The sequence below is a fragment of the Primulina eburnea genome, chromosome 3 (assembly GCF_022965805.1).
Source record: "Primulina eburnea isolate SZY01 chromosome 3, ASM2296580v1, whole genome shotgun sequence".
Taxonomy (NCBI): Eukaryota; Viridiplantae; Streptophyta; class Magnoliopsida; order Lamiales; family Gesneriaceae; genus Primulina; species Primulina eburnea.
In genome coordinates, this window is record NC_133103.1 from 24,414,074 (window position 1) to 24,486,162 (window position 72,089).

The 72,089-nt window shown below is 37.3% G+C and overlaps 2 protein-coding genes, 1 long non-coding RNA gene and 1 other non-coding gene across 5 annotated transcripts; 2 read left to right on the forward strand and 2 right to left on the reverse strand.

The window, feature by feature from the left end:
- The first annotated feature begins 10,833 nt into the window (after positions 1-10,833).
- On the forward strand, positions 10,834-21,747 carry LOC140828428 (uncharacterized). 2 transcript variants are annotated; one of them, XM_073191398.1, is made up of 9 exons: positions 10,834-10,926; positions 11,019-11,135; positions 11,220-12,325; positions 20,133-20,336; positions 20,423-20,530; positions 20,612-20,681; positions 20,760-20,867; positions 20,975-21,061; positions 21,559-21,747. In XM_073191398.1, the coding sequence occupies exons 4-8, from the start codon at positions 20,149-20,151 to the stop codon at positions 21,059-21,061; spliced, it is 561 nt and encodes a 186-aa protein (XP_073047499.1). In that variant the 5' UTR covers positions 10,834-10,926; positions 11,019-11,135; positions 11,220-12,325; positions 20,133-20,148; the 3' UTR covers positions 21,559-21,747. The 2 variants fall into 2 exon arrangements, with proteins under 2 accessions (XP_073047499.1, XP_073047498.1); XM_073191397.1 differs by lacking the exons at positions 10,834-10,926; positions 11,019-11,135 and having other exon boundaries at positions 11,728-12,325; positions 21,545-21,744.
- A 4,730-nt stretch (positions 21,748-26,477) lies between these two features.
- Positions 26,478-26,583, forward strand: LOC140828735 (small nucleolar RNA R71). Its single transcript, XR_012117302.1, has one exon. It is a non-coding gene; the product is annotated as a small nucleolar RNA R71 (small nucleolar RNA).
- A 28,542-nt stretch (positions 26,584-55,125) lies between these two features.
- LOC140828429 (uncharacterized) lies at positions 55,126-55,492 on the reverse strand. The gene is made up of 2 exons (XR_012117197.1): positions 55,455-55,492; positions 55,126-55,403 (listed from the first exon to the last, which is right to left on the reverse strand). It is a non-coding gene; the product is annotated as an uncharacterized lncRNA (long non-coding RNA).
- Positions 55,493-55,792: 300 nt separating this feature from the next.
- LOC140827432 (haloacid dehalogenase-like hydrolase domain-containing protein At2g33255) lies at positions 55,793-58,354 on the reverse strand. The gene is made up of 5 exons (XM_073190100.1): positions 57,918-58,354; positions 56,944-56,986; positions 56,542-56,602; positions 56,255-56,389; positions 55,793-56,144 (listed from the first exon to the last, which is right to left on the reverse strand). Exons 1-5 carry the CDS (start codon positions 58,267-58,269, stop codon positions 55,980-55,982), a joined length of 756 nt encoding a protein of 251 aa, XP_073046201.1. The 5' UTR covers positions 58,270-58,354; the 3' UTR covers positions 55,793-55,979.
- Between the last annotated feature and the right edge of the window lie 13,735 nt (positions 58,355-72,089).

A 72,089-nucleotide genomic window follows, 5' to 3' on the forward strand; every position in this document is an offset into this window, starting at 1 on the left:
GTTGAGGATGTGCTAGTGAAGGTGGACAAATTCATTTTTCCGGCCGATTTCGTGGTGCTCGACATGGAGGAGGATACCGAGATGCCTCTCATTTTGGGGAGACCATTCCTTGTGACTGGCAAGGCACTTATTGATGTGCAAGAGGGAAAGTTGAGATTGAGAGTGGGCGAAGAAGAGATTACATTTGATGTTTTTAATGCACTTAAGCACACACTGCATTCTGATAGTTGTTTTAGAATTGATGCTTTTGACTCTCTTGTATCCAACTATGTGCAGGATGCTCTTAGGGACCCTTTGGAGGCCACTATCAATACTGAATTGGGAGAAGAGGAGTTAGACGAAGAAAGAGCTGAAATTGTGGCACACTTTAATGCCAACCAACCATGGAGAAGGCCAATGAGGATGCGATTGGAGGATCTAGGGGAACGAAGAGATTTGACCCCTCAAAGGTCAAGCATCGAGGATCCACCAACGCTTGAGCTAAAGCCGTTGCCTCCACACCTCAAGTACGTATACTTAGGTGAGAATAACACTTTACCTGTCATTATTTCTGCTGCTTTGACAGATGTGATGGAGGACAAGCTGTTGGAAGTTTTGAAAGCGCACAAGGGTGCATTTGCGTGGAAGGTGGCAGATATCAAAGGAATAAATTCATCCGTCTGCATGCACAAGATCTTGATGGAAGAGAAGTACTCACCTCTTGTGCAACCTCAAAGACGATTAAATCCAAAGATGCAAGAGGTAGTAAAGGCTGAAACAATTAAGCTTCTCGACGCAGGTATTATCTATCCTATATCTGATAGTGCATGGGTAAGTCCTGTTCATTGTGTGCCAAAGAAAGGTGGGATTACTGTTATCACAAATGAAAATAATGAATTAATACCCACTAGGACTGTTACGGGATGGCGTGTGTGCATTGATTATAGGAAATTGAATGATGCTACCCGTAAAGACCACTTTTCCCTTCCCTTTATTGATCAAATGCTTGAGAGGTTAGCGGGTCATGAGTTCTATTGTTTTTTAGATGGGTATTCTGGGTATAACCAAATCATGATTGCGCCCGAGGACCAAGAGAAAACCACTTTCACTTGTCCTTATGGCACTTTTGCTTTTAGACGGATGCCATTTGGTTTGTGTAATGCCCCTGCCACTTTTCAGCGATGCATGACTGCTATATTCCATGATATGATTGAAACTTTTCTTGAGATATTTAAGGATGACTTCTCGATTTTTGGCTCGTCTTTTAATAATTGTTTGCAGAACTTGCAGGTAGTGTTGAGGAGATGTGAGGAGACAAACTTGGTGCTTAATTGGGAAAAATGCCACTTTATGGTACAAGAGGGAATTGTCCTAAGGCACAAGGTTTAGGGGCACGGAATATAGGTGGATAAGGCGAAAGTTGAAGTTATCAAGAACTTACCACCTCCGGCGTCCATAAAGGGAGTTAGAAGTTTTCTAGGCCACGCCGGTTTTTACCGACGTTTCATCAAAGATTTTTCTAAATTTGCAAAACCTTTATCTTCTTTACTCATGAAAGATGTGCCTTTTGATTTCAATTCTGATTTTTTGCAGGCATACGAGAAGTTGAAAGAGCGCTTAGTGACGGCTCCTGTCTTGGTGGCACCGGATTGGGATCTACCCTTCGAGATCATGTGCGATGCTAGCGATACTGCGGTAGGTGCTGTCCTCGGACAAAGACAAAACAAGGTATTTCACACCATATACTATGCAAGTAGGACTCTAGATGAAGCACAATTGAATTATGCCACCACCGAAAAAGAGTTACTTGCAGTAGTGTTTGCACTTGACAAGTTTCATGCTTATCTTGTTTTGTCAAAAGTAATTGTGTTTACTGATCACTCTGCCCTTAAATATTTACTTGCAAAGAAAGATGCAAAGCCACGCTTACTTCGGTGGATTTTATTATTGCAAGAATTTGATGTGGAAATAAAAGATAAGAAGGGTGTTGTGAATGTGGTTGCAGATCATTTGTTTAGATTAGAATTTATCAGTAATGATTGTGTGACTGATGCGATTAATGATTGGTTTCCGGATGAGCAGTTGTTTGAGGTAAAAAATTGTCCATGGTATGCAATTCTTGCGAATTTTCTTGTTACAGGCTCACCTCCCCCAAATCTAACATTTCACCAAAGAAAGAAATTCTTTTCGGACGTGAAATATTATTTTTGGGAGGAACCTTTCTTGTTTAAGATTTGTGCAGATTCTATGATTCGGAGATGTGTGGCGGAGGAAGAGATGAGATCGATTCTTACTCATTGCCATGACCGTGAGGTAGGTGGTCACTTTGGACCAACGAGGACGGCATCTAAGGTACTCGAATGTGGCTTTTATTGGCCAACCCTCTTTAAAGATGCTCGTTCTTATGTGCTAGCATGTGATAAATGCCAACGGACAGGTAACATCTCTAACCGTCACGAAATGCCTTTAAATAATATCATTGAGTGTGAGGTTTTTGATGTGTGGGGAATAGATTTCATAGGACCGTTTCCTAGTTCTTTCACGAAAAAATACATTTTGGTGGCGGTGGATTATGTGTCTAAGTGGGTAGAGGCGGAAGCATACGCCGCTAATGATGCTCAAGTGGTTCTAAAATTTTTGAAGAAAAACATTTTTAACCGCTTTGGAACACCACGAGCAATCATTAGTGATGGTGGCACTCATTTTTGCAACAAACTCTTTGAAAAACTTTTAAGCAAATATGGTGTCACACATAAGATCTCTACCCCTTATCACCCCCAGACGAGTGGTCAAGTGGAAGTGTCAAACCGAGAGATAAAGATAATTCTGGAGAAAGTGGTAGGCGTCAGTAGGAAAGACTGGTCGGTGAGGTTAGATGATGCTATATGGGCATATAGGACTGCTTTTAAAACACCTATAGGCACTACACCGTATAGGTTGTTATTTGGTAAAGCATGTCATTTACCTGTCGAGTTGGAGCATCGGGCATATTGGGCAACAAAAATGCTAAACTTTAATTTTACTGATGCAGGTGAACAGCGTTTGCTTCAATTGGACCAGTTGGAGAAGTTCCGCAATTTGGCTTACGATCTTGCACTGTCTTACAAGGAGAAAACCAAAAAGGCTCATGACAAAAGAATCATCGAGAGAGAATTTAAGGAGGGTGAAAGTGTTCTGCTCTACAACTCCCGGTTGCGCTTGTTTCCCGGTAAATTGAAGTCGCGATGGTCCGGTCCATTCGTGATCTCGAAAGTTTATCCATCGGGAGCTGTAGAATTGAAAGATGGGAAGGATGGGGCATTTACGGTCAATGCCCAGCGACTGAAGCACTACATGGGTGGCACAATTGAGCCGCAACTTGGAATCACCCGGTTCCAAGACACGCCGAACTGAGACAGACCGACAGTCTAGCTCTCGACGATAAATCGAGAACTTACTTCTTTTCCCTTCTCTTGCATTTAATTTAATTTTCTTTTTATTTCGTGTCAGCTTTTTTTATTTTCCAGTTGTGTTAATTTCTTAAAAAAAAAATTTTAAAAAAAAAGAAAATTTTAAACAATAAAAAAAAAAGAGGTGAAATGTGAATTTTTCCCGAGAACTCGGCGCTCGGACGGTAATTTATTACCGCTCGAGCGCGAAGCTAATGCAGAAGTCCAGAGAGCTTGGCGCTCGGGCGGTAATATTTTACCGCTCGAGGGCGAGCATTTGCCGCTAATAATTTTTTTCCCAAGGACTCGGCGCTCGAGCGGTAAAATTTTACCGCTCGAGCGCGAAGACTTTTAAAGCGCAGATCCCCTTCCCCTTTCTTCATTCTGCACGAATCTTCCCCTCTCAAAATCCCTAATCCCCAAATTCCCCTCTCACAAAATCCCTCACTACTCTCATTTTGTTCTTTCAATTTTGTGGTGCAGGCTTTCAATATCCACTCTAGTCTCCGGCAACAAGGCACAATCTCCCTTGGGAAGCAAGAACACCATTCTCCAACTCAAAGATCCAACTTGTCCAGCACAATGGCTCCTAAAAAGCAAAAAGGTAACCCCGGCTCCTCTAGCTCTTCATCCTCATTTGATAGACACCGTTTTGTTAGTATGGAGGCTAGGGCTCGATACGAGCATGCGAAAATTCATCGCAACCCAATAGCCGAGAGGGGAGTCCGGCGACAGTTAGAGGACCGATACTTGGATATTATTGTTGATTTGCAAAGGCGTGGTTGGGAACAATACGGTGAGCAACCTAAGGCGGCGGTAGTCTCTGTGGTTCGCGAATTTTATGCCAATGCAGCCGAGGGGCGAAATGGGTTGGTGTTTGTTAGGGGTAAACATGTGCCATATGACTCGGTAACGATCAATGCACTGTTAGGGACAGCGGAGGTTGACGACTCCCACTTCCAGACATTAGTTGCTAACCCGAATTATGATACGATTCTCGCCACATTGTGCCATCCGGGCGCACTATGGAAACCATTGGGCGGCTCGCCGAGTTGTTTTGACGAGAAGTATTTGAAAACCGAAGTTGCCCTTTGGTATTTATTTGTGGCTCGTAGAATGATGCCGGTCTCGCATAAGAGCGAGGTCCAGAAAGAGCGGGCGATGCTGCTTTATGCTTTGACCGAGGGATACGCCATCAACGTGGGCATACTCATCAATTCACAAATCACACTGAGTGCCCACAACAGTCATGTGGGCCTGTTCTTCCCCACCATTATCTCCGAGTTGTGCGCTAGAGCGGGAGTCGTATTTCGCGATGATGAGGAGTGGTTGCAGCCCATGAAGCCTATTTGTGTCGAAGACCTCCAGCGGAAACGAGCTAAGCGAATCAGTGCATTTCCCCCTCGGGAGGAGGACGGCGGTGGATGTAGCACTGCCATTCCACGCCGCCTCCCACCACAACCCCACAGGCGAACGCAGAATGACAAAATGGATGAAAATCTCGTCTTTCAAGCACATCAGAGTCAGTTTAACTCGTATGTCACGGACCACCTATCTCACATTGACTCTATGATGCGATCTTTGCTTGTGCACGGGGGTGTTGACCCGTCGACCATTCCACCGACTCCGCTACCTCCTCCCCCATTCCAGTTCCAGTATGATTACTCTCAGCAGGGGGCAGCCGCAGGAGCGCCACCGCCGGAGTATGATGAGGATGACGCTTGATCAGGGGAGTTTACTGTTTCCCCTACTTCGCACTTTTATTTCTTTGCCGCTTTTCTGTTTTTCTTTCTTATCATTGTTTCAGTCTACCATGTTTATTAGCTTTCATATTTTTAGTCTGCATTTGTGTTTGCATTCTTAGTGTCTGTTTCGTTTTGTGCAATGAGGGCATTGCACAACTCGAGTATGAGGGGGGGTAGATTGTTATGTTTGATTAGTTATTCGTTGCATTTATTTTGTCTAGTGTCGTTTATGGTGAGAAGACATAATTTATGCGCCAATGATGAGGTCAGATTTTTAGTATACAAAAGTATTGATCGGGTCATTTCATGAACGGTACTCTTGATTGTTAAAGCATGAATGTTGGCTCAAGTTTGAACTTTTTAAGCACATATGTGTGGGGACTAGAAGTTTGTAGGAATAATGGTGAAATTTGAAAGTTTTGTGTGGTTAACTTGAAAGGCACCATTTATGAGTTGATTTAGCATGTAAACCCGTGAAAATAAGTCGCTAATTGGGACCTCGAATGAGAAAATTTATTTTGCCTTGAACTTTACATTTACCTCCTTTCCAATGCACTGAATTAAAATGTCATACTCCTAACCAGCTGTAATCCAAAAGATTATATTCTTAGCCTAGGGAGTACATGTGTGAAAATTGTGCATTTAAAAAAAAAAGAGAGAAAAAGAGAAGGAAGAAGGAGATGTAAGGTGAGGGGGAGCCGAAATAAAAAGAATGAAATTCTATTCCTAGGCTAAAAGTTGGAGATGTAAGGAGACGCGGAAAGTCAGACGAAACGTCTTGACGATTGCACAATGAAAATGATCGGTGTACTCCCAACTTTTAGCCACTTGAGCTTATTTTCCTTCTTTTCGACACCCTTATCTACACTTAAAAAGTTGAATAAAGTTCAATTAATGGCTAGTGATAAATGGACACGGGGATGCATGCTAGTGAGACTTGTATTGAAGTGTTAAATTGAGTGACTCGCATGATTGGATAATTGATCTATTTGAAATACGGATGACTAGACCCATCATGACACACACACACGTTCAAATTAGTGTCAAGATTTATGTGTAGATGAGAATGAGTATTCGTTTGAGATTTGACTTGATTATGATTTGTACGGGAGAAAGTTCACTGAGGCATGAGCATAAAATTTGTTAACTCACCATTGATATTTAATTGTGTTAGTTATTTCGTGTTTGAGTAATTTTGTGGTTGTTGAGTTTGTTTAGTATCTCGTGCTTTAACATATTTTACTTGAGGGCAAGCAAAAGGTTAGTATGAGGGGGTTGATATGTGTCATTTTTACGTATTTTATTGCATTAGTTTTAGTTGTGTTTGCATTGTGCATGCATGCATTTTAGTTACATGTTGTTTATTTTTTAGCAAACATCTGCATTCTATCATATCTCACTGGTTTGTGACGAATTTGCAGGTAAAAGTGACCGGAAAACCAAAGATGGAGCAAAGTGTACAAATGAGAAGGCAACAGACAGAATGAGTGGCGCCCGAACGGTAATTTTCTACCGCCCGGGCGCGAAAGGTGACCAAGGCAACAGAAAGGTTGGCGCTCGAGCGGTAGTTTTCTACCGCCCGAGCGCGAGACACACTCACCCCAAGAACTTCGACAGAATGGTCGGCGCTCGAGCGGTAGTTTTCTACCGCCCGAGCGCGAATGCTGCACTTCCCAAGGAGATTCACAGAAGGTGTGGCGCTCGAGCGGTAATTTTCTACCGCCCGAGCGCCATCTATTTTTGGCAAGATTTCATGCTCGATTTCTTACCTTAGTGGGGAGAATGGTTGGAATGGAAAGGGGAGTTAGACGTTTTTTGGGGAGATTCAGACATTATTGGAGGAGGACAAGGAGTTTTGGAGAGCATTGGCACTTGGATTGAAGATTCGACGGTTTCCGGGCATCGTTCTTCGCAGATTTCGCTACATCTAGTATCTCAAGTTTATTTTCTCTTATTTAAACATTGTTTTGCTGATTTTAATTATGAATTCTAGTAGCTAACTTTTCATATTTGTTGGGATTAAAGGGGATCCTACCCCAAAACTTTGATCTAGTTAATTCATATTTCGATTTGTGATTTGTTCTTGGTTATACTATTGTTTTATTGTGTTGTTAGAGCGTAGCTAAATTTAACAACGTTTCTATATCGCGAGTGAGTTCGAGAGAATAACTTGTGATAAGAACTAGTAGTATAATTCGCGGATCTACAATTTGCATAGATATATGAAATTGGATACGTGACGATAGTCATAGTCCTTAGGGTCGAAAACTAGAGGATTTCATCAATCGAAATGCGATTCATTCTTGATAAATAATTAAAGACATTTAATTACTTCATTGAGTGAATTAGTTTGGCATAGCTCGAGAGAGTGTGTTCAATTGAATAGGAAATCATGTCGGAAGCGTAGAACACAATCGAACGAATTAATTAATTAATAAGGGGTAGGTGAACCAGAATTCCCAACAAATTCTTTTATCATTTGAAATTTAATCAATCGATTTAGCAATCATATTTTATCATTTAATCTTTGAACTTGTTTATTTAATTTTCTTGCATTTTATTAGTCATAACACAACCAATCACCTTTCGTCGCTAAAGTTTTAATAACTAAAATAATAATTGTTAAATACAGTCTTCAGCGGAACGATACTCGTATTCACATACACTATATTATTACATGACATCGTGCACTTGCGATTACTTTTTGAGCATACAAAATCATATTTTATTTGGGAATTCACAGTGCATGTTTTGCTCGATCAGGTTTCTTCCTACAAGTCATCCATATCGAAGGCAAAAGAAAGTATTTAATGGGAACCAATAGTTTAAACTCGCACCAAAACCATTAACTGGGCATGAAGTTTTAGAAAGAGTTGAAAGAATTAGTTATCGTCTGGGAAAAATGAGTGGGAAGCTTCAGTTGAAGGAAGGTGATGAGAAATCATGTTGTAAAAAGAAATCTATATTCTTAGAACTTGAGTATTGGAAACATCTACATGTTCGAAATGTTCTTGATGTGATGCATATTGGAAAAAATGTTTGTGAAAGTCTCATCGGTACGTTACTTGACATTCCAGGAAAAACGAAGGATGGAGTTGCAGCAAGACTAGATCTCATGGAGATGAATTTGAGGACTGATTTGATACCAAAGATGGGGGAGAAAAGAACGTATTTACCAGCAGCCTGTTATACACTAAGCAAGTCTGAGAAAAGAAAAATTTTCAATTCTCTGTTTGGAATAAAGGTCCCTACTGGTTACTCATCTAATATTAAAAACCTCGTGTCGATGAAGGACTTGAAACTTGTTGGCCTTAAGTCACACGACTATCACACTTTGATGCAACAATTGCTTCCAGTGGCCATACGTGGTGTCCTACCTAAACATGTTAGAGATACTATCACTCGGTTGTGTGGGTTCTTCAATTTGTTATACAATAAATTGATAGATGTCTCAAAGTTGGATGAGATACAAAGAGAGATTGTGATGATATTGTGTTTACTGGAGAAATATTCCCCCCCATCTTTTTTTGATATAATGATTCATTTGACCGTTCATCTTGTACGCGAGATAAAATTGTGTGGACCGGTTTTGTTTAGGCATATGTATCCATTTGAAAGATTCATGAAGATATTGAAAGGCTATGTGCAAAATCGCAATCGGCCTAAAGGGTGTATAGCCGAACGTTATATTGCTGAAGAGGCTATGGAATTTTTCTCGGACGACATGTCTAGTGTAGATACAATTGGTATCCCATCAATGCATCGGAGAGTACAACTCACTAAGCCTCTGTCTGGTTCAGTAATGCACTACACTAGTGATGATGAGTTGAATCAAGCACATCGTTATCTACTGGAAAATGATGTTGACGTTGAGCCTCATATCGAGTAATTTCTTTGACTTGGTAATACTTTTTTGCTATTCTTTTACATTCAATTGGTTAACTTTTCCTTAATCATTTCATCAGGGAACACATGACATTTTTGGATGCAAAATTTCCCCATAAAGCAAAGTCCAAAAGGTGGTTACAAGATGAGCATAACCGAACCTTTATTAACTGGTTACGTGATACTGTAAGTTGTCTAAATATCAGTATCATGGAGTTTTTTTAAAACTTAGGGTTAAAGTTTAGCACTTTGTGAAATATAGGTTGCAAGTGCAGTTGGCAATTCCACTCGTGAAATTTCAGAAAGATTGAAGTGGGTAGCGCGCGGACCTAGCAAACAAGTGTTGAAGTACTCTAGTTATTTGATTGATTGGGTCACTTATCATACAAAAGAGCGAGATAATGTACGAGTTGTGCAAAATTCCGGAGTAAGCTTAGTGGCAACGACAATGCAAGTTGCTAGTGCAAAGGATAAAAATCCAGTTGTGTCAGACATGATTTTTTACGGAGTTATTCAAGAAATATGGGAACTTGATTACCAAATGTTTCAAATTCCAATGTTTAAATGTAATTGGGTTGAGAATATTAACGGTATTAAAGTTGATGATCTTGGTTTCACGTTGGTAAACCTGAAGAGAATTGGATTCAAGTCTGACTCTCTTATCTTGGGCAGTCAAGCAAAGCAGGTGTTTTACATTGAAGATCCTCAAGATCCTTCATGGCATGTTGTACTTGCAAGTCCCACAAGAGAGTATATTCACTACATGAATGGTGATGAATTAGAGAATGATGTATCCCACTATCAATGTTTTACACGAGGGTTTATATCAATGGATGTTGATGGAATAGATGAAAATGAACCGCCATCCATTCGTGAAGATTGTGATGGGTATTGGGTTGACAATAATTAAGTACAATCCTAAATGACTTGAACCAACATAATAGGTTACATCCCTTTACTGTTCTGCATATTACATTTTCATGTAGAAAGAAAAATAAAGAACTGAGTACTAATATTTTTATGACATGTGTTGCATAATGCATTTTTCTGATTGCCTAACAAATTGTAAATGCTTGCAGGATGTCAAAGAACGAGAAGCCTTAACAGAATACTGCATATTCTGCCAATGACAATCGTTGTGGGGGCAAAACAGTTTTGGAATCTACAGAGACGGAAACAACAAAATCATCTAGAGGTCGCACACGTTTGGATAGGCTTGTTAGGCAAAGGGTTCATGGAATCAGAAAGGATGTGAGGTTCAATAAATTGGGACATCTAGTTGGAGAATTTTCAGGTGAGATGCAAAGTTATATTGGAGTTCTTGTTCGAGAAAAGGTAAAGATAAATTATCAAACTTGGAAAATGGTTCCAAATGATGTCAAAGATTTAATATGGGAATCGGTTAATGTAAGTTATAATGTTTTGACTATTTTAATTATTTTTCATATGGTTATGATATGTTTAATGTTATGGGTTAATATGACTTCTACAGCTGACGTACAATGTTGATCAAAGCTGGAAGAAGGGATGTCTGAACTCTGCAAATAACAAGGGGCGACATTTTAAAGCTTTTCTCAATCAAAAGTTCATTCTTACCAGGCGGGATAACACTGAGGATTTGAAAGAACCACCTACTGGGTTTGGTATTACACGAGATGATTGGAGTTCATTTGTAATCGGTCGCTTGTCTGATGACTTCATGGTAAGATTCTTAAATTGATATTTTCAAATTAGTAGACCATAACAAATTATTTCTATTGACATATGATATATATGGGCAATTTTCAATTAACTAAAAATTGCGTGATGAACAAAAGAAGAGAAGAAAGCAAAACATATACCCCCATCATATGTCTCGCAAAGGATATGCACGTTTCGCCGACGAAATAGTAAGTATGAGAAACTAAGTTAATTCGGAAAGTTTACTAAGTCCGTGATATGTGATTTTTAAATTTGTTGATAACATACATATTGTTTGTAGGCAGATGAGTTATGTGACGATGATGATATAAATCGAGCAATTATGTGGAAGAAAGGACGGGTCAATAAGAAGGGTCAATGTGAAGGCGATGAGTTTAAATCGGCAATAGAAAAGATTGTAAGCAAACAATACATGAAAATGAATAATTTTTATTAATTATCACTATTTTTAGTAATTATCTTGTTCTTTTGTGCATGAGAGGATGGTTATGTGCAACAAAAAATCGAGGGTACGTTGCAATATGAAGAGGAAAAAAATGATATACTTATGAAAGCACTGGATTCATATGAACATTCTGGTCGTGTGAGAGGTGTTGGAGGTCATATCACTCCAAGCATCTACTTTAATATTGGTAGAGTATGGAAAAGTCCTTTTGGTGATGACCATATATTTCTTAATCAAACAAAGGAGTTGATAGAGGCGAAGATATTAATCTCAGAACAAGATGCACGCATATTAGATCAAGATGCACGCATACAGAGACTTGAAGAAATGTTCAAAAAGAGTGCAAGCAACTTTGACATTGAAGAAAAAGGTAGTTGCTCAGTAAAGTTGCATCCCATGAGTGACGATAAAATAAAAAAGAGTGTCTCGAACTATGCAACTTCGCATGATGATGACGTGAAAACTTTGAGCAATGCTTAGTTTCTGCAGGTATTTGATTATTGCAATTGTCCATGACTATGATTTGTATCAATTTATAACATGATTATTTGTCTTCTTGGGCAAGCCGGTTGCATTGGCATTGGACTCTAGGACCAACATTGTTGCCTACGGTACAATTGTCCAAGTCAATGCGGATGATAAATTATTTCATGGTGTTCCATCAACCATTACTTGCATGCACGTATCCATTGATAATGCTTTGGACAAATTAGCACATTTGCCATTTCCAATTCCAAACGAATGTGATACTGTTGGTGATGCTGTTGGAACACATGTAGCTTGGCCAGCACACTTCGTAGTAATTCAAGATGAGGTAAATGTCAATTTATATTTAAATTTAAAGTATCATAAATAATTCAATATTGCAGCTAACATATGTACATTTGCAATGTTTAGAAGCTTCAAAAGAAGAAAATTGTCGACCACAGAAATAAGATTGGTTTGTCTTCAAGTGTGCCAAGATCTTTACATCTTTTGTATTGTTATTGTAAAAGTGCTCTAACCGATGAACAAAGTTTATCACTGCTTTTTGATCATGATTTATTTGACGAGAGTTACGAACTACTTCTGCACCTTGAAGACATCATTCCTTTCTATAGTTTGGATCCAATATATGCCAATTGTATTGTTGTGTACATGTAGTAAGTCTTCTTCTTTTGTTTGTTGACCACTTAAGCTGTAATGCCCAAGAATTAATATCGTGTCAAATTACGAATATTGATTTTTAATCGAGACGAGTATTAAAGGACTAACCGGGACACGAATTAAGAGTATGTTTGTGAAATCGTGGGTGCGAGAGCCGAAGGTCTCGCGCATATGCGCGAGCAGGGCAGAAGCTCATGGTGCCAAACAGAAAGGTTGGCGCATATGCGCGATTGAATGCGCGCACATGCGCGAGAGGTCCAGAGAGTGTGGCGCACATGCGCGGCAGAAGGCGCGCACATGCGCGAGGGTGGCCGAGAGTTGCGAAGAAATCTTCGCGCACATGCGCGGAAGATTGGCGCGCATATGCGCGAGCTGCCGAGCAAGCCAAGCACGAGACCCGAAGGTCTCGCGCATATGCGCCGAGGAAGTCGCGCATATGCGCGAGACGTGTTGAGTGTCAGGTGTGCCACTCGTCTTTGTGCATGTACGTGGTATATATATATATATATATATATATATATATATATATATATATATATATATATATATATATATATATATATATATATATATATATATATATATACACATGCAAAAAATCCTTCATGATTCAGAAGAAAAGAAACGGAAGAAAAGGGTTCGAAGCATAGCTTTGCGATTTTTATTTCAATCCGTCCGTCGGATTTTGAATCCGATTGCGGTACTGTGTTCCTAGCAACGTAGGCTACAACTGGATGTAAGTTTTGCTACGTTTTGATATGATTTGAAAATATGGTTTTGTCAGAATCTGATATGATTCATATATGATGTTCTTGTCATGTTAGACATCGTATAATCGAATGATATTAGTATTATTGGGTATATTGATATTATACCGTTATGCCATCGATATTGAATTAGGTTAAGTATTGAGCAGAACAGAATTTATTCGAGTGGTGTATTGATATTATACTCCTCGATATTGTTCTTGTCAGATTGAGTATTGACAGGCTTTGAGTTCAAGACTTCGACAAAGTCAGAATAACAGAACGACAGGTATAAATTAATGTTGAGTTGGGATTGCACAACTCGAGTGAGGTTTGACTCGAGTCTCCCTAAATCACATACTTAGTTTATTACATTGATTCTTGTAATTGATGAGATTGATGTTTGTAGACTATGGAGTTATAGTCATTATATGTCTGAGATTGATGTTCGTAGGCTATTGATTCATAGCCAAAGCATGTATTGACTACTGAGTCGTTGAGTCATAGGCTGATTCGCCTAGTCACCGGCTGATTCGTCTGGTTATTGACTGATTCGTCTAAACTTAAGCTGATTCGCTTAATTACAGGCTGAGTTGTCTGATTTTTGGCTGATTCGCCTAATTACTGGCTGATTCGTCAGGTTATTGACTGAGTCGTCAATTCTGCGGCTGATTCGCCCAGACACTGATATATGAATTATATCGATGCCGTTTAGGGATTGATTCATTCCTATCGACTGAGATTCGATATAATACCTATATTCAGACATCGGGATCCCTAGGATAGAGTTGAGTCGAGTCTGAGACGACGCGTCAGTTGAGTCGAGTCTGAGACGACGCGTCAGTGGAGTTGAGTCTGATATGACATGTTGATTTACAGTTTTATATCATTCATGTTTGTTGAATTGCTACATGTTAATGATAACTGATATATGCTTTTATATATGTTTTTATATGATTGCATGTTCGTTGATTTATACTGGGATTCATTCTCACCGGAGTTATCCGGCTGTTGTCTTGTTTTGTATGTGTGCATGACAACAGGTGGGGCTGGATCAGGGTCAAGAAGAGGATGAGAGAAGACGAGTTTAGCGTGGTGATGCCGGACTTGATTTAGAGATAGGGTTAGACACTTGATATTAGCTGTTAAACCCTAGTGAATAAATGTATGTTGTACATGACTTGTATTTTTATACTGAGATGTATATTCATGTTTAATATGTAATTTGAGTAAATTACATTACGTTTCCGCTTTGTATTTTAAAAAAAAAAAATTAGACCCTCTTTTATAATTGATTATTAGTCTCAATGATGATTAAGATCGTGATTAGCGTCCGGGTCCCCACAACAGGTGGTATCAGAGCTGTAGGTACCAGAACTGTAGATTCTTTAGATTGAGATAGAAGAGGCTAGTGAGCGGGGTAGATTGAGGTTTTCTTTCCTGCTTTTGAATGCTAGCATGTCTTGCTGCGTTATATAATACATGTTACTTGACTTATCTGATTTGATTTTGTAATATGTATTATTGGGAACGAATCTGAATTGATTCTCGATCAGCAGTAAGATGATCGGAGGAGAGACTCAATTGAAACAGGTTTGTTGGATTGGATTACTAATCCTTTTGAGTTTCAGATATGCCTCCTAGACGAATTCCAGAACAGGGTAGTACATCGAATCCTCCAATGGATGTAACACTGACTCCAATGGAAACCTTGCTGAAGAGGTTTCAGTCATTCAAACCACCCACTCTGATGGGTACTGAGACATCAGTCGAGTGTGAGAGTTGGTTAGGTAGCATTGAGTTGCTGTTTGATTCACTGGAGTACAGTGATAAGCGCCGGATTAAATTGATTGGACACCAGTTGCTGGATGTTGCACAAAGCTGGTGGATTACGATGAAGAGAGTCTTGGAGCAACGAGGTACGATTATTACTTGGGATGTATTTAAAACTGAGTTTTATCAGAGATTTTTCCCAATATCGTACAGAAAAGACAAGGGAGCGGAGTTTGCCAATTTGAGACAGGGTCAGCTGAACATTGAAGAATATGTGACAAAGTTCTCTACCTTGTTGAAGTTTGCTCCTCATGTGTCTGAAAATGACGAAGCCGTTGCCGATCAGTTCATCAATGGCTTGAATCCCGATATATTTACCTTGGTGAACACAGGACGACCGAATAACTTTGCTGATGCCATGAATAGAGCAAAGGGCGCTGAAGCGGGCCTGATAAGGCAGAGAGGAGCTGAATTTGTTCCTCCAGTGTCGAGACCACAGCAACCACTTCCCCGATTCGAGAGTGGCAGTAGCAGTGGTGGAACGAAAAATTTTCTGAAGGCTAGAGGAAAGCAGTTTAAGAAGTCTGGCGGCATTTCTTCTAGCTTTAGTGGTTCTCAGCAGAGTTATACTGGTGTTTACTGCGGAAATTGTGGAGGGAGACATTCCACTGAGCAATGCCAAGGAATACTTGGTAGCTGCCACTTCTGCAAGCAACAGGGACATTTTTCTAGAGTGTGTCCACAGAAGGGTTCCCAAAGATCCCAGGGAACCGAAGCATCTGGATCAGCGGCACAGTGGAGTAGACGATCAACTGCCGTTCCTTCATTTCAGCCAGCACCATCTCAGTCACAGCAAAGGCCAGGAGGAAGCCAGACAGTGGGCCAGCCTCCTAGACAGCAGGCCAGAGTATTTGCTTTGACCGAGGAGCAGGCTCAGGAAGCACCAGATAATAAGGTTGCAGGTAACTGATTTGTTTGATTATCCTGCATATGTATTGAGGGATACCGGTGCTTCACATATTTGTATTTCTGAAAGATTTGCATTGATGCATGCATTATCTGTTGAGTATTTATTTACTGTAGTAGTGTTTCTTTCCTTGAGAAAAGATCTTGTATCAGTGATTTCTGTTAGATCTTGTATACTACAGTAGGATGAGAATGAGATCGAGTTAGATTGTGTGGTAGATGGTATTGTACTGGTGTTCTATGATTTTAGAACTGCATTACTGATATTGATATGCTGACCAAGTACATAGCTACCCTAGATTAGTTTCAAAAGATGGTAAGAATCAGACCTGAGATAAGAATTCTAGACTGAGAATTCCTTTGATATTCGTACTAGCTATGACTCGATTATTACAGAAAGGAGCAGAATGACTCCTTATGTATTCAGTTGATTTACTGAAGTTGAGTCTATCATTGGCTGATTTACCAATGATAAGAAAGTTCTCGATGTTTTCTCTGATAAGACTTCAGATCTAATTTCAGTTAGAGAGATTGATTTTAGCCTTGAATCGGATTGAATATTGATGATTATTCTGAATAAGTGTTTAAGACAGATTGTAGACAATGGAGATTACATTGTACCGTCCGAACCAGAGCTGATGTTGAAACGTTAGCAGTTCAAAAAGCTGATTAGAATGGTTAGAACTCAATATCGATAGTCAAAACAGAGTGTCGATCAGAGTAACAGATACGTGATTTTGTATGTTGTATGAGATTGATTATTCTGTGATATCAGATGTGTCAGAATTGTACAGCAAAGCTTGATAGTAATAGTCAGAGTCGAATACCAGGTAGGTATTTCTTCTTTAATTTATGTTATTAACTGATTTGTGTATATCAAATAATTCGAATCAGAAAGGACAGATAGTGTCAGAAACTTACATTAATGGATTCAGTGTTCAGTCTGATGATTGAGACTGTATTGTATTCGGACAGATAGTTGAGACATAGACATATGAAATCAGTTATAACAGAAATGTCAGAAATGTATTGAAATGTTGGCAGAAATTGTACTGATATGTCTGAATTGCTAACAGAAAAGACAGAAAGATAGAAATTAGAAGATTTATTACAGAATTGTAAAATTCTAAATAGAAATGGGAGTACATTTCTACAGCCTGTGTAATGAAATTACCGTCATTTTTACAGATTGTGTAATATGATATGATTAAGATTGACAGATTGTTCAATCTATAGCTATCAGTTTGTACCAGATTATGTACAAACATGACCAATGACACAGATTGATGTCAGAAAAGTGGTCAGAAAGATCAGAATGCCACAGTAGATTATATCAGATTGTGATTTTGATTGATTGTGTACTTGTGGTAGAATATATCATGAACTCTCTCTTAGATGAATTTACAGATTGACAGACCGTCAGAATGTATGAGCCAGAGATTGGAAGATTTTTTTTTTACAGCTTTAGTGCTGGATGTTAGCACTACTTGATATGATTTAGTATCATGATATGACAATAGCTATCAGCTTATCAGATGGGTAATGAGATAGTTTTAGTCAGGACAGTATACAGTGAATACTACAGATTTCAAATTCTTTTGAAGAAATGTGAAGGAAGATGAAGATAGTTCAGAAAGAACAGATGTCATAAACCAACATCGGATGATGATGATTGGTATTTGAGGTTGAGGAGTGAATATGTCCTAGATCGGGAGCAGCAGATTTAATGATAGTTGGCTGTATTGAATCATTATAGACTATAGAGTGGTTTATACGGATGTTGTATAACCCACATGGCAAGATTGATTTTGTCAGATTTAAATTGAGAAGTATTATGATAATATACTTCATGAAGTCTTATTCCAGATTTGAAATCAGAGATTGATACAAGAAGAGATTTCAGAATGGATTCATTGAAATGAGAGTTTGATTTGAACTCTGTTATACATTTTTTTTCTGATATATCTGAAGTGATTACTTGTGAGTCCGAGGACGAACTCAGATCTAAGAGGGGGAGAAATGTAATGCCCAAGAATTAATATCGTGTCAAATTACGAATATTGATTTTTAATCGAGACGAGTATTAAAGGACTAACCGGGACACGAATTAAGAGTATGTTTGTGAAATCGTGGGTGCGAGAGCCGAAGGTCTCGCGCATATGCGCGAAGAGTAGGCGCGCATATGCGCGAGCAGGGCAGAAGCTCATGGTGCCAAACAGAAAGGTTGGCGCATATGCGCGATTGTATGCGCGCACATGCGCGAGAGGTCCAGAGAGTGTGGCGCACATGCGCGGCAGAAGGCGCGCACATGCGCGAGGGTGGCCGAGAGTTGCGAAGAAATCTTCGCGCACATGCGCGGAAGATTGGCGCGCATATGCGCGAGCTGCCGAGCAAGCCAAGCACGAGACCCGAAGGTCTCGCGCATATGCGCCGAGGAAGTCGCGCATATGCGCGAGACGTGTTGAGTGTCAGGTGTGCCACTCGTCTTTGTGCATGTACGTGGTATATATATATATATATATATATATATATATATATATATATATACACACAGGCAAAAAATCCTTCATGATTCAGAAGAAAAGAAACGGAAGAAAAGGGTTATATATATATATATATATATATATATATATATATACACATGCAAAAAATCCTTCATGATTCAGAAGAAAAGAAACGGAAGAAAAGGGTTCGAAGCATAGCTTTGCGATTTTTATTTCAATCCGTCCGTCGGATTTTGAATCCGATTGCGGTACTGTGTTCCTAGCAACGTAGGCTACAACTGGATGTAAGTTTTGCTACGTTTTGATATGATTTGAAAATATGGTTTTGTCAGAATCTGATATGATTCATATATGATGTTCTTGTCATGTTAGACATCGTATAATCGAAACCGGATTGAAGAACAGATACCATAAGGAATTGTTATGAATTTTGAAGTTGAATTGATATCAGAATGGTATTATATCGAGTATGAGATGTTAGAATTAATATCAGATTGATATGGTATTATTGGGTATATTGATATTATACCGTTATGCCATCGATATTGAATTAGGTTAAGTATTGAGCAGAACAGAATTGATTCGAGTGGTGTATTGATATTATACTCCTCGATATTGTTCTTGTCAGATTGAGTATTGACAGGCTTTGAGTTCAAGACTTCGACAAAGTCAGAATAACATAACGACAGGTATAAATTAATGTTGAGTTGGGATTGCACAACTCGAGTGAGGTTTGACTCGAGTCTCCCTAAATCACATACTTAGTTTATTACATTGATTCTTGTAATTGATGAGATTGATGTTTGTAGACTATGGAGTTATAGTCATTATATGTCTGAGATTGATGTTCGTAGGCTATTGATTCATAGCCAAAGCATGTATTGACTACTGAGTCGTTGAGTCATAGGCTGATTCGCCTAGTCACCGGCTGATTCGTCTGGTTATTGACTGATTCGTCTAAACTTAAGCTGATTCGCTTAATTACAGGCTGAGTTGTCTGATTTTTGGCTGATTCGCCTAATTACTGGCTGATTCGTCAGGTTATTGACTGAGTCGTCAATTCTGCGGCTGATTCGCCCAGACACTGATATATGAATTATATCGATGCCGTTTAGGGATTGATTCATTCCTATCGACTGAGATTCGATATAATACCTATATTCAGACATCGGGATCCCTAGGATAGAGTTGAGTCGAGTCTGAGACGACGCGTCAGTTGAGTCGAGTCTGAGACGACGCGTCAGTGGAGTTGAGTCTGATATGACATGTTGATTTACAGTTTTATATCATTCATGTTTGTTGAATTGCTACATGTTAATGATAACTGATATATGCTTTTATATATGTTTTTATATGATTGCATGTTCGTTGATTTATACTGGGATTCATTCTCACCGGAGTTATCCGGCTGTTGTCTTGTTTTGTATGTGTGCATGACAACAGGTGGGGCTGGATCAGGGTCAAGAAGAGGATGAGAGAAGACGAGTTTAGCGTGGTGATGCCGGACTTGATTTAGAGATAGGGTTAGACACTTGATATTAGCTGTTAAACCCTAGTGAATAAATGTATGTTGTACATGACTTGTATTTTTATACTGAGATGTATATTCATGTTTAATATGTAATTTGAGTAAATTACATTACGTTTCCGCTTTGTATTTTAAAAAATAAAAATAAAAATTAGACCCTGTTTTATAATTGATTATTAGTCCCAATGATGATTAAGATCGTGATTAGCGTCCGGGTCCCCACATAAGCTGTATATATAAACTTAATTATTTTATCATATTCGCATTATTCTGGTGGAAATTGTAGGCATCTGTATAAAAAGATGAAAAAAGACAACAAGACTGACAAGTTTAGATTTGTCAATCCACACACGATCCCATACATGCCATATGTATCCAAACTTGACAGAAACGCTAAAATCGAACACTTGAATGAAAGAGCAAGTGTTTTGGCTGAAAGACTAAGTGTTGCATCAACAAATCAACTAGTTTTAGTGCCACATAATGTTGGGTGAGTCAAAATTACAATATCAAATTTAATTTATTTTCTTGACATTTTATATAATTGTATGCACTAATTATGTGTTCTGTGCGTAGTTATCATTGGATTCTCACTGTCATCGATCCTTACAAGGAGATGGTTTATTTGTTGGATTCACTTAGTCATCGAAACCGTTACGATGACTGGAAATATGTGGTGGATATGTAAGTTAATATTTTGTTTTTATGTCAAATTTAATTCAGTGAATAAAACACTCATATGTTGACTGTTAATGATGTATGCAGGAGTGTAAGATTGTTTAATTCAAATAAGGAAAGGAAAGGGAAAAAACAAGCTATATGGGAAGTAGTAAAGGTATGCATGTGTACTTGTCATTAATTAACGTTTATTTCAATTTGTGTATCAATCACTAACAATTTTTTTTAAAATTAGGGTCCACGACAACCAGATTCGAAACAATGTGGTTTTTATGTTATGAGATTTATGAGAGCAATGATTGAAAAAAATGCTACCAGTGAGAAGAACTCGATATCTTCAATTGTAATATTCGACATATTCTCAATATTCACAAATCAATGTGTATTTCTCATTTTCAATGTCTTTATTGATTGTTTTTTTACTAATATTAACATTGTGTTTGTTCACAGTTCATGAAAACTGAGTATTCCAAGGAAGAGATTGATGAAGTGCGATCCGAGTGGGCGGGATGCATACAAGACTATATTTACGAATAGGTGTGCAAAGTATTGATGAAGTGCTTTGTGTTACAATGAACCAACTGAATAAGTGCTTTATGAATAGTGATATTATTTGTGTTTTGATTTTTTCCAGCTTACTTTCTCATCATAAGAATGGAACTGAAGACTGAGCAAATGCCTCAGAGTTTTAGGAATTTTATTTCTTTCAATCAAGTCCTGAAAAATATGATTTACTTCAATATATAGATTCTTTAGAACTTAAATGTTATTCGTTTGTGAATTGATGTTGTGACTTTCTTTCGAGTATATAAATGTTGTTTGTGTTGGATGGAAATTTTTTGAGATGTCCTATTTATGGGGAGGTCATGCCGAAATTTCTATTTTCCTCAGTATATATTGAATTTATTTTCGTCTCTATGCACCATTTGTGTTAGTTGCGTTTCCAGTGCATGTCTTGCTTGCAATCTCATCTCTTACATGGGTTTTTAATGGGCTTTCTATGTGTGGATTATATGGCAGGGATGAAATGGCAGGGGAAGGTTTTGATGCATAAATGTTGATGAGGTTTTTTGAGATCGAGGCAGATGATGACAAAAGATTGCATGTATCCGTATTTTCTGTTTGGAAAATTTTGATATTGTGGGACTTTGCCACATTGCCACGTTGATGATGAACATGTATCAAGGTCCATTGCAATACTAAATTCAAATTTGTAAAATTTTTGTTTATCGTTTGGCATATTTTGGATGATGGATTTTGAATATAACACAGTCACGGAGTTAACGTGGTAAATATTTTGTTTTCGATTGTTATTTTTAATTATTATATATATATTGTAAATTAAAAGAAATTTAATACAAAGTTTTTACCTAATGAAAAAAATTATTAACGACAACAGTTTTTAATTCTATTGAAGAAAATATGTTGCAAAACCGTTGTCGTTGTTACAAAAAACAACGGTCTCAAAAGTGGCGAAATTGTGGTCGTTCATATATTATAACAACAGATTAAAACTGTTGCAAAACTATTGTCAATAGTGCTAGATAACAACGGTTTAAAACTCTTGCGAAACTGTTGTCGTTGATAGATAATGCCACGGTTTAAATCCGTTGCAAAACCGTTGTTGTTGGTATAAAAGACAACGGTTTAAAACCCTTGAAAAACCGTTGTCGTTGGTAGAAATTACAACGGTTTAACACCGTTGCAAAACCGTTGTCGTTGGTAGAAAAGACAACGGTTTAAAACTGTTGTCGTTGAAGACCTTTTCAACAACGCCTTCAGTTACAACAGTTTTAAATGGTCTACGACAACGGATTTTATGCGTTGTCGTTTGGCGTTTTTGTTGTAGTGCCGGTCGGATGACTTTCGCGAAAATTGATTTTATCACAGCTCTCGGGCGCCCAGGCGGATGTGAATGTGCGCCCGGGCGGAAGTCCTTCGCAAAATAATTCCTTTTTCTTCATTTTTTCATGAATCTCCTGCATTTTCACACCGAGACACATGAGTAATAATAAAACATAATATAAACTAAAATGTGACAAAATGAATGCAATCTAAACGATAAATGCAACACAATTGGACAAAACATGAGATGAAAAACAAGTAAAATCCACCTATATCAACCCCCCAATATTAACTTTTTGCTCGCCCTCGAGCAAAAAAAGTGACAAGAAAAATTTGAATATGACACAAAGTAGCTCGACAGTGAATTCATAGTCATCAACTAGCCTCAGCGAAACTCAACATATTCCCTTGTCGATCAATGTAAACGCACAATTCTTCGCACTTCCCTTGGTCTAGACATTGTTTCAAATAAAACCTGAACGTGTATGTGTGTGTCGTTAGTCCTAGCATCATAAATGACAGAGGGGTCCATTCTCAACCATTGTCAAAGATTTAAATCAGTTTGTTAGTGTAAATCTTACTCTCATTTATTCCTTTGCACTCAGTAATCACCAGCAGCGCCCATTTTTCTATCATTTTATTTTTTCAACTGAATTGGAGTACAGTAATAAAAGGTCTATATTAGAACCTTTCATCTCCGATTCAAATCCATGTGTTTTACATTTTTAGCCAGGAATAGGATTTAATTCTTTATTCGGCTCTTCAACACCTTACATCTCCAACTTTAGCCAGCAATAGGATTTCATTCCTTTATTTGGCTCCCCCACACCTTACATCTCCATCTATCTTTTTTTTCTTTTCGCTGCTGATAGTTACCTCGATTCGAGAGAATATAGTCAAGCTCAATTCACACTTTCAAACATCTTCGTTCCCCACTTTAGTTTTAAATGTTCACCATCTTATCATGCATGCTTCTTGTGCAAAGAAAATTCAAAGTTTTAAATAAAAATTTATGTCTTTACCACAGTATGTGCTAAAGAAGTGCGATTACACGATAGACAGGGCATGTCTCATCACTTCTTAATCATCCTTGGCTAACAAGTACTACTCCAAACACCGTCGGCTGACACACACCAATGCAAAAATGACTAACACTAAATGCCAACAAATATAACCAACAAAACACCAAAAATTAACACATAAAACAACACCCATCCACCCCCCAATGCTAAAGTCGAGCATTATCCCCAATGCAACAGACGATAGAAAAAGAGACAGACAGTGCATAACAAAATATGTGTAATATAACCTAAGCATGCAACAGAAATAGAAATAAATAAAATGACCTAAACAAAATGCAAGAAATAAAAGATGAAGGGACAGAAGTGACTCCCCTCTCAATGATCATCCTCCTCGTGCGCCTCTGGGAATGGACATCGGCGTCCGGCTCTGGTGCATCCGAGCCTTTTCTAGTGCCATCGTTGATGATGATTTCTGAAGAACAATAAGCTCGGAGTAGGAGGGTGTGTCGCCAAGAGAATGCTCGCCGGTACTTGGACACGGCGGCCGGAGAGATGCAGGTGGCCGGAGAAATTACTTCTTGATGCTTGGTGAAGATAGAGATGCAAGAATGTACCTGAAATGTGCACAAAATAGGTGATTGCAGTGAGATTGAGAGAGGAGGGGCGAAAAAAAGCGAGGGGGCATCTAGGTTTGAAATGGGAAGAATAATTTTTTTAAAAAAAAATTTTGAAAAGGGCGCGCCCGAGCAGATGTAAATATCCGTCCGGGCTGAAACCTTACAGAAATTCATAATTTTTTGATAAAGAAGCACGCCCGGGCGGAAGCTTCACGGCATTCCCCCTCCCTCCCCCCCCCCCCCCTTTTTTTAAATAGAATAATACGAACACAAACTAAAAATAGACTTAAAATGAGTAAAAGAGGGAAAGAAATTAGTTCTCAATTTATAATCGAGAGCTAGACTGCATGTTCCCCTCAGTTCTGATTGTTTTGGAATCGAGTGACTCCAATTTTTCGTTCCCTTGTGCCACCTAAATATTTCTTCAGTCGTTGAGCATTGACTATGAATGGCTCAATTTTTTCATCTCTCATAGTTATGTCTCCCGAGGGAAACACCTTGATGATCATGTTAGGGCCCGTCCACTTTGACTTGAGCTTGCCAGGAAATAGGCGCAGCCTGGAGTTGTATAGCAGCACCACTTCACCTTCTTTGAATTCTCTCGACTTGATGCTCTTGTCAGGTGCTATCTTTGTACGCTCTAAGTACACGTACTTCAGGTGTGGAGGCCGTGGTTTTATCTCACGTGTTGGCGGTTCCTCAATGCTTGACTTCTGAGGGGTCAAATCTCTTCGATAATCCATGTCCTCCAATTTCACCCTTTCTGGCTCCCATTGATGGTTGGCATTACAGTACGCCACTCTTGCAGATTTTTCCTCATCAAGTTCATCTTCCTTCAATTCAGTGGTGAGCGTGGCTTCCAATGGGTCCTTCATAGCATCCTGTAGAAATTGACACACAAGTGAATCCGATGAATCAACCATAAAACAATCATTAGTGTGCAGTGTGATTAAGAGCGTTAAAAACATTAAAAGTGATTTCTTCCTTTCCCACTCTCAATCTCAACTTCCCTTCTTGCACTTCAATCACGGCCTTGCCATTGCAAGGAATGGTCTCCCTAAAATCAAAGGCATCTCCATATCCTCTTCCATGTCAAGCACCACAAAATCTGTAGGAAATGTAAACTTTCCTACTTTCACCAACACATCATCCTTGACTCCTCGTGGATGTTTGACGGATCCGTCAGCTAGTTGCAAGGACATCTGTGTCAGTTTAGGCTCGCCCAATCCAAGTTTCCTGAATACAGATAAAGGCATAAGATTAATGCTCGCACCAAGATCACATAAAGCTTTAGAAAGAACAACATCACCAATCATGCAAGGGATAGAAAAACTCCCTGGATCCTTTAGCTTTGGTGGGATCTGATTTTGTACCAATGCAGAGCAATTCTCAGTCAATTTTACCGTCTTGTGATCCTCCAACTTCTTCTTATTAGCTAAGATGTCTTTTAGAAATTTAGCATAACTCGGCATTTGCATCAAGGCATCAGCAAAAGAATATTGATGTGCAATTTTTTAAATACCTCAAGAAACTTACCGAATTGCGCATCAAGTTTTGTTATTTTCAATGTTTCAGGAAAAGGAGGGGGTATAACAATTTTGGATTGTGCAGTGGGTGCTGGTGTAGAGTTAGAACACTTACCTATGTGCGTACCAACCGCTTCTTTTCCTTGATCCTCTTTTTCTTTTTCCTCTTGTTCAAGCACTTTTCCACTCCGCAATGCTATGGCTTTCACTTGCTCTTTCGGATTAGTCTCAGTGTTGCTTGGAAAGGTGTCTGGCTCTCTACTTGCTATCATCTTCGCTAATTGTCCAATCTGATTCTCTAGCCCCTTTATCGATCCATCTTGATTCTGTAGTCTAGTATCGGTGGCTGAAATGAACTTAGACATCATCTGCTCCAAATTGGACTTTTCTTCTTGAGGAGGGTCAGACCTGTACATCGGTTGTTTTCCATACGGTTGTCCTCCATGTGGTCGATTCTGACTGTTTTGACCACCCCATGAGAATTTGGGATGTTACTCCATCCAGTGTTATATGTGTTCGAATATGGATCATTCCTCGGACGGTTGTGGACTCCCACTTGATTCACCGGTGCCTCATTTTGCACATAGAAGGGATTGTCATCTTGACAGTCCTTCACAAAGTGTTCACCTCCACACTTATCACAGATTATCTCTTGAAGACGCATAGCCGTGCCACCCCTATTCAAACGGTCTAATTTCCTGTTCAAAACATCAAGTTGTGCAGCAATAGCAGAAAGGTCAGTTACCTGGTTGACTCTTGAACTTCTTCGCTGGTTGTTCCTTTCAGATTGAGGATGATAGCTGCTAGCAGCCATCTCCTCCAACAGCTCATATCCCTCTTCAGCAGTCTTCCTCAATAGGCTTCCACATGCAGCAGCATCTATCATAGTACGATTAAGAGTAAGCAAGCCATAATAAAAGGTTTGAACGACTAACCCAAGTGGAATTCGTGAAGAGGACATATTCTTAATAAATCTTTGAAGTGTTCCCATGCCTCATATAAAGACTCCTGATCGAATTGAGCAAATGTGGTGATGTCTGCCCGCAGCTTCATGGTCTTAGATGGAGGAAAGTATTTAATGAGAAATGCCTTTGCCATATCCTCCCATGTGATGATCGAACCTACATGCAAACAATTCAACCATGCTTTAGCTTTATCACGCAGGGAGAAAGGAAATAAACGCAACCTAACAGCATCATCAGAAACTCCATTAAATTTAAAAGTGTCACAAATTTCAAGAAAATCTGTGATGTGCGTGTTTGGGTCATCTACTGCAGATCCTCCAAACTGAACTGTGTTCTGAATCATCTGAATTATAGCTGGTTTGATTTCGAAGTGGCTTTCCCGCACCATAGGCCTCACAATGCTGGGGCGTGCTCCATCCAAAGAAGGTTGGGCATACTCCAACATCGGTATGCGGCGTGGCATCTCAACATGTCTAGAATCATGGTGTTCCTCCTCATGATTCTTCTCATGCCTCTCCATCAGTTCTTTCAGTCTCTGCTGTTGTCTTCTCCTGCGGAAAGTTCTTTCAAATTTCAGGGTCCAACTGCTCAAGCTCCACGTCAAGTGACTTTGGCATGCACTGGACGAGATATCTGTAACAGAATATGGAGTGTTAATTTAATAAAATGAAACAATGCTAAAGAAAATAACTCATAATAAAATTGTGAATTAACAGTCCCCGGCAACAGCGCCAAAAACTTGAGCGAGCAAAACTTGCACTGTGAAATCCTCAATAAAAATATGGTTTTATATGCTCAAAAATTAATCGCAAGTGCACGATGTCAAGTAATAGTATAATGTACGTGAGTACGAGTATCGTTCCACTGAAGACTGTGTTTGATAATTATTATTTTCAGTTATTAAATCTTTGGCAACGAAAATTGATTGGTTGTTTTAGTACTACTATGCTCGAATAAACATGCAAATGAAAAGATTCAATAATTAAATAATGAAATATAATATCTAAAAATGGTTGATTAAAATTCAATGAGAAATGAATTTGTTGAGAATATCGGTTCACCTACCTCTCGTTAATTAATTAATTCGTTCGATATTGATTATATGCTTCCGATAGGATTTCCTATTCAATTGAACACACTCTCTCGAGCTATGCCAAACTAATTCTACTCAATGAAGTAATTAAATGTCTTTAATTATTTATCAAGAGTGAATTGCATGTCGATTTATGAAATCCCCTAGTTTTCGACCCTTAGGACTATGACTATCGGCGTATCAAATTTCATATGTCTATGTAAATTGTAGATCCACGGATTATACTACTTGTTCCTATCACAAGTTATTCTCTTGAACTCAGTCGCAATATAAAAACGTTGTTAAAGTTAGCTAACGCTCTAACAACACGATAAAACAGTAGTATAATCAACTATAACGCAACAATCGAAATATAAATTAATTAGATCAAAGTTCAGGGGTAGGATCCCCTAAAATCCCAGCAAATAATAAAGTTTAGCTACTTTAATTCATAGTGGAAGTAAACAAAACTAAGTTTAAATGATCAAAATTAGAGTAGAAATACTAGGATTGACGAAAATTGCGAAGAACGACGCTCGGAAAGCTTCGAATCTTCAATCCACGCGCAAAAATCCTCTCCAAAGTTTGCGCGGCTGCTCAATGAAGTCTGAATAATCCTCTGATTTCGTGCCTCCTCCTTCCATATCATCCATATCCAGAAAATAAGGAAAGGAATCGTCCACAATTTTTTCCAAAAATACAGGCGCGTCCGGGCGAACATAAGTTTCCGCCCGGGCGGATGGTCTTCGCAGATTCTGTATTTGCATTTTTCTTTGACGCGCCCGGGCGGACATAAGTTTCCGCCCAGGCGGATGACTTTCGCAAAAATTGATTTTATCACAGCTCTCAGGCACCCAGGCGGATGTGAATGTGCGCCCGGACTGAAGTCCTTCGCAAAATAATTCTTTTTTTCTTCATTTTTGTATTTATCTCCTGCATTTTCACACCGAGACACATGATTAATAATAAAACATAATATAAACTAAAATGTGACAAAATGCATGCAATCTAAACGATAAATGCAAAACAATGGGACAAAACATGTCATGAAAAACAAGTAAAATCCACCTATATCAAGCCCCATGACCCCATGCAAAGAAACGAGCCACATGACTCTTGTGCAACCAAAATAAAACCCACTGTTCCTACGTTTCATTTCTATCTGCTGTTTCAGCTTATTTCCTTTAAATTTTGTCATGTTTTGTTCATAATCAATCATTTTTTATCATGTTTTAGTAGCATATCCGTTGGGTTCATGATGATTTTTTTTAAAACGAGCGTAAAATCATAAAAATGTTGAAAATCCGTGTCATACCTTAAAATAATTGAACCCAATATTTTTCATGCATAAACAATGAAATCAAACATATTATGATTTTTATGATGTTTTAAAAGAGTTTAGGAACATGTCTTTGCTTTTATAACGCTCGAATATATGATCTTCGGCGAGGGTGCGACGTTGGACGATCGGACGACGAAGAACACAAGCCTTTTTCTTCCGCCTATTTTTATAAAATTCTGAAGTGTGTGTGGGTCGTGTGTTACAGCTGATATGGTGTGGAATTGTGGTGTTAAATGACCTAGGTTTAGTTATTTATAATTTAATTAACATATTAATGGGCTTTGGTTTTGGACTTGCAAGCTTAAGGGTAATTGGCCTATTAAAATTAATTATATTGGGCTCAATATCACTTATTTAATTAAATAATAAAAGTTTATAAAATAAGTTTCCATAAAATAATATTTTTTATCTTTTTAAACTCCTTATTTGCCCAAAAACCGGCTTCCCGGGAAAAATCGAGTTTGACTCGTAAAATAATTCGAACACCAAAATTTTTAAAAATTAAATCATATTAAGAAGCCTTGCCATTATTTAATGAAAAATAAATATTCTTGTCTTGATCGTCCTCGGTCTCCATTCCCCTACTTATTATCGAATATTCGGGTAAAATCCTTAATTTAATGTAATCAAGTCATATTATCATTTAATCATGCAATCATGCATTTAATCATATAATAAATATCATGCTAGCATTTAAAATCAATTAAATAAAATAATTAAGCAATCAAAATAATTTTGCATGCATGTGGTTTATGTAGGTTGTTTTTTCGGACGTTACAATTCTCCCTCACTTAAAAAGAATGTCATCCTCGAATTTTTTTTCCTTGTCTTGATGATTGCACAGCTTAGAGTCCCTCATCCATCTCAAACTTAACCTCTAATTTAAATCTTACTCTTCAATTCATTCCTCAAAATCTTGAAAATTTCAATTCTAACCCAAACTTTCCCAAAGTCGACTCCTAAATCCAGCTCAAGTAGTGCTTCCACCCTATTCTTTTTAAGTTATTCATCAATTCCACTACCCAACATGTATTTAATTATTTTTCATGCAGCATCAAACTAACATGTATATCATGCATCATATAAATATTTAAAAGATTTTTAAGCATATAAAATATAAAGCAGTAAAAACTCACATATTAGAGGCATGACTTCTTGAGCTTCTCGAAGCGACAGTACACAACCCTTCAGAGAAAACCTTGGCTCTGATACCAACTGAAACGACCTCGACTTTTTTTCTAATATTAAATCATAAATTCTAATAAAATAATTTAACATAATCATGAATCATAATAATTTGACAATCTAAATCTCAAATGCATAAAATAAATCCTAAATCATCAGCTAACAAAACATCCTAAATCGACCTTTCCAAAGATCAGTTAACAATAAAAAAAAGAATAAAAATTATCTTTAACATAAATAATTGACATAAATCCTTAAATCATAAATCTATCTCTAGGCGGAAACATAAAGGCCCTCGTGTGTGTACTGATGCACTCAATCCAATCAATCATCACTGCCTCCCATAAATCATCAAATCATGCATCATACAAATCTAGTAAATCTAAAAACTCAGCACATTCTAAACATAGATAGCAAATAATGCATATACAATCACATACATTTAAAAATCATACTTTTATTTAAAATAATCTTTTGAATATAAATAAACCATTTAATATTATTTAAGCATAATTAAATCATAAATCGTAAAATCATTTTAAAATAACTTTACGCATAAATGAATCCTTTAAAAATCATTTAAAATAAGCTTTCAACAAAAATAAATCATTTTAAAAATAGCTTTAATCCTCATCATAAATCATATATCATAAGAATCATTTTTATCATAAACTTTCAATCATATATCATTTTGGGTGAAGTTTGATCCTTGAAAGTGACTAGCTTTTATCATTTGGTTGATTGCAGTCTTAGCTCCACATGGTCCATGGAGGTGTGCATTAAACTCTACTATAGAAATAATATCGTCGAGATCCTCTGGGTCTTTTTCCATACACGGGGTCCCTCTGGGGCCTTGGCCCGTACACAGGGTCTCTCAGGGCCTTGGCCCGTATATGGGCTCCCTCTATAGCCTTGGCCCTCAAGTCATCCCCACAAAATCATATATCATATATCATTTCTTTTGTCACAGTCAATTCACATCCGTCAAAATTTTTTTTCTTTTTCTTTAAAAATCATAGAATAAGACAACTTTCCAAAAAAAAACATTTTAAACATTATAAATTGCACATTTTTAAAATAAATAATAAAAATACATATTATCATCAAAATCATCATTTAAAATCATATTATATCATTTAACATGTGTTACGCTGCCAAGTATTTTCCTAATTGTAAAATAACTGTTTTTGCCCCTAGATGTAGAAATTCTCGAATTTATCTTTTTTTTTCACTTTTAATGACATGAGATTATTCTAAATAATTATTTAAGCTTAAATATAATTTTTCATAATTTTATAAAACTTAAAACTAGGCTTTTCAATTAGTTTTTTAATTAACGTTATCGCGGATAAATCCAAAACTCAATATTTTGACCCCAAATTATAAGCATAATATTTTTATTATTTATTCTATTTTTGAGCCACGAACCACACCCGTGGACCCATGGTTCAAATTTTTTCCTTATTAAATTCGAAATATGACCCTTAACTGATCAACCCGAGCCATCTCTCAATTTACACGAGCCACGCCCGAGCCACCTCAAGCCAAAACCTAGGCACCCTCTTAACCAATCCTGAACCAAAGAACCAGACCCTAGCTCGCTCACCAGCCCTGCAACCGAGCTCCAGATTTCTGGACGTGAGCTACCTCTTCACTAAGACTCCTAGCCAACCTAGGACACTTACAGCCGAGCCACCACCGAGCCAACCTGACCCTAACCATCACTAGACCACACCCAGAGCCTATCTAAACCAGCCCAAGCCCTGGACCCCGCGCAGCGAGCCACCAAGCCAAGCACAGCAGCTGCATGCGTATTGGAGATCACTCACACTTCTCTCGTGCTAGCAGCCAGCCCAGCCGCTCCATCCCCTGGCCCATCCCTTGCCCATCATCCTTAGATCCTATAAGACCTACCTAACTCTTCCAAGCCCCAGCAGCGATCTCCCTTGGCTGCTGTCAAACCCACAGCTCACGTGAGGAGTCCATGCTCCACGAGACTTCTCCAAAGCTACGAGCAAGGGGTCCTAGCACCTTCCTGACCCTGACCCTGACCCTGACCCACGTCTTGCAAGAGCCTCCTCGAGACCTGGTCGAGCCCCATGACCCATGCAGAGAAACGAGCCACATGACTCTTGTGCAACCAAAATAAAACCCATTTTTCCTATGTTTCATTTCTCTCGGCTGTTTCAACTTATTTCCTTTAAATTTTTTCATGTATTGTTCATAATCAATCATATTTTATCATGTTTTGGAACCGTATCCATTGGATTCATAACGATTTTTTTAAAACAATCGTAAAAATGTTTAAAATCTGTGTCATACTGTAAAATAATCGAACCCAATACTTTTCTTGCATAAACAATTAAATCAAACATATAATGATTTGTATGATGTTTTAAAAGAGTTTAGGAATGTGTCTTTGCGTTTATAACGCTCGAATATACGATCTTCAGCGAGGGTGCGACGTTGGACGACTGGACGACGAATAACACAAGCCTTTTTCTTCCTCCTATTTTTTGAAAATTCTGAAGTGTGTGTGGGTGGTGTGTTACGGCTGACATGGTGTGGAATTATGCTGTTAAATGATTTAGGTTTAGTTATTTATAATTTAATTAACATGTTATTGGACTTTGGTTTTGGGCTTGCAAGCTTAAGGGTAATTGGGCCTACTTATTCATAAACATTTTCATATTATCATAAACTTATTCATATCATCATAAACATATTCATATTCATCATATTCATATATGTATTCATTTTCGTTGAATTCAGATCGTTAATTGTGAATATTGTATTCGTATTCGTATTGGGGTGATGAATCCATCTACTTGTAACCACAATACTGGGCGGTGGGGACATCAGCGACACTCTCACCCGTCAATTGAGCGTTGGCCTATGTATAAACATATCTGTTTATCATCGTATTAGTCACAATTACTTCATTTCTTTCAACAATTCGTATTTTCATCACTTATAAAAATTAAACATACATATAACGTTTTTCTTTTAAATCAAGCATGCAACATGTCTTTTAACGTTAACGTCTCATCATAAAATTTCATAAATATTTAAAATAATCATATTAACATATAAAACAGCATTCAAAGCACTGCAATGACGTCTACTAATTTTCGGGTGTAAAATTATCGTTTTAGCCCTAGACGTAAAATTTCACGATTTTAACATTTTATTAATTTTGTTGACTCTAAATCATCCCAAATAATTATTTAAGCTTACATTAATTTTCTCGTATTTTTATTTAGCTTAAATAGATGACTTTCAATTTAATCTTTAATTATAACATATTATTGCGTTTTAATCCACGATTAAATCAAACTTTATTGTAAAATTCCCAAACTTGAAACTTAGACTTTATATATTTATTTAGCCCTCGGGAACCATGACTTGACCCCCGTTGAGCTACATATCAAATTTTAGTTCAAAGGAGACCCTAACTCGAACCACCTAAGGAACCTATGAACCAACTTACGTTTTCTATGAGCCATCTTCGAACCAGCCCGAGCCAACATCGAACCAACCTCCCCTAGGCCCTCATGAACCTTTAGCACCCCTACTCGACCCTAACCCCAGACCGAAGCCACACAATCAGAAACATGCCATGGCCGAGACCCCCTAATAGATTAGGACTGTTCGTTTCGCGCCTAGGACCCTAGCCACTGGATCAGCCCCTTGTGCACCATCTTAGGACCCTAAGGACTTGACCTAGACAAGCCCGAAGCCCCCTGGCCGAGCCCTTTTCCCTGCGCGCTGCTGCAAGAGCAAAACCCTTCTCGATGGCTCTCAGGTGGAGTCCTAGCAAGCTAGGGAAAAGGACTCGGCCAGAGGGCTTGCTAGGACTCCTCCCCAGCCATGACTCTCGAGTCCTAGCGTGGCTAGGAGTCCTTCCCTAACTCAGACCATGACCCAGCCATGACCCAAGCCAAGCCATGCAAAGCCTAACCCCCTAGACCCGAACCATGATCCACAAACCGAGAATATGGTTCCAGCTTGTTTGTTACCTGTGTTTAGCGGGTTTGTGTGTCTTAGGACTCATTAAAATCGTGTAAAACATGCCCCTTTTTAGTCCTATACATGCAGTTCCTTAATGTACACTTATATAATGACTTTTGATCAAAACAACATGCTCTAAAATTCTTCTTTGCATAAAAATGAAAATACAGCAAAGTGCAACTTGTTTTTCATGCAATTCATATAAAAATTCATATTATTGTGTGCTGGATGAGTGAAAGAAAGAATATAGCGTGCTTTTGCATTATTTAATGCACGAATCAACGTTGAAAAATCGAAGAACGACGACGAGAAGACCTTGTCTTGAAAAGCCTTGATGAATTCGAAACTTTTCTCCTTGCTTGATGGTGTGTGCTGTGAGTTTTAGGTGAAAAGGAGTCTTGTATGAGGCTAGGGTGAAGGAGGCGTGTGTTGTGTGTGTATTATGGGGGTGGTTTGCACTTTAAATACCAACTAAAATACTAATGGTAGCTTAGGCCCATGAACAAGGTTAGCTAGGTCTAATAAGCCCATTAGTGCTTAATAAAATTATTTTGTTTAATAATTAGCCGGATTGTCAAAACATTTATATATTTGATGAAAATTATATACCAATAAAAATTACGTCCCGGCGTATAAAATCACCTCAAACTCTTTATTTTCAAAAAAAAGTAAAAGCATCAACATTAATTTAAATAATTAAAAACTATTATTTAATAAAAAAATTCAATTTTTCAGCCCTCGATCTCCGTTCCTCGATCGCAACTCGAATAACCCTTAAAATACATTTTAATACATTTAAGTAGAAAAAATACTAAAACATCATATAAACATATCACGTAATCGATTTAGCAATTAAAATCAATTAATTAACTATTTTCCATATTCCCTATATTTGAATGCAGTTGGATTACGTCGTTTAAATTTTGGACCTTACAATTCCTCCCTTCTTTAAATTTTTTTCCTCGGAATTATAACTTACCGAATAGCTCCGGATAGCGACTACTCAAGTCCCTCTAGGTCTCCCAAGTATCTTCTCTTCCGAGTGATTCAGCCACTTGACATTGACCATTGTAATGACTTTGTTTCGTAGTCTTCTTTCTTGCCTACCCAATATTTGGATAGGTCTTTCTTCATAAGTAATATTTGGAGTTAATTGCAGAGGTTCATGATTTAGTACATGTGATGGGTTCGATAAGTACTTTCGCAGCATCGATATGAAACACATTGTGTACTCCAGAAAGCAACGGTGGCAATGTCACCTTATAGGCTAGTGTTCCAATTCTCTCCAAAATCTCGAACGTCCCTATGAATCTTGGATTAAGCTTGCCTTTCTTTCCAAATTGCATAACACCATTTAAAGGTGCTATTTTCACAAATACGTGGTCTCCCACTGCAAACTCTAGGTCCCTTCGACTCTTGTCAACATAACTTTTCTGTCGGCTTTGTGCAGTCTTCATTATATCTCGAATTTTTCCTACTAGCTCGGCGGACTCTTCTATCAAGTCCTGACCAATTTCTCTTCTTTCCCCAACCTTGCCCCAATGAATAGGAGATCTACATTTCCTTCCATAAAAGTGCCTCGAAAGGAGCCATCCCAATATATGATTGATAGCTATTATTGTAGGTGAACTCCACTAGAGGTAATTTCGAATAACTCCTTGGAAATCGATCACACAAGCTCGCAGTAGATCTTCTACAATTTGAATAACTCTCTCTGACTGACCATCGGTTTGAGCATGGAATGTTGTACTGAATAATAATTTAGTCCTTATCGCTGCATGCAGACTCTTCCAGAAAAGACGATGTAAATCTCGTATCTCTATCAGAAACAATAGATACAGGAATCCCATGCAGGCTAACTATCTCTCGAATGTATAACTCTGCATACTACGTCATGGTGAATGTTGTCTCGATAGGTAGAAAATGTGCTGATTTCCTAAGACGATCCTGTTAGAGTAGATGTCCTGCAAGCCAACGGTTGCTTAGGGAATTTATTGACCCAAGTAAAATAAACAATCTTTATTTTAATATAATTTAAATTTTTATGGTTTTGTTATACTTTATATTATACCCATGCAAACAGCATAGATAAAGTCCTTGATTATGCTTTAATACAAATGAATCGTAATTCGATGTTGAAACTCATTTGTAAACACTGCATATTCTAAATTCGTTCCTAATTGATTCAGCCGCCTAAAACAGGGATAAAGGTCGCTTGAGCTCGAGACTAGCATCTGTGATGTTGTGTACTGTGTTTTTTGGTAAGGGCATATAGATGTCCAAACATGCAGATGGGTAGTCATATGATGATTATACCGAACAACCCTCCCTCGAACTTTCCAACTGGTTATCATTCATCTAGAGGATAAGTCCGTGGTTATGATTGTACACCATTAGTCCTTACGACCCGGGACAACACTGAGGCTCTATATGCTAGGGCTGTACTTTTACTAGTTTACCGGCTCTAGGAGAGTCATCAGGTGGCGAGGTTGGGTACAGTTGCAACACATATAGGAGCCAGTGCATTGTAGTCCGGGATTCACCGCTCACCTACGGGTGTGGATATCCTGTGTGATCTGATGAAATAATAGTGCATGGAATCTCTGTCCAGAGTATGAGATGTACGTTAGAGAAGGAGTTCTCAAATAGTACACGCGATGCCACTATTATAGTTATCACATAGTTATCGAATTATTATGCAACCCTCGATGAACCAATGGTTGCAGATTCGATCGGGATATATGAGATGAAGGGACCGTACTGTACGTTAATCATAATCGAATGGTTCTTGCAGGCATTATCAGTGATACGTAGGGGATCATAGGGCGATGCTACTAGACGCTCTTACCATGATCCGACAGGTGCAATCAAAAATGAGTTCTGACATTCTTCATCAAGGTGTTGATGAAAAGAATGAGGCTAGCTAGGGTAAGTCCGAAAATGAATAAATATTATTCTGAATGAAAAAGAGTTGTGAACTCACGGCTAGCTGTATCCCTGAACCATTGAGGGTCACACAAGCAATGAATCGTTTGTTCCCGTTGAGAGAATAAATTCAAGAAGTTGAATTTATATTATATAGTAAATTCAAGGAGTTGAATTTATTATAATTAAATTTTGAGAGAATAAATTCAAGGAATTGAATTTATAAAATTTGAGAATTTAATTTATTAAACTCAAATGTAGGGTTTATTAAATATTAAATTTTGGAGGTGATAAAAGTTCAAGGAGTTGAATTTACAATTTAAATAATAAATTCAAATGTTTAATTTAAAATGTATTTAATTTATTAAGCTCAAGAGTTGAGTTGATTAATTAATAAATTAAATATGGTGGGTAATATGTTTAATGGGCTTGTAGGAGCATAAGTCCAACATATTAAATAACTAAAGTTATTAATGGGCCTTGATTAATGAATTAAAGTAGTGTGACTATATCAATTAATTAATCAAGTCAATTAATGTTAATTAAAGGGCCCAATTATTATGCTATGATAATAAGGTCATGGGTTAATTATAAATAAGAGTTGAGAAGAAAAACCCTAGCCACCACACTTCCAAATTTTCGAAATTCCTCCATATTTTCTATCAAATATTTCGGCCACCCCTCTTAGGGAAAAAGTTTGAGCCGTCTCTCAAACCTTGATCTCTAATGCAAAACTTCTCCCAATTTTCTAGTACAAATTGGAAGAGGAATAGATCATCCAGCCGTGGACCTAATTAGAAGAAAAGAAAGGAGTCTCTTGAAGAAAGTTCGTAGGGATTCATCAAGAGCTAGATCCGTCATACCGGATCAGTTGGTGCCACGTGATTTATTCACCAAAGGTATAATTTTAAACTCCCTATGAATGTTTATGTTAAAATCATACGAGCACCCTCAGCAAAATATATTTTGATTGTCAAAATAAACAAAATTTTAAAAGTTCCGCTGCGTTTGGACGGGTAGAAAACCAAGATCCAATAGTGGTATCTGAGTCAGGTTTTCTGAATCGTATGATTTTAAATTATAATGAATAATTTGTTTCTAACCACACAAGAAAATTTTCAGAAAATTATAGCACCATAAAATTATTTTTTCCAAAAAACAAAAATAAAAATAAAAATTCGTATCTGCCCGGAACTGTTCCGGGAAGACTCGCGCGCAAGGGCAGTGCGCGCAGCGTGGCGAGGCGCGTGCGCTGCCTTACGCAGCGCGCACAGGTGTGCCGCCACTACCCGAAACGTTCGGGCAGCGGGCGGGCAGCGAGGGCGGATGCCCGGGATCGTCTCGGGAATCGTACTGAATGGAGGGCTTGAATTGTTTGGGCCCAGGGTGCAATTTTCTGATTTTTCAAATTTTTGGGCAAAATTGATATATTTGAAAATTAGTTCAACTTTTATTTTGGAAAATTAATTTTTGAAAAATTAATAATTTTCTTGTAAAATAAATAATTAAAATATGATTTTAATTATTTATAGTAAAAATGAGTTTTATAAGAAATCAATTATTGTTGATTTAATTGGAAATTAAATAAACTGCTTTATTTAATTTATTAAATTCTTTAATAATTGTGATGGTTATTCATAAAATTAATAGATATATGATTTATCAATTAATTAATTTATTTAATTAAATCGATGTTAATATTTGATATTAAATGTATGAAGGATGATCGAGAGCATTGACCAATGTGTTAGGTGTATGTTAGGATATTTTACTGTTTTATTAATATTTGATATTATTAAGTGGGCCTGGTTTATGGCCCGTTTCCACCCCTATGAGATGTATCCCTTATGTGCCATGGCTATTTAAATGTAATTATTAGAAATAGTGAGAGATCAAGACTGGAAGATGGTGGGCCCGATGAACGAGATGAAGACATGTAAAATATTGGAAGCTCTTGTAATAGTTGCATTTGCATCACTGAATTCACCTAGCTTTTGGACATGGATCCATGTATGGCTCACATGGATCTAATAGTGTTGGCGATCGATCATCCTTATTTATTGTTGAATGACATATTATGATATATGTGATATATAGTAGTATGCATGCATGTATATTATTAGATAATATAGTTACATGAATCCAGCAAACATACAATCATGGCACGCGATTTTTAAATTAAAATGATGAGACAAATTTTAAAATTAAAATCCCTCATTTTCAATATGATTCAAAATTCATATCAAACAGTAAAAGTAAAAATTAAAAGAGTTTAATTTTTCCTTGCCTTCCATCAATCGTGGTTGCATGTTGATCGCTACCCGCGGACAGTGTCTGGCTCATATTATTGGGGAGGCTTGGACGCCAAAAAGCTGTGACTTCCACCGGACATATGGTGTGAATTGAGTGGAACTCCCATGACTTCGGCTCATATTATTGGGGAAACTCATGGGGACCGTCTACTACAATTCAATATTGATGGGTCGGTTTGACGCGAAAATAAACGGCGTCATATTATTGGGTCCTTATTAAACGTGAGGCAAAACACGCAGAGGTTGCATAGGGACTACCTTTTAGAAATTATAATTGGCTGATATTATTCGGGATTATAATTGTCTAATTGGACTCTACGTGCCTACTAAGGAAATACGATTTCCCTTTTCATCAGATGGTTGTGGAAATGTCAAAATAATGGGAGGGATTTATAAAATTAAATCCATATTTTATATCTTAAAATTATTTTAAAATAATCAGCAATTATTATTCTGTTTCCATATCAGTATATTTTCGATTTCGTCACGTAATCCATTTTTATTATTAACAAGCTAATTGAATCTAATTTTCAAGACTGGTTGAGAAAATTTTTTTAAATTCGGAGATAAGGATATACACACTAATGTCAGTCCTGCTGAACTGACAAAACATGCAAGATGGTAGAACCATAGTATGCAAGCTAAAGTGTGATGTGCTCGCTTCTATGTCAAATGAACTGTAGGGACAGTTTGAGGAAATTTTGAATGCTGCTGACATTCGAATGCGCGTGTAAGAGTTGCATGGTTCATTAAACTCATACGATGATGCACACTACTTTCAAGGAGCTCATGACTACGCACATGCAAAATGGGCTCTAGCCCATGAGCATGGTGTACATATGACTGTCCTTATTGAGAATGTGGTGGGCCTGAAATATGTGATTCCTAACGAGTTAATTGATAACTTCAATTTGTTGTCTTTCTATTCCTCATTTGACGAAATTATGGTGAACTTCAAGTTTAATAAGATATTTGATAGCCTTGAAGAGCTAGTCAATATGCTTATGACTTATGAGATCACCATAAAATAAGAAAAATTGTTGTTTTTATAATGGGCTTTTCGTCAGACGAAAAATGACCCACAAGGTAAGGGAAAGAAATGTTCCGCCCTTCACAAGAAAAACAATCCCAATAAGAGGCAAACTCTGAAAGAGACGTAAAAGTCTACAAAGCCTAATAAGTTAGAACATATTTATTACACTGCAAGAAGTCCGGACATAAGAAAATATATGTGCCAGAAATGTTCTGGAAATGATAAGTGAATGTCCAAGTAAATATGATTTCAACAACAAACAAAAGAAAGTTAGATGATCCAAATCCACACAAATATGGCACGCTAGACTATGTCACATTTCCCAAAGAAAGATGCACAAACTAGTGGGAGAAGGTATGTTTGACTTGTCAAACATAAATTCTCTACTTACTTGTGAGTTCTGTCTAAAAGGAAAAATGACCAAGCCTCCATTCGATGGGAACGTGAAACGTTCGCATAGTCTATTGAAATTGATCCACACAGACATTTGTGACCCGCTAAGTGTTAGCACAAAATATGGGCAATCCTACTTCATTATCTTTACTGATGATCATTCCAGGTATGGGTATGTTTATTTGATAAAACACAAATCTGAAGCATTTGAAAGTTTCAAAGAATTCATATCTGAATTAGAAAAACCGCTAGAAAGGAGTATTATGACACTTCGATCTGGTCGAGATGGTAAATACTTAAGTGCTGAATTTTTGGGTTATCTAAAAGAGAATGGGATTTTATCACAGTGGACTCCACCAGCAACACCACAATTGAATGGTGTTTCTGAATGTCTTAATCAAACCTTGTTGGACATGGTTCGATCTATGATGGGATTTACTGAATTGCCTACATCATTTTGGGGATTTGCGCTTGAAACTGTGGCACTGTTGTTGAATAATGTTCATACTAAAGCAGTGGATAAAACACCAAATGAGATATGGATGGGAAAAACACCCAAATATTCTTACGAGAGAATATGGGGATGTCCTGCTTACGTGAAGCAGACAGCGGGAGACAAATTGGATAGTAGATTCACTTTTTGCTACTTTGTAGGATATCCAAAGAATTCTGTTGGGTATTATTTCTATCGTCCCAATGAAGCAAAAGTGTTTGTTTCAAGAAATGCCACCTTTTTTAAAAAGGAATTTCTATTAGATAGAAAAGGCAAGATGATAGAACTTGAAGAAATTCAAGATACTCCCTCAACTGTAGAAGTTTAACCCATTTCCCAAGAACCAGTAGTTGAAGTACAAGCTCCTAGGAGGTCTGATAGGGTTATTAGACCACCTGCAAGACATACGCTTTGTGAGGCCCGGGGCCGAAGAGGGTGGGGGGTGATCGCCGGAGCCATCAGTTGCACAGACAATGAGCGGCTCCTGGCAGGCTTTAGGTGGAGGGAACATGAATGAACCGACCCACACGGGAATGAGAGGGATTCCGACAGTTTTCAATGTAATGGGCTGTACAGTTGAAGATGGCTTAAAAGATTTGATTGGTACTACTCATATCACGAAGGTGCATCTTCTTTTCGGTAGCTCATCACATAAGAACTCCAAAGTTAAGCGTGCTTGATTTGGGCAATTTTGGGATGGGTGACCTCCTGGGAAGTTTCCCAAGGTGCGTGTGAGTGAGAACATAAGCACGCTGGAAAGACTCGTCTTGATACAGTGAGGACAGTCGTCGAATCTAGGGCGTTGCACGCTTCTTCATGAACAAAGCCACGATGAGCATTGTGTTGGATGTGATCCAATGAATTTCAAAGAAGCAATATCTGATACTGATTCCACCAAGAAGCTTGAAGCCGTGCAGTCAGAAATGGACTCTATGTATTCAAACCAAGTATGGACATTGGTGGATCAACCTGAGGGAATCGTTCCTATAAGGTGCAAATGGATATACAAAAGAAAGCTTGGGGTGGATGGGAAGGTAGTGACCTTCAAAAGCAAGACTAGTTGCAAAAGGTTATACTCAAAGGCAAGGAGTTGACTATGAGGAAACTTTTTCACCAGTTGCTATGTTTAAGTCCATTAGAATAATACTAGCCATAGCGTCATGGTATGACTATGAGATATGACAAATGGATGTAAAGACTGCATTCCTCAATGGAGACATCAAAAAAGAAATTTATATGTCTCAACTTGAGGGATACACATCAATAGGAAGTGAGCATAAGGTACGCAAACTTCAGAGATCAATATATGGTCTCTAGCAGGAGTCAAGGAGTTGGAACCTCAGATTTGATAGCACTATCAAAGAGTTTGGTTTTGCTAAGAATCCTGAGGAACCATGTGTGTACAAGAAAGTTAGTGGGAGTGCAGTGACATTCCTGGTACTTTATGTTGATGATATCCTGCTCATTAAGAATGATGTAGGATTATTGCAATCAACTAAAGTATGGTTAGCAAGTAAATTCTCCATGAAAGACATAGGTGAAGCATCTTATGTATTGGGAATACAAATCTATAGAGAAAGATCAAAAGATGCTGGGGCTCACCCAAGCAATTTATATCGATATCATTCTAAATAGATTCTCTATGGAAGAGTCCAAAAGAGGATACTTACAAATGTGTCATGGTGTTACTCTATCTAATGCAATGTGCCCCAAGACTGATGAAGAAATAGAGATGATGACACGTATCCATATGCATCAGCTATTGGTAGTATCATGTATGGTATGATATCGACACGTCCTGATGTTGCTTATGCTCTGAGTGTTACAAGCAGATATCAAGCGAACCCTGGTGCAATGCAATGGAAGGCCGTGAAAGATATTCTTAAGTACTTGAGAAGAACTAAGAACTTGTTCATGGTCTAAGGGGGTGGAGAATTAAATTGGAATACTACACTGATTCTAGCTTCCAATGTGACGTAAATGATTCGAAATTAGCCTATGGTTTTGTATTCATGCTATATGGTGCGGCTGTCTCTTGGAAAGGTTCCAAGAAAGACACCGTTGCGGATTTGACCACTGAAGCTGAATACATTGCTGCATTTGATGCAGCCAAAGAGGTAGTTTGGATGAGGAATTTTGTCCAAGAGTTGGGCAATATTCCTAATGGAGTTGATCCAGTCCTGTTGTACTGGGACAACACTAGTGCCATTGCGCAAGCAAAGGAACCAAGATCTCATCAACGATCCAAACATGTACTGAGGAAGTTCCACGTCATACGGGAGATAGTGGGAAGAGGAGACATATCAGTTGAAAGAGTCCCTTCTGCAGATAATGTTGCTGATCCACTTACAAAGCCCTTGCCATGACCATTGTTTGAAAAGCATCGCGAAGCAATGGGATTAAAGGTAGTTGGCTCTAGAGCAAGTGGGAGATTGTTAGAGTAGATGTCCTGCAAGACAACGTTTGGCTAGGAAATTTATTGACTCGAGTGAAATAAAAAATATTTATTTTAATATAATTTAACTTTTTATGGTCTTGTTATACTATATCTGTATACCCATGCAAACAGCATAGATAAAGTCCTTGATTATGCTTTAATACAAATGAATCGTAATTAGATGTTGAAACTAATTTGTAAACACTGCATATTCTAAATTCGTTCCTAGTCGATTCAGCCGCTTAAAACAGGGATAAAGGCCGCTTGAACTCGAGACTAGCATCTGTGATGTTGTGTATTGCGTTTCTTGGTAAGGGCATAGAGATGTTCAAACATGCAGATGGGTAGCCATATGATGATTATACCGAACAACCCTCCCTCGAACTTTCCAACTGGTTATCATTCATCTAGAGGATAAGTCCGTGGTTATGATTGTAAACCATTAGTCCTTACGACCCGAGACAACACTGAGGCTCTATATGCTAGGGCTATTCTTTGACTAGTTTACCGGCTCCAGGAGAGTCATCAGGTGGCGAGGTTGGGTACAATTGCGACACATATAGGAGCCAGTGCATTGTAGTCGGGGATTCACCGCTCACCTATGGGTGTGGATATCCTGTGTGATCTGATGAAATAATAGTGCATGGAATCTCTGACCAGAGTATGAAATGTACATTAGAGAAGGATTTCTCAAATAGTACACGCGATGCCACTATTATAGTTATCACATAGTTATCGAATTATTATGCAACCCTGGATGAACCAATGGTTGCAGATTCGATCGGGATATATGAGATGAAGGGACCGTACTTTACGTTAATCATAATCGACTGGTTCTTGCAGGCACTATCATTGATACCTAGGGGATCATGGGGAGATGCTACTAGACGCTCTTCCGATGGGTGCAATCAGAAATGAGTTCTAACATTCTTAATCAAGGTGTTGACGAAAAGAATGAGGCTAAATAAGGTAAGCCCGAATAAGAATAAATATTATTCTGAATCAAAAAGAGTTGTGAATCCACGGCTAACTGTATCCCTGAACCATTGAGGGTCACACAAGCACTGTATCGTTTGTTCCCGTTGAGAGAATAAATTCAAGAAGTTGAATTTATATTTTATAGTAAATTCAAGGAATTGAATTTATGATAATTAAATTTTGAGAGAATAAATTCAAGGAGTTGAATTTATAAATTTTGAGAATTTAATTTATTAAACTCAAATGTTGGGTTTATTAAATATTAAATTTTGGAGGTGATAAAAGTTAAAGTAGTAGAATTTAAAATTTAAATAATAAATTCAAATGTTGAATTTACAATGTATTTAATTTATTAAGTTCAAGAGTTGAGTTGATTAATTAATAAATTAAATATGGTGGGTAATATGTTTAATGACTTGTAGGAGTTGAATTCCAACATATTAAATAATTAAATTTATTAATGGGCCTTGATTAATGAATTAAACTAGTGTGACTAGTCCAATTAATTAATCAAGACAATTAATGTTAATTAAAGGGCTCAATTATTATACTATGATAATTAGGTCATGGGTTAATTATAAATAAGAGTTGAGAAGAAAAACCCTAGCCACCACGCTTCCAAATTTTCGAAATTCCTCCATATTTTCTATAAAATATTTCAGCCACCCCTCTTAGGGAAAAATTTTGAGCCGTCTCTCAAACCTTGATCTCTAACGCAAATCTTCTCCCAATTTTCTAGTGCAAATTGGAAGAAAAATAGATCATCCAGTCGTGGACCTAATTAGAAGAAAAGAAAGGAGTCTCTTGAAGAAAGTTCGTAGGGATTCATCAAGAGCAAGATCCGTCATACCGGATCAGTTGGTGCCACGTGATTTATTCACCAAATGTATAATTTAAACTCCCTATGAATGTTTATGTTAAAATCATACGAGCGCCCTAAGCAAAATATATTTTGATTGTCAAAATAAACAAAATTTTAAAACTTCCGCTACGTTTGGGCGTGTAGAAAACCAAGATCCAACAGATCCACTATCACCTATATAACATTATATCCCTTAATAGTCCTTGGCAATCCCACAATGAAATCCATAGTGATATTTTCCCATTTCTACTCGGGAATAGGAAGTGGCTTAAGCTTTCCTGCTGACCTCTGATGCCCTGCTTTGACTTGTTGACATGTCAAACACTCGGATACAAATCGCAGGATATCTCTCTTCATGCATGGCTACCAATATAACTGCAAATCTTTGTAAATCTTCGTGCTTCCCGGATGAATGGAATATATTGTGTCATGAGCTTATATAACTTTCGGCCCTTTGCTTCATCTCTCAATCTCGACGTATAGGCTATAACTCGGTCATTTTGCATCTGAACTGCGAACAACCCAAGTTTAGAAGCGTCGGTATACAGAACATACTTTCCTTGCCTCGATGGCATAGCTAACACTGGTGTTGAAATCAAAGCTTGCTTCAACTTCTCAAAACTGTCTTGGCGTTCAAATCCCCATATAAACTTTGTATTCTTCTTTGTCAAGGAGGTCAAAGGTACTGCAATAGATGAGAATCCCTGAATAAATTTTCGATAAGAATGCCACTCTCTCAAGACAAAACTCACACTTGCTGAATTTTGCAAATAACTTCCTATCTTACAGTACTTGCAGTTTCGTCCTCAAATGTTGACTGTGTTCCTCTCTGCTCTTGGAGTAGATCAAAATATCATCAACGAACACAATCACAAATTGATCTAGATACGGCTGAAATACGCGATTCATGAGGTCTATGAACATTGTTGGCGCATTGGTCAGACCGAATGGCATGACCATAAATTCATAATGCCCATAACGAGTTCTGAACGTCGTCTTATGAACATCAGACTCTTTCACTTTCAACTGATGGTATCCAGAATGAAGATCAATCTTCGAGAATATCGATGCTCCTTGCAACTGATCGAATAAGCCTTTAATTCTTGGTAGAGGATACTTGTTCTTGATGGTAACTCTATTCAGCTCTCGATAGTCAATACAGAGTCACATACTACCATCCTTCTTCTTCATAAATAATATCAGTGCGCCCCACAGAGAGTAACTAAGGACAATAAAACTCTTGTCTAGCAATTCTTGGATTTGATCTTTTAATTCTTTCATTTCAGCAGGTGCTATACGATACGGTGCTTTAGAAATAGGTATTGTGCTCGGCATCAACTCGATAGAAAATTCCACCTCACAGTCGGATGTGATGCCAGAAACGTCCTCGGGAAAGACACAAGGAAAGTCTCTGACAATATCAACATCATCTAACTTCTCACTGATAGGAGCATGTGATGTAGTAACACATGCTAGAAAAGCTTGACACCCTCTTTTAATATGCTTCTTTGCACACATACAAGAGATAATATGCGGCATTTGCTTGTTCCTCGTTGCCTCGAAAAAAAGATTTCCATTAGACAATCGAAATAGATACTGATCTCTGACGAAAATCTATCGAAGCTCCATTCGCTGATAACCAATCCATACCGAGTATGATGTCAAATTCAGACATAGGGAGTACAATAAGATCTGCCTGAACCACATCTTTAAATAAACAAAGCTCCAGAATCTTCACAATACTAGTCGTGATCATTTGGTCACTAGAAAGAATAGAAACCTTGAAACCCAATCTAATATCCTCAGAAATAATTTTCATTTGCTTAACGAAAGTCTTGGATATTAAAGAGTGCGTAGCTCCCGAATCTAGCAGTGCATAGGTAGCTACTCCTAGAATGAATATCCTCCCTGCGGCGAAAACGTTTTAGATTATTCGTGTTGAAACTTAAGGAATTTGTACTATTTATTTCCCAAAATTTCATGAAGAAGATTGATTGGGTCCTATTATTCCCCACATTAATTTTTGACTAATTTCCATTGGACCTTTCAATTCTTCGAAATTTGTATTTTAGTCCCCAAAAATTTTCGAAAATTACAAATTGACTCCTCAAATTTTCGGAATTTACAATTTTGGTACCTCAATTTTCGGAAATCGCACTTTTGGTCTTTAAGTTTTCTGTAATTACATTTTGATTCCTGATCTTTTCGAAGATTGCATTTTAGTCCTTAAACTTTCCGAAATTATAATTTAGAACCTAGATTTTGGTTAATTGCATTTCGATCTTCATATTTTTGAAATTTTTGCATTTTGGTCCTTAAATTTTCGAGAATTAGTATAATTTCCCCAAAATTTCAGAATTACAAAATAGACCCTCAAAATTTCGAAACTTCAAATTTATTCCCTTGATTTCGATTCTTCTCAATTTTTGGCCATGAAATTTTTATTTGGAATTATTATATCCTTCACATAAATTAAGGCACAAAAATCAATACCAATTTCTATAGTTTCTAAAATAATTCCTTAATTTCATATAAGGTGGAGCAAGCAACCTCATTCCACTAGGTTATCCTTATTCCCAAATCAAGTCTAATAACCAGTTTAACATTTCATGCCATAAAATCAATATAAAAACGTTAAATAACTAGGTTACCGGTGATAAGGGTCCTTTCTGCCTCCTCTTCAGCCTCATCGGCATGCATAACATAAGCTAGCCCCACAGTAGGTGCCCTATTCTTTGGGCAATCAGCAGCCTTGTGCCCTCTTCCTTGCATATGAAGCATATAGTAGTTCCCCACACGCACTGTCCATAATGTAGCCGATTGCACTTCTTGCACGGTGGTCCTCTACAGGTTTCGGTGCTCCAGGTTGTGGTGGCTTTGGTGATCCTAGCTTCTTTACTTGACATGGGGGCTTTGGTGGCCCTTGAGGTCTAGAAGGTCCCGTGTATGGATTTTTATTTGGCTGAGAATTATTTTTGTGTTGATGTCTCTTGCGCTGCATCTAAAAGTAGATGTCCTTCTAATATTGTTCAGATTGAAATGCATAAGTGGTAGCAGCAGCATAATCCAAGGGACACATCATCATCACGTTGTGTCGTATGGTAGGTCGAAGACCATCCATTAAGTGTCTCAGATTCTCCGCAGCATCCCTTGCAATAAGGGGTACAAAGTGGCAACCCCTATCAAATTTCCTCACAAATTCAGCAACAGTCGAGTCTCCCTGACGAAGGCTCATAAACTCCCTCTTCAATCTCCCTCTAACATCAACAGTGAAGTACTTCTCATAGAATATCTCATTGAATCAAGCCCAAGTAAGTGTGGCAAGATTAATACCCTGCTCAGCTCCTTCCCACCATAAAGAAGTGTCATACCTAAACATGTAAGTAGCACACCTGACAAGATCATCATCCCCCATGTTCAAATAGCGCAAGTGATCGAATCCATGCCTCCGCAGCAAACGGGTCTGTGGTGCCAGAAAATTCCTTCGGCCCTAGCCTCCGGAACTGATCAGGAATATCATGTAAGTACTGCTCGAAGAAACGAGCCATACCCTCCAATGCACGAGTAGCATCATATCCATTAAGAGGCGGGGGTGCATTAACATGACGATCCTCGGTAGTCTCAGTCTGCCTATCAGTACTAGGTGTGCGTCTAGGAGGCATTATATCTTAACGTTTTCCAAATTATAACGTAACCAACATGCATTTAAATCTAAGTTTAGTAATCATGCAATGTTTCCTAATTCATTTTAGCAATTTAAGCATATAAACATGTATTCTCGTAAAGCTATTAAACATGCGACATAGACATATATTTCACGTAATCATGCAGGTAACATCATAAAAATCATATAAAGCATGTAAACTTACAAATTTGAGGCTTGACGAATGAGCTTCCCGAGCACTTATGGTGGCACAACCATTTACAGGAACATTGCTCTGATACCAACTGATATGTCCACTACTCGTTTTTGCTTTAAAAGTACTAAAATTTTTTTTTAAACCTCACATGAAGATCGGTCGAACATACATACATATATACAGAATACAGATCACATGCAACAGTAAAAATATTTTTATGTAAAATAAAATTTTCATAATGATGCATAAACATTTTCAAATTATCATAAACTTATTCATATCATCATAAAAGTATTTGTATTCATCATATTCATATACGTATTTGTGGGGACCCGGACGCTAATCATCTTCGGGATTTAATTATCAATTAAGATAAACAGAGTCTAAAAATTTTTCTTTTTTAAAATATAATTGCGGAATGTAGTGGAATATAATTAATATACATCTTAGTATATAAGTACAATAATGTACAACAATTATTCAAGCTAGTCTAAGGTTCAACTACTAATTTTCAAGTATTAAACCAAATCTACAATAAGTCCGGAATCACCACTCTAAACTCGTCTTCTCTCATCATCTTCTTGACCCCGATCATGTCCCACCTATTGTCATGCACACATACAAACAAGACAACAGCCGATACTCCTGTGAGAATATAATCCCAGTATAAATCAACGAAACATGCAATCATATAAACAAATATAAAGCATGTAACAGGTAACATCAATATGTATCAAAATCTGAAACATAATCAATATCAAACTGTCGACAATGTTCGTGACTCCACGACTCAGACTAGACTCAATCCTAGCCTAGGGATCCCGGAATTCCAGATGTCGGTATTACTATATCGACCAACAGTAATAGAAAAGACTCCAGTTCTATCCACGTCGATATAGTATCGATCACCAGTAATAGAAGAAGCTCTGATTCTATCCACATCCGTATAGTATCGATCACCAGTAATAGAAGAAACTCCGATTCTATCCACATCGATATGACATCGATCATCAGTAATAGAAGAAGTTATAATTCTATCCACATCGATACAGGTACCGATCACCAGTAATAGAAAAAGCTCTAATTCTATCCACATCGATAGCCAATCATCCGGTAACAGACTTTGGCACTAACGCCAATACACTATCTTATGACATCGTGCAATGTGCTCGTGGCGATCCCACCACTATCAGTCACTTCTGTCATAAGATTACTCTTCTAATACCTGCTATCTATAAATCAAGAGAACAAGTACATTAATCCAATCAATGCAATATCCATGCAATAAAGTAAAGTATGTGATTTAGGGAAACTCAAGTCTAAACCGACTCAAGTCGATCTCCCAATACCACATTGACTTATACATTTATCTTCTCGGTCGGACGAAGACGAAGTCTCACCTTCAACTATGTCCATACCCAATCTGGAAATGACAATATAAAACAGGCACAATATCAATATCAAATTCCATTCAAGTCATGACATTGATTAAAACTTATTCTATATCAAATTCGGCGGCATAACGGTGCAATTTCGATATCCCAATAAATCAAATAACAATCAATTAATATCAACAACTCAGTAATTCCCAACAATACCAAGCCAAAACATGATAAATCCACACCTCCAAGTTTCGGCCCACAATCTGAATTTTTACAAAAATTGTATACGGCATCCGATCAACGATCCGTTTACGGTGTTATGATCTCTATCTACTCAAGAACACATTGCACCAATAAAATCCATAATTCCCCAACATATTATTTTCAAAACTTGTTGGAAATGGATGAAAATTACCTCCCCTTGAAGCTCTTAAGGTAAGGATCAAGAATCTATACTTGGATTAATAAGTTGATGGTTGGATGTTGCAAAATGAAGCTTTGAAGATAAGAAAACCATTAAGGAAGCTAGCCATGGATACTCTCGGTTTTCCCCCATGTCAATTCTGAATTTCAAGTGAATGATGCCACGTTCAAGGGATGGCCAAGACAAGTGTCCCACTTAAATTTCCATATTTTCACTTTAGTCCCTCAACTTTTCACTAATTGCAAATTGGCCCCCGCTCAATCTTTTTAATTCAATTCAATCCTAAATAATTCCATTTCAAACCCTAAATAATTCCATTTCAATCCTAAATAATTGCAAACATCTTGGAATATAATTCAACATTCCAAAAGTTTCCAATTACATACTCTCGGATTAAAATAATATCATCTTTATTATTTCGGGCCTTACAGTATTCATTTTCGTTGAACTCAGATTATTAATTGTGACTTTCGTATTCGTATTCGTGTTGGGGCGATGGATCTATCTACATGTAATCACAATACTGGGCGGCGGGGACATCAGCGACACTCTAACCCGTCAACTGAACCTTGGCCTACGTATTAACATATCATCGTATCAACGTATTATCCACAATTACTTCACTTCCTTCAACATTTCGTATTTTTATCACTTATAAAAATTAAACATGTATATAACGTTTTTCTTTTAAACCAAGGATGCAACATGTCTTTTAACGTTACGTGTCATCATAAAATTTCATAAACATTAACATAATCCTATTAACATATAAAACATCATTCAGAGCACTGCCATCACGTCTACTAATTTTCGGGTGTAACATTATCGTTTTACCCCTAGACGTAAAATTTAACGATTATGATATTTTCTTAATTTCGTTGCCTCTAGACCATTCCAAATAATTATTTAAGCTTAAATTAGTTTTCTCATATTTTTATTTAGCTTAAATCGCTTACTTTCGATTTAATATTTAATTATAACATATTACTGCGTTTTAATCCCGGATTAAATCAAACTTTATTATAAAATTCCCAAACTTGAAACTTAGACTTTTAATATTTATTTAGCTCTCGTAAACATGACTCAACCCCCATTGAGCTACGTTTCAAATTTTAGTTCAAAGAAGACCCTAACTCGAACCACCTAAGGAACCTATGACTATGAGCCAACTTACGTTTTCTATGAGCCATCTTCGAATCAGCCTGAGCCAACTTCAAACCAGCCCTCCCCTGGTCCCTCGCGAACCCTTATCACCTTTATGACTCGACCCTATCCCAAAACCGAAGCCAAACAATACGAAACATGCCATGGCCGAGACTCCCTAATAGATTAGGACTCTTCGTTTCGTGTCTAGGACCATAGCCACTAGACCAGCCCCTTGTGCACCCTCTTAGGACCCTAAGGACTTGACCTATTCCAGCCCGAAGCCCCCTGGCCGAGCCCTTTTCCCTGTGCGCTGCTGCACAAGCGCAACCATTCTCGATGGCTCTCAGGTGGAGTCCTAGCTTGCTAGGACTCCTCCCCAGCCGTGACTCTCGAGTCCTAGCATGGTCGGGACTCCTTCCCTTACTCAGACCATGACCCAGCCATGACCCAAGCCAAGCCATGTAAAGCCTTACCCCTTAAACCCGAACCTTGATCAACAAACCGAGAAGATGGTTCCAACTTGTTTGTTCCTTGTGTGCAACGTGTTTGTGTGTCCTAGGACTCCATAAAATCGTGTAAAACATGCCCTTCATTTACACTTATATCATAATTTTGGATCAAAACAACATGCTTTAAAATTCATGTTTGCATAAAAACGAAAATACATCAAAGTGCAACTTGTTTTTCATGCAATTCATATACAAATTCAAATTATGGTGTGATGAGTAAAGGAAAGAACATGGGGTGTCTTTGCGTTATTTAACGCACAAATCAACGTTGACGAATCGAAGAATGACGACGAGAAGACCTTGGCTTGAAAGCTCTTGAAGAATTCGAAACTTTTCTCCTTGCTTGATGGTGTGTGCCGTGCGTTTTAGGTGAAAAGGAGTCTTGTATGCGGCTAGGGTGAAGGAGGCGTCTGTTGTGTGTGAATTATGGGGGTGGTTTGCACTTTAAATACCAATTAAAATACTAATGATAGCTTAGGCTCATTAACAAGGTTAGCTAGGACCAATAAGCTCATTATTGATTAATAAAATTATTTTGTTTAATAAATTTTGTGAAATTATTAGTCGGGTTGTCAAAATGTTCGTATTTTTTATGAAAACGTATATCAAGAAAAATTATGTCTCGGCGTATAAAATCGCCTCAAAACTCGTTATTTTCAAAAATAATAAAAAAACATCAACTTTAATTTAAATAATTCAAAACCATTATTTAATAAAAACATTTTCCTTTTTTCAGTCATCGATCTCCGTTCCTCGAGCGCAACTACTAAAACATTATATAAACATATCACATAATCAATTTAGCAATTAAAATCAATTAATTAACTATTTCTATATTCCCTGGATTTGCATGCAGTTGTATTACGTCGTCTTAAATTTGGACCTTACATTACGACTTGGGACAACACTGTGACTCTACATACTAAGATTGTATTTTGACCCGTTTGGCGAGGTTGGGTGCAATTACGACATGTGTAGGAGCCAGTGTAATGTAGTCGGGAATTCAACGCTTACTTACAGGTGTGGATATCCTATATGATCTGACGAAATAGTAGTGCATGAAATATCCGGCCATAATGTAAGATGTGCATTAAGAATAAAGGTTCTCTAGTTGTGCATGCAATGACACTATGAATATTTCATGATTGTATCACATAGCTATCGAATCTGATATGCAACCCTCGATGAACCAATTGTTGTAGATTCGATCGGGATATATGAGATGAAAGGATTGTACTGTACATTAATTATAACTGATTGGTTCTTGCAGGTACTACCAATGATCCCTAGGGAATCATTGATAGATGCTACTAGACGCTTTTACCATGATTCGATGATTTTAATCAGAAAATGATTTCTGAAATTCTCGCGATCAAATGTTGGTGCAAGGAATGAGACAAATTAGGGTAAGCCCGAATAAAGGAAAATGTCTTGAATCACAAAGTGTTGTGAACTCATGATTAGCTGTATCTCTAAACTATTGAGGGTTACACAAACACTAGATCATTTGTTCCCGCTGAGATAATAAATTCAAAGAGTTGAATTTATATAAAATTATGAGATAGTAAATTCAAGGAGTTAGATTTATGACAATTAAAATTTGGAGAGAATAAATTTAAGGAGTTGAATTTATAAAAAAAAATGAGAGTTTAAAATATTAAACTCAATGGTATGTATAATGAGATTGAATGAATACAAGTCCAACCAGCTAATTAAATAAAGTTCTTAATGGACTTTGAATATTAATTAATTAAACTAGTTGGACTAATCAAATTAATTAACTATGTCCATTAATGTTAATTAAAAAACTCTAAACATATAATTAAGAAAATTAGGTTAATGATTTATTATTAAGAAAGGAAGCAACAAACCATTGCCTCCATTCACGCAATTTTCGAAAAAAAAGGCTCCATTGAAACCTCAAAATTTCGGCCACCGTAAAATAAGTTTAGAGTTTTGAGCCGTCTTTTGGTTTTTATCGCAACATTAAATTCCTTCTATATTTTCTAGTGCAATTTAGAAGATGAGCACCGTCTAGTCGTGACACTCGATGGAGAATTGAAGAAAGAAGATTTCAAAAAGATTATTCGTATGGAATACTACAAGAACTATTTCCGTAAGTCCCAGTATAGTTGGTATCAAGTGATTAATTCACTAAAGATATATTCATAAACATCCTATGAATTCTTTGTTATTGATTAAACCATACGAGTGTCCAATGACGTTATTTGAACGTCAAAATAAAAATTTTAAAATTTGCGCTGTATTTTGGACACGAGAAAATCGATTTCCTATCACTTTGCACAATGGTTTTTTCAATATCTGGAGCGGTGCTCATCTCAAGTAAACTCCACTGTGGCTATGATTTTATGGAGCATATGAAAATATCAGAATGAAAAATTGACATGGATAGACCTTGTGCGTCAATATATCTTTAGCCTCCGATTTGCTCTAGCAATGGACAACTGCTCGAAAATTTATCCAAGATCCAAGTACATCTACGATGGCGTCTCCTGAAACCATTAGATGGAACCAACCACCTTCGAGCTTTATGAAATGCAACATTGATGCGACCATCTATAAGGAAACACACAAGATTGGAGCAGCGGCAGTCATCCTGGACTCAAATGGACGCCAAACTTAAATTTTTAGCTGAATTCGAGTTTAAATTCTTTCATATTTAATCACTCACAATATTGTCTTAATAAATAAATATTGTATAAATATAGTAAAATTACACAAGGTTACAAGCTCGAACACTGATTCAAATCTCTGATCAAGAGAGTTCTTAAAAAGTTCGAATCAAACAGATTCAAATAGAAAAATTGAGCTTGAGCTAAAAAATGAACGACGAAGAAGATTCAATTCCCATCGTTTACATTGTGAGTAAACCAATACCTCAGAAAACAAAACTTAGATACATGAATAATTATTCTAATTTATCCAAGTTATGAAAGTGTAATTTTGATAATTTTACATGAATTATTTAAGACCAGACCTGTTGAATCATGTTTCAAGATTACCACAAGGTTTGAATCTCAATGAAAATTACATTTGAATTATATACATATGGATGAGAGAACGTATATTAACGTAGCAGCATAGGCCACTCAAGATTAAGGAGTAAGATCAAATTTGGCTTCCAAAACTGAAAGAACTTCCACCAGAGATGACACGAAGTAATCTGGTTCGAGTCCTACATTGTGGTATTCTGGAGAATTGTACCGACCGGTTTCATCAAGCAAGCAAGTGAACGCCCCAGCTCGTTTTCCACATGCCACCTTCAAAAACCACAAGGAATCATATACAAATAAGAACACAAGTTATATATATGCCATATGTGCACGCTTGTGCAGAACAAGATAGAAATATGTTTAAAGAATGAACTTGCATCGTCTTTCAAGCTATCCCCGATCATCATGACTTCATCCGGTTGCACTCCCCAATTCGAACATATATAAAGCAGGGGAGCAGGGTCGGGTTTGTAAGGTCGAAACTCCCTGCTTAATGCAGGAGAAAATGTCATCTGCAGATATGGGAAGATCTTCAACTTAAATTTGGTCGAGGGATTCACTATAAAGATTATATTCTCAGCATAAATGTGAATAAAACAACATATGAACAAGTCTTTTTGGCCCCATATCGGTATGTTTAAACATCAAGAAAAGTAAAACTCACCCCAAATCTATTATGAAATAAGTCAACCGATTCCTTCACATTTCTCGTGATTAACCCTCTTCTGAAAACGGAATTAATGGGGAAAAGATTCAACGTAAAGATAATAAACTCTACATTGACAAATATATTATCAAACACGAGAATCATCTGACCATTCAAATATACTGCTAAGATATTCACTAGCTCATGACGTCAAAGCTTCAAAAATGTCTACAAGTCGAGGAGAGTCTCTAGAGGTGAATGTGTGAAGTTGTTCGTGGACCATTGTATAAGTTTAATATTGATGCTGTTTTTCAATATTTAATGACAAAATCTAAAAAAAAACAAAAACAAAGACATACCAGAGTAGAACCTAAACATAAGAGAAACCTAACATAAGAGCTTGAACTGGGAGAGCTTTACCTAACATTTCTCGAGTCAAGAAACCTACAAAGTTCTGAAGCACCTGCAACGATACCGAACTGTTAAATTTATCATGAAATGACAACTGCACATATTAATCGCAAACTTAACGCCATTTACAAAATACCTAAACCTACAAGTTCCGAACCGCGAACGTGAATCTTTCGTTAGGCAAGGAGAGTCAAAATTGTTGCAACAAAAGGCTCACAATAATGAACAAAGTAAGAACAGAATACTAACTTTCAGAATCCCATTAATACCGATAAAAAAACATCAGTAACCCTTCCAAGAACAACACAAAGAAATGGCGGTAAGCTTGAACTATATACAGTATAAGCTTGAACTATATACAGTAGTAATTAACCCAGAAAACATAAGTTACACATCTAGCAACACTTGGAATGAAATCCCACACAAATACACTTGGTTACAATAATTTAAATTACATATACAAAATTATCTTGCTCCAATTTCTGTTGTTAATTTTGACCGTATCGAAAAAAAATTCATAACAATTATCATTCTTTACAAGCGAAACAAATTCCACTAAATATGTGTTTCACTCCAATTGAACCAGAGAATTTTAATGAGCAACACTATGCCTTATTTTCCACAAAACCCAAGTAATTTTCAGATTTTACATGTGATATTTTCAAATTAAATGTATGGTCAACTGTTTTACTCAAAATTGAAAAGATTTCCCTAAATTCACATACTACTGGCACTCAGCCTCTTTTCTTTAAATAAATTCTCTCGATCTTGCAAAATCAACATTACGATAAATCTTTTTTTCCAAAATGGGCAATCACAAAGAACACGGGAATCCAATAAAGTAGCGGATAAAATAAAATGCGATTTACGTACTTCCATTTTGCATTTTACACCAAGGCCTACTAAAAACATCATTCATCCAAAAATCGAGCAATCTTCGTCAATGATTCAAAATTCAAGAAATTGAGGGAACATAATCCAACCAGGCATAATCTGCAGGCGATCCGAACCCTGTTTCTCAAACTCCGCGATGATCTCATAAGCCCGTTTCTGCTTGTCAGGGCTCCATTTCTCAATCTGGTGCAGAACATCGATGCCCGAAGGATTTTCCAGTTTGATCCTTACGTACTCTTCTTCCCCGAGCACTGCTCTGTACATGGACGGGAAATCAATAACGGGGACTGTTAGGGTTCCGTCCATGTCGAACACCACGCCCCTCAGGCGGCGCTTGGAGGACACGGCAGAGGTGACGGAGGTGGGGGTAAGGGTGGACATTGCCGAGAATGCCCTTCTGGGGAGGAAGAAGAGGAGGGCTCTCAGCGGGTAAGTATGCATTGTTATTTGGATGGATGGATGGGGTGTTTTGGGAATTTCAGGTCAGTGAGTATGCAGCTAGTAAATGGGTGGTAGAGAGTTCAGGATCTGATATTACCTCATAAGAAATTTACTCAGTTGAGTAACCGGTTTAGTAATGGTGAAAGTTATGGTGAAAATAATAATTATGTCTATTAAAAAAAGTAACAATTATGTAGGATGGTATAAAATGGGCGCAAAATAGATTTTTGGAAATTTATATTTAAAATATAATATACGTTCGGGGTGTTATTTATATTATGTTAATAAAAGTTACATTTTATATTTAATTTTTTTCTGGACACAATTTGTTGGAATATATCAGATTCGCAATCATGATTTTGATGTTAACAAAACTCGTTATTTTGTTTCTAAAGAGTTTACCTAAATGTGCAGAAAGCTGAAACTGATAAAGATTCGAACTGATCAGTTTACGAGCCAAAACTGAAGCTATCAAGACACAAATGAAAGTACCAACTGATTGACCGAACTGAACCAGCCCAACTGATATATCAAATAACAGTTCAACTGATAGGTGGTTCAGCAGAAGATCTTCAGCTGATGAAAAGTTCAACTGATGAAGAGCTCAGCTGACCAGTTCAACTGTATCAGTGAAATCAGTTCAGCCGACGAGCAAAAACTAATTTCACCATACCAGTTCAGAACATCAGTTAGGAGCCGAAAAGTTTGCAGAACAAGACAAGCTTATCTAAGTGGAATCCAGTTGTGCACATTAAGGAAAGCAAATGTCCGATCAAAGGACAATAATGAGCGTTACAACATAGCTTAAAGGCAATACGTTCTAGAATAGCTCTCAGAAAGTACAAGACACAAATTTCGAGGAACAAATTCAAATTGCAACGGACATATTTGATGAGTCTTGATGTACGGTCACATTGCCTTTACTAATAAAAGATTAAAACCATCAACAAATAGGCGTGAACATCACAAAGGAGAGGAAGATAGGTATATCAGCTTACAAGAAGCAAATCAGTCCAGATTTGAGGGAACACTTCAACGTGTTATCAACTTAAGATTAGAAATACAATTCTCTCAGTGTGTGAGAACACTTTCGTGTTGTATTTATAGATCAATTTTCACACACACACCATCACTCACATATACACAGAGAATTGAGCGTATTGAAAAGCTGAGTGAATCTTGCACAAAGACATTAAACTTGTATATGTAATCTTTGACACATATACGTTAAACAAGTGTTGGCTGGAAAGGTGCTGCCTTCAGTGTAAACTAGGAGTTCAGTTAGACATTAGCATAAGTTCTAAGCTAAGTGGGTATACAAGGTGTTGTTTAAATCAAAGTCTTCTAGTGGATTCTAATCGAAGTGGTAAAAGGAGTGACGTAAGAGCAATTGAAGTTTCCGAACATCCATAAACATATCGTGTGTATTTAAATGTTTAACTTTTGTTTTTAAACTGATTTGATCAGTTCGAGCTGATAGCAGTTCAGTTTTTACAAGCAAGAACTGATCCCCCTTATTTCAGTTAATCAGTTGACACAAACTAAAAGCTATAAACTGATTAGCTTTCTTAACGAAAGATTACTTCGAGTATTTTTCCGCTTGATTTAAAACCAAACTAGATTTAATTAATCGGTGTTTTTAACATTCTTAGAATACGAGCTATTGCAACTCATTGAGAATATTGTGTTTGAAGCATACTTGCAAGTGCCTATAACCGATCCCATCAAAATTGTTCGATAAAAAAGGTTGATTTACCTTAGAAAAAAATTCAAATACAATATTTTTTGTAGGTCAACAACTAAAGTTTTAATAATTTAAAAACATTATATATTTTTTAATCATATATATATATATATATATATATATATATAATCTAGGAATTTCTTGTTATTTTATATTAATTATTTCACAAAATATATGATATATAATTATTAACAACATAATTTTTATAACATAAATATATTATTTGAACTATTATTTTTACATAAATAAAATATTAAATATTAGTTTATGTAAATTTTGTTTGTTGAAGAATTTTAATGCAAAAATATATTAACCTTTTTAATTTGATAAATAATATTTTATTTTAAAATAAAAAATTTGTTGTTATTTATATAAAGAGAGAACATGATTAATTATAAATAATATTTTTTAAAGATATAATAAAAAAATTAAGAAGTTGAATAAAATATTAAAAACAAGAGGAACATCACGGTTTTCGAATAAAACATAGTTTAGATAAAAATAAAAGTTAAAAATATTTAATATTAGTTTTGTGTTTTTTTTTACCTTTAAGGATATTAACAAATTTAACTATAATGCCTTGAATAGTTAACATTTTCGATTACTTCAAATCAGTATGCTGAAACAGAAACCCCGACGATATGCTGAAGAGCCCCAAATCAATACTCCATAATCTTTCCTCAGGTTGTCTTTAATCGGATACAAAAACCACAATACCAAATCATAATTAGGGGTGTTCAAACTTCGAATAAAACCGAAAATTCGAGCCGAAAAAACCGAACACCGAACCGAACCGAAATCCTAATTATGTAATTCGGATATAAACGTTAAAACCGAAGTTTATTTGGTTCGATTTTGGATTATATATGTCAAAACCGAAAAAATCGAAGAAACCGAAATTTCATTAAATTATTATTTTTTTTATATTTTTATTTATATTATATATTTTGATATGATTTTTAGTGAATGAAAAACCATTTTGAATAATTTTTAGTTGATTGCTGTTTGTTTTAATTAATTTAGACCTTATATTTAAATATTTTACTAAGAAAACATATAGAAATTTAACATATTATATTTTACAATATATTTATATTATTAATTTAAATAATTATACCAAAACCGAATTAACCGACCGAAATAATCGAGCCGTTTGGTAGAAAACCGAACCGAAGAAAAATTGTTCGGATATCGGATTATATATTTCTAAAACCGAAACCGAAAAAACCGAAATAAAAAACCGAAAACAGAACCGAACCGACCGATTAACACCCCTAATTATAATAGCGGAAGGCTGGAAGCAGATCTTGATTTAATTTGAAAAACGAACCACAATTATATAACAATCACAAACCAAATTTCACAAATATTTTCAATCGACTTCGAAAGTTGCTTATCCAAGTAACTCTTTCTTACATATCTCTTCGAATGGATCTCCATCCTTTTGATCGTCAAATTAAGTCTCGTAGACTCTATTCCTTATTTAGATCGCATTAGAGATATCAAACAATTTCTACGTTGAGAATAGGACACCCGGATTTCAGAAATTCAGGTGTCGGTGCAGCAGCAACAAGGCAGCGGCGGACGGAATTTCTTAGCCGAAAGTTTTTTTCTCAAAATTCTCTAGATCGAGGAGAGAAGAGAGTTTGTGTTGTGTTTTCGTTTTGTTATGTGTTATGTTATTAACATTTGATAACATATTTATTAAAACACACAAGTCTTACGTCACTAGGAGAAATCCTAGTGCCCTTATGATGCTTAATTTTCATTAATTAAGATTTTCAGGCGAATATTCGATTCTTGGTGAGGGATAAAAGACCAAAGACGATCAAGGTGCAAAAATTAAATATTTTATTTTCATTTTAAGCCAAAAAATTATTTATTTTAAATGATTTATGTAGTTTAGCATTTTAAAGTCAAATTCCAATTATTAGATGAATTAAAATATTTTAAGCATAATATTAGTAAATTTCCATAAATAGTAGGTTTTATTTTAGGGCATGATATTTAATATTTTATTATTTGTTTTCTGACTTAATAAATTTTTTTAGTTAATATTTAATTAAATTGAAAAGTTTTTTTTTAAAGTATAAAACACACACTAACACACACTCGCGTACATACAATAAAACACACAGAAAAAAGTTAGAAGATAGAGTTTTGGCCTCCAAGTAGCCTCATCCACTTCTCCACATATATCTACAATATTTTGGTGAATTTTCACAAGTTCTTGGTAAGGAAAACATCTAGCAATCATCATCCATTCATCCTCTACGTTCCACCACGTCGGTATTCTTTTATTCGAGCGTTTAAACACAAAGGCATGTTCTAAACCCTTCTTTTATGCATCAATCTTGTTATACACTATTATTTGATGATAAATATGCATGAAAAATTTCCCTATATGAAATATTTGAATCAAAATCGTTTATTTACATGCTGAAATTTTCTACACAAGTTCCTTCAAGTTTTCATAAGTTTTTGAAGCGTTGGCTTTGTGTGGATCATCCGGGCTGTTGCTGATGTATATGGGGATGTATTAGGATATTTTTAGAGGTTATTTACCAGTCCTTGAAGGGTCGGAAGTGGTCTTGTCGGGCGAAAGAAAAGGTGTAGCGCAAGCTGCCGTTGTGTGCATGTGGGGGTGGGGTTCGGCTAGTTGGGGCAGGTTCGGGGTGGGCTATAGCTCATGGCTAGGGTATGGACCGTGTCTTAGGGTCTTAAGTCGGGTAGGAAAGTCGCTTGATACAAAAAAGGCAGCACACGCGCGAAGTGCGCGCAAGGGCATGTCACGGCCGGTTGCTCCACGACGTCCACGTGTGACCTAATTTGGTAAGGACCATATCAGTGGCTTGATTAGGTTCTAAGGTCATGGTCTAGGGATTGCTTAAGGGCTGTTTAGAGCCTTGGTAAGTTTGAAGTCGTATAGAACCCGAACATGTCAAAAAGGGGCCGAATAGAGCCTAGAGTTGCTTGTCATGGTCGTGGGGGTAAGTTGCTAGCCGTTTTATTTTATTCGGGAGTCGTACAGGTAGGATGAAAGTTTAGGGATGCTTTGAATTGTAAGTTTTAAGAGGTGGCAGTGGATCGGGGGTCGATCCAACTTGATCCACGACGTTCTTAAATAAATCTAATGTGGAAAAATATTTATTTTGAGGTATATAAGTTTTCTTGTGGCCAAATTACGCATGTATGGGTCTAGAATCCAGAGAACGTGTACGGGACCTTTCCAACTTATCTTATGATTATCTTATGACTGGTAGTGAACATCCAGTCGAAGGGATGTTGTGATCCTTGTCGGCCAAGCGTTGTGGTGATAGTTTTACCAAAAGAATTATGTAATGTACCCACATTTCAATGAGCAGAACTTTACGCCAAAAATTTAAGTTTATGTTATGTTAAGCGCAACATGTTTTATGAAAAGGTTTATGCAGGAAAGTCACGTCATATTTATTTATGCCTAGGTAATTTACTTATTAAGTATGTTTGATTTGCATGATTTTTTATTATGTAGTATTTGTTATTCACGGTTTATGCATGTTGAGTCTTTAGACTCACTAGACTTGATTGATGCAGATAACATTGTTGAGGAGACTAGAGGTGATGATCAATGAGCAGGCTCGGACCGTAGGCAGTGCACGCCTGATGGCCTTGCAGTTTATGATCTTTATGAATGTTAAAACTGATTTATTACTCTGATTTATTTAATTGCATTTTGGTTGGGAAGCAAATTATTTGTTTGGATGTTTTAAAATATTTTATGGATGTCGACGTCGATCACTTTTTTTACGTCTCAGAATATTCGAATTTTGAATTTTTTATATTTTTTAAATTTGAATTTTAGGCTTATTTGTTTGAAATTTTCAAAAATTATTTATTGGTCTTTATTGAGTTTAAAAGTTAAGAGTTATGAATTTAACTAGATAGAAAAATTTTATTTTCTGCATATTTTAAGTAGTAAGCGAGGGTTGTTACAGTTGGTATGAAGTCCGACCACTCCTAGTACGGTGTGGTTTGGGGACGAACCAAGCGAAAGCCGATGGGCATGTGAGGCCCGGGGCCGAAGAGGACGGGGGGTGATCGCCGATGCCATGAGGTTGTATGTACAATGAGCGGCTCCTTGCAGGCATATAGGCGAAAGGAACTTGAATGAAACAATCTTACCCTGGAAGGAGAGTGATTCCAAAACTTTTCAGGTATGGGACTATGATGTTGGAGAGTACTTAAAATATTTGATAGGTTATCAATAAGGTTCATCTTCCCTTCGGGAACTCATCACATAAATACTCCAAAGTTAAGCGTGCTTGACTTGGGCAATTATGGGATGGGTAACCCCCTGAAAAATTTCCTACGGCGCATGTGAGTTAGGACATAAGCAAGCAGAAAAGACTCGTGTTGGTATAGTGGAGATGGTCTTCGAATCTGGTGCGTCACAATTGGTATCAAAGCAAAGTCATGATAAAGGGTTGTGCCTACTGCTGGTTGTGAGAAACTCAGGAAGTCACGCCTCAAGTCTGTAAGTTTTTACGATTTTAAATGTAAAAAATATTACGTGCGAGTTTCTTTAACTGGATGTTTAAGTTTTGAATTGCATTTAATAAGATATATAGATATTATTGTCATGCATGTTGGTTACGTGTTAGATTGATTTATGGAACATTATACCTCTTAGACGTATGGCTGATCATGTGAATCGTAAGGTTAGTGAGGAGAAGAATTTCGCCTCCACGTCAACCACCAGATCTTCAGGCGCAGATGCTTGCTGGCATGAACAAGTTCATTGCACAGTTCGCTGGGAATAATGCCGAGGTGGGAGGAGGACGAGGCCACAAGCAGTTTATGAGAGCTTTCGCAAGATGGACCCCAAGGACTTTGCGGTGATGACGTATCCTATGGTGGTTGCAGAGGGATGAATTAAGCCCATAGAGGTTATCTTTACCTTTATGGAATTGCAGGATGCCGATAGAGTCTGATGTGCCACCTACTTGCTGAAGGATGATGCTAGACTATGGTGGGAAGGAGTTTCTGCTCCCAACTGACTAGGGAGTTCATGATGCTGAGACAGGGATACGCACATTGATGAAGTTTGAGCATGGGTGCCATTTTGTGCCCATGATTGCTAATAACCCAAGAAAGAAGTTGAGTCAATTTCTAGATGGTTTGCGACTGATCTTTGGCCGTGATGTTCGTGTGGCTGGCCCTATGACTTTCGCTATTCCTTTGATAAGAGCCTTAGTGGCGGAGCAAGACAATAGGCCTTATGAAGTGCCACGACACCAGCCTCAGCAGCAGAATAAGAGGCCATTTCAAGGACCATTCAAGGACAAGGGAGCAACCCTAGAAGAAGGCTACTCAGAATCCTAATGCTTATCTTGTGTGCCTGAAGTGCAATCGCTAGCTTGAAGGAGCTTGCTTATGGGGGACAAACAAATGCTTGAAGTGTGGAGCTCCTGGTCATATGCTTAAAAATTGCTTTAAGTGGAAACAGTCGACTCAGTGGCGAGTATTTGCTATGCATGCCGAGGTGGCAAACCCAAACACTACTCTCCTTACATGTATTATAATTAATTTATCACATTATTGTTTATTGGAATTTAGGATGCATAGTTCGAATTTTTTGGGATATTAGATTGCTGATTTTTCAATTGTTAAAAAAAAAATTGGATAGTAGATTCAGTTTATGAATGTGAGTAAGTCTAGCTTTTTTGAGAATTGTCGAGTTTAGTGTTATATTACTATTATCTCAGGAAGGATTTTTATATCGGGGGTAGCCACAAATGCTCTGTTAGATTCTGAGATATTAATTCATTTATATCAAATAATTTTGTGAATGATTTGGGTGTCAAGCCCACCACGCTCGACGTAAATTATTCTTTGAATGTCCCGTCTGGGAAGAGCTTTCTGCTACTAGTATGGTCAGAAACATGGATCTCAAGCTATAAGGCCACATAGTCTATTATGATCATACTGTACTGCCGATGCCAGAGTTTGACATTATTCTGGGAATGGGTTGGTTGTCGAAGAATGGAGTGTTAATCGACTTTCAGTGAAGGTCAATATTGGTTAGACCGCTGGGCCTAGAGAAATTTGTATTTGAGTTAGATGGATGCATAAATCTGCCTCGAATGATATTTTTCGTCCGGCCAAGGAAACTTATGCATAAGGGATGTCATACATGCTTAGCGAGCATTATTTCAGCCCCTGATACAACCAGTCAGTCCATATCAGTCGTCCTAGTTTTCAGAGACTTTCATGATGTGTTTCTTGATGACGTAGCAGGTATTCCACCTGAGCATGAGGTGGAGTTTTCTATTGACCTTATGCCAGGTACCGTTCCAATTTCCAAGGCACCGTATCGGTTAGAGCCCACAGAAATGAAATAGCTCAAAGATAGATCTTTGCTCTAGGTATCATCAGCTGAAGGTGAAAGACGCAGACGTTCATAAGACAAATTTCGGAACTCGCTATGGGCATTATGATTTTTTGGTAATGTCGTTCGGGTTGAAAAATGCTCCAGCGATCTTTATGGATCTAATGGATAGAGTATTTCTATAACGTCTCGAAAATTTTAAGGTCCACGTGAACCAAATGCATGCAAGTTATCGAATTTCTTATGTATTTAAGTAAATTGTTTTAATGCATTAAATGCATGTTTATTGCATGAATATGTGTTTTAATTCTTGGTTTATTAAAATTCAAGCGTAATGGCTTTTTAGTTGCATTTCGCACTCGAACGAGGAACGGAGAGCGAAGATAATTAAGGAAATTTTTTATTATTTAATAAATAATTTTAATTATTTAATATAAGGTGTATTTAAGTATGCTTTTTGGAAATAGGCCTTGGTTGGGTATTTTTACTCGTCGGGTCATATTTTTAGTCGATACGCGGATTTTAACGATTCAGAGGACTTTTTGAGGGTTTGGGCAATATTTTTTAAAATGTACCTAAACGATATATTGTTTTGAAGTTTTATTGGGCTTGACGGGTTTGTTTTATTGCTTAATGGGCATAAATTCATTTTAATCCATTCAATTTTTAATTAATGGCCCATTAGTGTATTTTTATGTCTTAAACCTGATAAAATAAAACTTAAACCTATTCTAAAACTTGGTGGCCGCCCCCTCCATTACCAGCAGCAGCAGCAACCTTTTTTCGAAAAAATATGCAGCAACCATCTCGAGTTCTTCAAGGCTTTTCAAAGAAAAATGTTTCCTCGTCCCTCTGGTGCACGTTCTACGCGATTATATCAAAGTTTTCGAGCGTTTAAAACGCAAAGACACGCCTTGTATCTCTTTTTCTCATCATTCACACCATTTATATGCTGATATATGTATTTTCATGAGGAATTCTTTGATGTATCAAGTGCTGTCATTTTTGCAAAGGTTTGACATGAAATATGCTTTTTCCTTGCATATAACTCACGCTCTAGAGTTGTTTGTGTAAGGGGCTGCTAAATCTCGGTTTTAAGGGACTATAAATGTTTAAATTTGAGGCATCAAGGTGCTGGAGATGGATAGGGGTCGAGTTATATGGAGCCAATCGGAAATTTGAGGTTTATTGTTGTTGGGTCAATTAGGTGAGAAGAAAGGAGGTGCACGGCTGTGTGGGGCTGAACCAGGCCATGGCACAGACCTGGTGTGTCCAAGAAGTGGTCTAGGGAGGCCCAAGCATGGCTGGTTGTGTGCCGAGAGTAGAAAGGAAAGGCTTGGTTCGATTGTGACTCGCGTGGGCTTGGTTTCGGGTATGACGCACGGGGCTGGTTGCATGGGTAGTATGCATGGCTAGGGTCAATCCAGTAGGACGTTCTTGGTCTGAACTTGGTCCTAGGTAGCCATGGTGCAAGTCTGGTGCGGGTTGGTTTGGTCTAGGATCTAATAAATGCGGGTTTCGTGCAACTAGGGTTACGGTTTGTAAGAGATGGAAATTCCAGAAACTTTCAGGCATGGTTCGTAGGTCCTAAGGGGTCTGGAACGAGTGGTTTAGGGGCTGGTCAAATAGGTTCAAGTCATGGTCTAAGTTGGGAAATATTTGGTTGAGTTTCAGGTTGATTCGAGTTAAAACCGGGACCCTGGTCCTAGTTTTAAAACTAATCGTATAAGTTTTGGAATTGGCTCAAGATTACGTCTAATAAATTCTTACTATTATGTGTTGAGGTGTTTTAAGGAGTTTGGTTGGCTTTGAGTCAAAATTTTGAGGTCCAGGGGTAAAATGGTCATTTAGGGTTTCCAGGGACAAAATGGTCATTTTGCAATTGGGTCGAGTTTTTAGTCCTAGCAGCACCCTGATTACAAATTTATCATGTCTTTGAACGTTATGTATCACGAATATTATTTTTATGTAATTATGAAAATACGTTGCATGCTTGATTTTATGAAAGAACTACGTATGGGCATGATTTTGATAAGTGATGAAAATGATGATGTTTTTGAAGGATGAGAGTTGGTTGTGACTGAAAATATATGTATACGATGAGCTGTAAGGCCAAGGCTCAGTGGAAGGGTAATACTGTCGTTGATGTCCCCGCCATCGAGTACCACAATTATATGTAGATGGATCCATCGAATAGAGCTGATACGAAAGTCACAACTAACGAACTAAATTCGATTAAAAAAATGAAAAGTATATGATGATATGATGAGATGTTTTGACACGTTATGCTTAGATGATATGTTTACGTTTACGGTTTTAAGATCATGAAACATATTTTTATTACAACACTTTTCACTGGTGCTTGTTATGTATATGTATTCGTTATAAATTACAGGTGTGTGAGATCTTTAGACTCATAGGTGTGAATGATGCAGGTGAGCGAATTGATCAAGATATTGGAGGTGCCGAAGACTAAGTAAGCGGAGTTGGATGTGCACACACGAACCCGATGACCTTATTTCTTCCAAACATCAAGTTTATGAGATAGGAGTGGACATGAATATTTTTTTTTACGCTTTTGTTTCATTATGTTGATATTATGAGGGTTTTTACACGTTGCACATTTGCGTTATTTTAAAACGTAAGTCTAGGGTAGGCGACATGTCTTTTATTTAAACTGCAGTATTTTAATCAGTTAACTGATTGCTATTATTTTAAAATGTGAAATTTTCAATGGTATTGCATGCATGCATAAGATGTTATTTTCCGAGAACGAGTTTACAAAAAAACATTTTCCTAGTGGTATGCTCAAGCAGTAGAATTTTCAATTTCTACCTTAGATCAGCTTTTCATTGTATTCATAGATGACATCCTCATCTATTCGAGGAGTCAAGAGGATCATAGCCAGAATTTACGTACAACATTGCATATATTGCAGAGACGAAAGTTGTATGAAAAATTCAGCCAGTGTAAGTTTTGATTGGAGAAAGTAGCATTCTTGGATCAAATTATCTCTAGCAGTTGTATTGAGGTTTATCCATCCAAAGTAGAAGCTATAAAGGAATGGATTGTACCGAAGAATGCATATGAGATTTGTATGTTCCGAGGCTAGGCGGGTTATTACGAATAATTAATTCAAGGATTCTCTTCGATTGCAGTGCCACTTACCTCGTTGACAAAGAAGAATACTAAGTTTGTGTGAAGTGTTGAATGCCAGAGGAGTTTCGATACTTTGACGCAAGCTCTTCTAACAACACCAGCTTTAGCCATGCCATCAAGGAAAAATGACTTTGTGTTATATACTGATGCATCTAAGTTCGGTTTAGGCACCGTTTTGATGCATCATGATCGAGTAATCACGTATGCCTCTAGAAAATTGAAGGTGCATGAAAAGAATTATCCGACTCATGATCTTGAATTAGCCGCCATTGTCTTTGCCTTAAAATTATGGAGACACTACTTATACGATATGAAATGCAATATATTTTGATCACAACAGTCTTAAATACTTTTTCACGCAAAAAGAGTTAAACATGCGACATAAACGGTGGCTAGAATTGGTGGAACTTCCTCAGTATATGTTTGGATCACTGATGAGACATCGATTCCTTCGCTTGTGCAACGGCACCGGTATTGTCACAGTAGACCATGACTGGATCAACTATTTGAGGAATAACACCAAACTCTTGGATTAAATTCCTCATCCAAACACCCTCCTTTGCTGTAGCCGATGGAGCTATGTATTCGGCTTCAGTGGTTGAATCCCCTGTGGTGTCTTGCTTGGAACTCTTCCAAGAAACATCACCATCATTGAGCTTGAACCAAAATCCAGAGGTCGATTTCGAATCGTCCACATCTGATTGGAAGCTATAGTCAATGTAGCCTTTCAATTTTAGTATCCAATCCCGTATACCATGAACAAATTCTTAGTTTTTTTTAAGTACTTAAAAATGTACTTCATTGCTTTCCAATGCAGTGGACCGGGATTCAACTGATATCTGCTTGCAATACTCAGTGCATATGCAACATCAGTTCGAGTAGATATCATACAATACATAATACAGCATATTGCGGACGCATATGGAATGCGGCTCATGGTTTTTATCTCTTCATCAGTCGTAAGGCACATAGACTTGGATAGATTCTCACCATGAGACATTGGGAGATATTCTCTCTTGTACTCCTCCATAGAGAATCTCCTCAGTATGGTATCGATATATGTGGATTGAATGAGCCCCATCATCCTCTTTAATATATCCCTATAGATCTATATTCCCAATAAATATGATGCTTCACCCATATATTTCAAGGAAAACTTATCAGCTAACCATACTTTAGTTGACTGCAACATCTCTACACCATTCTCAATGAGTAGTATTTCATCAACACAGAGCACCAAGAATGTTACTGGACTCCCACTGACATTCTTGTAAACACAAGGTTCCTCAGGATTTTTGGCAAAATCAAACTCTTTTATAGTGTTGTCAAATCTGGGGTTCCAGCTCCTCGATGCCTGCTTGAGTCCATGAATGGATATCTGAAGTTTGCATATTTATGATCACTCCCTACTGATGTGAATCTTTCAAGTTGAGACATTAAAATCTCTTCCTTAGTATCCCCATTAAGGAACGTTGTCTTCACATCCATTTGTCATATTTCATAGTCATACCATGCTGCTATGGCTAGAAGTATCCTTATGGACTTGAACATTGTGCATGGAGAAAAAGTTTCCTCACAGTCAATACCTTGCCTTTGAGTATATCTTTTTGCTGCCAATCTACCTTTGAACGTCACTACCTTTCCATCCGCTCCAAATTTCCTTTTGTAAATCCAGTTGCATCCTATGGGAATAATTCTTTCAGGTGGATCTACTAAGGGCATACTTGGTTCGTATACATGGAGTCCATCTCAGACTTCATGGCTTCAAGCAATTTAAATGAATCGACATCAGACAGTGCTTCCTTTATATTTCTTGGATCACATACAGAAATGAGCTCACCTTGGCCCTCTTCAAGAAGCAGGATCAACCTATTGGGTGGCCTTGAGATCCTTTATGATCTCTTACGAGTTTGTGTTTCTCTGATTGTCTGTTGGGTCATGCGTTCTGCTACTTGTGTAGTGAGTGCTTCTCAAATCTCATCGTGTTCTATCATCCAGCCTTATCTATCTAATAGAATATCCTTCTCCAAGAATGTGGCATTCCTTGAAACAAACACCTTTGTTCACTAGGATAATAGAAGTAATATCCAACAGAGTTCTTTGGATATCCCACAAATAGAAAAAATTAGCTCTACTATCCAATTTGTCTCTCATTGCCTGGTTCAGTTAAACAAGGCATTCCCATATTCTTAAGTAAGAATATTTGGGTTCTTTCCCATCCATATCTCATATGAAGTTTTATCCACTGCTTTTGTATGGACTTGATTCAACAACATTGTCACTTTTTCAAGCGCAAATCCCAAAGGGATAGCATCAATTCAGTTAATCTCATCATAGATCAGACCATGTCCATAAATTTCTGATTACAACGTTCTGATACACCATTCAACTAGGGTGTGGCAGGTGGAGTTCACTGTGAAAGAATCTGATTCTCCTTAAAGTATCTTTAAACTCAATACTCAAGTATTCTCCTCCTCGATATGATCGTAGTGTTTTAATATTCTTTACTAACGGTTTCTCTAGTTCTGCTCTGAATTCATTGAACCA

Excerpts from the sequence above, each read along its gene's own strand:
- LOC140827432 (XM_073190100.1), bottom strand. The coding sequence starts at position 58,269 with ATGCATACTTACCCGCTGAGAGCCCTCCTCTTCTTCCTCCCCAGAAGG. Across the intron at positions 56,987-57,917 it reads TCGCCTGCAGATTATGCCTG|GTGCTTCAGAACTTTGTAGG; the intron begins GTTGGATTATGT and ends GTATCGTTGCAG. Across the intron at positions 56,603-56,943 it reads CTTGACTCGAGAAATGTTAG|AAGAGGGTTAATCACGAGAA; the intron begins GTAAAGCTCTCC and ends TTCCGTTTTCAG.
- LOC140828428 (XM_073191398.1), top strand. The coding sequence starts at position 20,149 with ATGAAAAAAGACAACAAGACTGACAAGTTTAGATTTGTCAATCCACAC. Across the intron at positions 20,531-20,611 it reads TGGAAATATGTGGTGGATAT|GAGTGTAAGATTGTTTAATT; the intron begins GTAAGTTAATAT and ends TGATGTATGCAG. Across the intron at positions 20,682-20,759 it reads CTATATGGGAAGTAGTAAAG|GGTCCACGACAACCAGATTC; the intron begins GTATGCATGTGT and ends TTTTAAAATTAG.